At 38.0% G+C, this 72089-nt stretch overlaps 1 protein-coding gene and 1 long non-coding RNA gene across 3 annotated transcripts; both read right to left on the bottom strand.

Annotated features, from left to right (window-relative positions):
* Nucleotides 1–38370: 38370 nt before the first annotated feature.
* On the bottom strand, nt 38371–39201 carry LOC128133105 (uncharacterized). Its single transcript, XR_008231292.1, has 2 exons — nt 38883–39201; nt 38371–38811 (listed from the first exon to the last, which is right to left on the bottom strand). It is a non-coding gene; the product is annotated as an uncharacterized LOC128133105 (long non-coding RNA).
* Nucleotides 39202–40586: 1385 nt separating this feature from the next.
* Nucleotides 40587–46674, bottom strand: LOC111915010 (dnaJ protein homolog 2). 2 transcript variants are annotated; one of them, XM_023910716.3, is made up of 8 exons: nt 46452–46674; nt 45442–45612; nt 45015–45198; nt 44291–44429; nt 42608–42741; nt 42385–42527; nt 41188–41386; nt 40587–41120 (listed from the first exon to the last, which is right to left on the bottom strand). In XM_023910716.3, the coding sequence occupies exons 2-8, from the start codon at nt 45589–45591 to the stop codon at nt 40792–40794; spliced, it is 1278 nt and encodes a 425-aa protein (XP_023766484.1). In that variant the 5' UTR covers nt 45592–45612; nt 46452–46674; the 3' UTR covers nt 40587–40791. The 2 variants fall into 2 exon arrangements, with proteins under 2 accessions (XP_023766484.1, XP_023766483.1); XM_023910715.3 differs by having other exon boundaries at nt 45442–45609; nt 46452–46673.
* Nucleotides 46675–72089: the final 25415 nt, after the last annotated feature.

Genomic DNA, 72089 nt, shown 5'->3' with positions numbered 1-72089 from the left:
CATCTCATGAGGTGTTTTGGTGACCTTCTTAGTAGGGACTCGGTTAAGGATATAGGCGGCAGTCTCTAAGGCATACCCACAAAAAGAGATAGGTAGTGAAGCACGACTCATCATAGAGCGAACCATATCCAATAAGGTTCGATTACGCCTTTCTGCCACACCATTCAATTGTGGTGTCCTAGGTGGGGTCAATTGTGAAAATATTCCACACTCCATGAGATACGTGGAATTCAAGACTTAGGTACTCTCCTCCTCGATTGGATCGAAGCATCTTGATTTTCCTACCCAATTGATTCTCCACTTCATTCTTGAACTCTTTGAACTTTTCAAAAGTTTTTGACTTTTGCTTGATTAAGTAGATATACCCATATCTACTATAGTCATCGGTAAAAGTCACGTAGAAGCGGTTCCCATCCTTCGTGGTTGATCTAAACGGTCCACATACATCGGTATGTATTAGGTCCAATAGACCCTCACCCCTTTCGCAAGAACCAGCAAAGGGTGATTTAGTCATCTTTCCAAGCAAACAAGACTCTCACGTGTCATCTTCCCTAAGGTCGAATGACTCCAACACTCCATCCTTTTGGAGTTGGGCTATGCGTTTCTTGTTGGCATGTCCAAGGCAACAATGCCACAAGGATGCCTTATCCATACTATTGGAAGAATCTATGTTCAAAACATCATTTTCTAAGTTATCAACAATCATAACAATTTCATAAATTCCATTACATAGTATAGCTTCAAAATAAAAGACACCATTTAGATAAGCCAAAATAGAACCATTCTCATTATTAAAAGAAAATCTAAAACCTTGTCTAAACAAACCATGAAATGAAATGATGTTTCTAGCCATTTCTGGCGAATAGCAACAATTTTTCAAATCTAAAGTTAAACCATTCCTAAGCACTAAAGAATACACTCCAATCTTGGTCACAGGCGACGATCTTCTGTTCCCCATGATTAGATTTATTCTTCCAGCCTCCACATCCTTATTTCTTCTTAGTCCCTGCACATTAGAACAAATGTGGTAACCACAACCGGTATCAAGAACCCAAGAAATAGCATGAGATGAATCGTTAGATTTAATTTTGTATATACCTGTGAAAGACGGCTTGATCTTCCCTTCCTTGATGGCTTGCAGGTACTCAGGGCAGCTTCTCTTCCAATGTCTTATCTGGTGGCAGTGGTGGCACTCTGCCTCCTTTGGGTTAGGGCAGGGCTTAGTAGGATCAACTTTGGTCCCACTAGAAGAGGCACCATCTCGGCTTTAACCTTATGATAGTTCTTAGACGAAGCATTCCTCTTCTTTCCCTTTCCTTGTCCAATAGCCAAGACAGGAGCAGCGGGTGGATTGGGAGTTGGTGCAGCAGACTTGTCCTTGAAGTTGCTCTCAGCGACCCTCAAGAGACCTTGGAGTTTGCTAAGGGTGACCTCTTCTTTGTTCATGTGGTAGGTCATCCTAAATTGGTTATAGCTTGGAGGCAAAGATTGAAGCACCATGTCGATCGCCAAGTCTTCCCCAAAGTCAACATTCAACTTGCGAAGACGGTCGACATACCTTTGCATCTTTTGCAGGTGCACGGTAAGAGACTCTCCATGACCCATCTTAGTTGAAATCATGTTAGTGAAAATCTCATAACGCTCTTGTCTCGCGTTTTGGTGGTATCTCTCCAATAAGTCTTGATGCATCTCGTACGGGTACATGTCCTCATAGGACTTTTGGAATTCGGAGTTAATGGTGGCTATCATGATGCAATGTACCTTCGTTGCATCGCACTCATGAGTTTCAAAAGCGGTCATTTCAGCCGGAGTAGCGATTTCAGGGTTAATCTTCTCGAGCTTCTCGTCGAGGACATACTCCTTATCCTCATAGCGAGCAATGGTGCGAATGTATCTTATCCATTCGCTAAAGTTCGTCCCATCGAAAGTGACCTTTTGACAAAGGCTCATCAATGTGAAAGAACTAGCAGCAGCATTGTTTGCGTTTGACATCTACAAATAGAAAGGACAAAGATAGATTAGAATATGAATCCCTAATTATCACCCAATAAGAAAATTAGGGCTAGGATCCAACAACAATATGTACATATTAGAAAAGGGATGCCGTAATCCAACATGCAAATAATATGAAGGTAAGTTAATTACGATTCACTAATTCTCCACCACAAAAACATAACTTTTAAGTCCTAAATGTATTGAGAATTCCTAGGTTTGGATAAGATTCATTGAAACTATTCAATGGCATGTTTAAATCTCGATATGCCCCTCTTGTTTGTGACTGGGATACCGAGGATCACAAAGTGGGTGTGAATTACCATGCAAATTCACATGGTGCCTTCATTGTAACGATCACCTATTCGATGTGCCGGTAAACCACACACGCTCCATCGAACTATGATAAACAATGAATCACCCTTTGCCACCTTTGCTTAGAACCAATTAGTGTGCCGGTAAACCACACACGCTCCACTAACTTCTTAGCAAGGGTGCAAAGTGTAACTTCATGGGATTGCATCAATTCACTTTTCCTAAAGTAACTAAGATTGGAAACATGTAGTTACTTTATATTTCTAATTATACTTTTAATGAGATGATGAGGTTGCCCTATCCTACCCGTTCGGCTAACGACCCTCCACCGATCAAGCAAGTGGTGGGTGTGAGTGTACACCCATTAAGCGCCATTTTATAGGCCGCAACCTTATACCCACCTTATAGATCGGCTTCGTGAATGAGGCCTACTAACGGTAAGACTAGCATTTTAGTTATACATATATATATATATATATATATATATATATATATATATATATATATATATATATATATATATATATATATATATTAATCTTGTAATATTATATTAGTGTAGGGTTGTATTTTATACTTTTAAAATCTAGGGTTTGAAATTTAAATTGTCTAAATTAAAACTTTTAATCACAAAACATAAATTTCAAAACTTAAGGACAAGTTTTAAACATTTAAAACATGGAGGATCAAATAACAAATAATTTTAATTAACAAATAATTCCATAATTATCCATATTTGATTTATTCAAGATTTCTTGCAAGATAATTACCAATTTAATCAAAATAATTAATTAATTATCATATAAGGAAATTATATATTTTATTAGTTGACAAATATCTTTAATTAGATCAAGATTATAGTCATATATATCAAAAAAAATTGGATTAGGGTTGATCTAATATGATTAAGGTAAGTTTCCATAAGATAATCATCAAAAAAATCCCGAATCTGGCCTTTCCTGATGCTTGGACTCGCCGAGTGCACCAAGGGACTCGCCTAGTCAAGCCAACTCGCCGAGTCCATGACTCAGAAACATGAAAATCGAATTTTGCAATTAAGAATCAAATAAGGAAGCAACAATTTAATAGAAACCAAGCTAGGCTCTAATACCACTATTGGGTTTTATCCATCAGAACTTTCCTATGTGCGCATGCAAAACCCTAATGCTTGGATCTAGGCTTTCTAATTAAACGTGCTTTGAATCCAAGACTTCTAATGACTAATTAGGTATAAGAACAATGCAAAATCAGATCTAGAAGTTTACCTTTGAATCTCTTATTTGATCTTGTTGTCTTGGAGCTCTAGAGTCACAATTGTCACTCCTCTAATGGCTTACAAACAGCAACTAGCAAGGAGGATGATTTGACAGAGAGAGGAGAGGGATGAAATTCGGCCAGGGTTTTCTTCCTTTAGAAGAGGTGCCGACCCCCTTAGCTCTAGGGGTCTATTTATACTTGTAGACTCCTTAAGGGTTTCACCTTAAACCCTAGTTGGATAATCTTTCCTTAAAGCAATCCAAATCCTTACCATGGATAAGCCTTGGACGATTTCAGGCTATCCCTAGCCCTAGAATCCGTCCATCCTTTATCCAATAAGGATTTACAGTCTAAAGTGTAACTATCAAACAATTGACAGTTTATACCCTCTTATTTAATTAATCTCTTTAAGTCACCAAATTAATTCTAATTAATTCTATGACTTATATTAATCAAATAACACTATTATTATTCCTTATATTATTCTCATAATATATTAATAATATTTATTCTCTCATAATAAATCATCCTATCAAGTTGCTATGGTGAAGGCAACCCAAAAGGACCATGCATAATCGGGTCAAATACTTGCCAAATATAGTTGCAGCCTTAGACACTATTCCAACAATTAATACCACTCCCTGTCCTTCTGGTACCATCAGTGTTGATTTGGGACATAGCAGCTGCCACTACGGTTGTGACCGTAGCTTGGAACAAGACAGGATCATATTGGGGAGGCGGCGGTGGCAGATTTGTTTGCGTTCCGCCAGTGCGTCTAGCAGACCTACGAGGCGGCATCTGTCTGTCATAAGTTTGTATAGACGAACAAACGGTAAGTTTCTAATTGTAGTGACAAGTCAGGTGTTATCAAGCTAGACTTTTCTGTATTATGTTCCGACTTAAAAGTATCTTGTATGTACTTCATAATGAGGGTTCATTTAAATAACTTTTGAATTTAGTGGTAGTGACTCGAATGTAATCTAGTGTTTTATTTCATGCCTGATCCACTCCTAAGATCACTCGATGTACACCAGTTTTGTATAATTAAGGTCCAATAGGCCGTTGAACTTAATTAGTCTGCCCTAGGCCCACAACCAAACAAGGAACAGGACCCAAGGCGAACTCACCATTTCTAAGTCAATCATCTCTTAATCATACATAACCTTGAGGTATACATTAAGTAATGTTAGAGTTACTATAAGCAAGTTGTCTGTAATGTCGAGTTATGAAATACGTGGAAAATTCCGAATGAATTATAATACATGCCAATTTCTTTAATATAATTTAGTATATGGGGTTCATAAAATTTGACCTTATAATAGGTCTACATCTCATTAATGTAAGGAAAAATTTTGACGGTGCCACGATTCCCTTGAATAGTGTAGTCTCCGGATTTTGAAGGACTCAAATGTCTCTATACATATATAGGGGTAGTTGTTGGACGCATGCTAGTAGTTCAAGTCTATACTGATATATCAGTAGTGTACACCCTCCTTGTGGCGGGTGATGCTCTGTGGGCTATATAATGGAGACATGAAAGTCTACATTGCTCTAACCTCTGCCCTGCTTTATGTCATTCGATGATCTGTCTTTATCACGCGTTTTCTCTAACGCTGCTTGACGTCCCCGATACTCTTTAGTATCGGATCGAGTCGCGCTTACTTCTCTCTGAAGGCTTGATGTGGCTCCTGATTTGTTCATGGCCTCCATCCCGGTGTCGAAGGAAAATTGTGGTGATCCTGGTGGTAGTGCGTACCTTCATGATTCGACTAACCGATGCTCGTATTTATACATTCCGGCTAGCGATGCGGTATACTATGGAAAGAGGGCCCTGTCTGCTGGTCCTTCTCTATTGAGGTTGTAGAAGCCTCTTTTTATACTCTAGAGGGGGTGTTTGATCTTGTTCCAGGTTCTATCTCTTTAAATCTACGGTTCATCGAAGTTTCTGACCATGGAAGTTTCACCGGGGTGGGGGACACTGGAGGGTGTGTTGCAGACTTCAGGCTCTTTGTTAGAGTCTTCTCCTATTTCCTCTTTTTCTTCGTCTTCATTTTGTTTCGCTTTCTCCGGATTCTCTTCTGGATCAACTTCAGGCTCTTCGCCTATTACTTCTTTAGGATCCTCTTCAGGATTTTCTTTGTTCTAGCCACCATCGTCCCAATTAGGAGAATAGAGGTCTCTCAGTAGTTGGGTTCCCTCCACGTTGTTCGTGCAAGAACAAGGGTAGAAGAGATAGTTAATAGACGTCTAATCCTATAATTACTTATAGGGGTGATCCTTATTAGTCACTTCTATAATCACATAGTACATACCAGCTATACATAATCTGAGATAAAATTGACCATCGAATAAATGACTCTACTCTAAATCCACAACCAAACAAGGAACAGGAAGTAGAGCAATAGTCATAGATTCTGAGTCTATAATATCTTTGATTATGTATTACCTTAACGTATGCACTTAGTCATTGTAGACCTACTAATAGGGGTCTTTAGTTTTCACATATGTTAGTTATAGTTCCACAAAATACTTTTATAGTATTTTAAATGGTTGTCTTATGTTCTTGATGTTTCTTTGTAGATAGAGTTGGTAAGTTTTTAGACTTGTTGCAACACCACGACCATTCCTGGGCATATGCTAATCACTTCTGGGTGAGACATAATTGATCAGGCTATGTCATTCCCAGACATGACTATACATCCCCAAGCCTACTCGTACTGTTCAACAATCACCACTTTTGTCCCAACCCACCATGATACTGACCCTAGTGTGTACGCATGTGCTCATATTTTTTAACGAGAAACTATTTGTTTCTAAAAGTATAGTTATTTGGAAAAATGTTAAATCAAAGACTTTCAGTCCCAATGTATTTATAGTTTGTATATCTTATATGGTTCGATCTACTTAGTTCACTATAAACAATGCTCTGATACCAATCTGTCACACCCCCAAACCAGAACGGCGGAAACGTTCGGGGGGTGGATAACTTCATGTACAGTATCATAACAACGAGTATAATAGTCAAGAAAGCAAACACAACCATCATCAATATAATTGAAAGAGTTACATCATAGAGTAAGTTTACATGTTTCAAAATCAATTACATCATGATGACAAAATAAGTTTTGAATTTAACGCCTTAGCGTCCCGTCCTCGAAAGCAGTAGATTACCTGTTTAGTGATTTCCTGAGAATACAAGTTGTTTAAAAAAGTGTCAACACAAATGTTGGTGAGTTCATAAGAGTATTAATCGAGAAATAAATTGTTTTCCTTGTAAAAGCGGTAAAGGGATTCTAGAAAATCCAATATTTTCCTTGAAAAGTGAGTTGCAAGTTTCCGTGTTATGAAATTTTGCATCCTAGAAATTCTAATAATTTCCTTCCATAATCTCCAAGTGTATATAAGTTATATAAAATTAAAGTTAAATAAACCGTCGAATGTAATGGGTCTACCCTAGGCCCACAACCAAACAAGGAACAGGAAATAAAGCAGACCCACCAATTCTAAGTCGACCACGACTAAATTCTATATAACTCTAGTATATACACTTAGAAATTAATAGCTGAAAACTAACAATTCTAGATAGAATGTTGTCTTAAAACCAAAGACCGAAACAAATTCCTAGTGTAGTGTATGAAATAGTAGTAGTGGCTGTGAACATAAACTATACATATTATAGTTCACCGAATAGTGATAGTGGTAGTGCACATGAACTATGCATATTATAGTTTATCAAATGTGATGGTGATGGTGAACATAAACTATACATATCATAGTTCATCAAATAGCGATAGTGGTAGTGAACATGAACTATGCATATTATAGTTTATCAAATGTGATGGTGATGGTGAACATAAACTATACATATTATAGTTCATCAAATAGTGATAGTGGTAGTGAACATGAACTATGCATATTATAGCTTATCAAAAGTGATGGTGATGGTGAACATAAACTATACATATCACAATTCATCAAATAGCGATAGTGGTAGTGAACATGAACTATGCATATTATAGCTTATCAAAAGTGGTGGTGATGGTGAAATCCCTTCTTGTAATAAGTTTGTAGTGTAGATGAAACATAAACTATACCTATTATAGTTTATCCTATTGTTTTTAATGTATATGCAACCTAATTATACCGATTATAATTAGCATACTTACTTGGGGGGGGGGGGGGGGGGGGGGGGGCGGGGGTGTAATAGCCTTATCTATACTTATTATAGTTTATCATAGTTATTCGTAGTGGTAATAACCCCTTTTGTACAAGTAATACCTTTAGTAATGTGTTTATTATGTAAATGCATCATAAACTATACATATTATAGTGTATCAAAATTAGGGTAGTTGTAGTATTCATAAACTATATTTGTCATAGCTTACCAAATGTTTGTATGTAATGGATGTAAATTTGTTTATATCAATTTATCATTTACCATGCTTAATATTGCAAATATCCATTTGTTAACTGATGTATGTCTATATAACAAGAAAAAATGACATATATAGTAATAACATATCTTCACATGAGGGTACACATCTTGCTCAACAAGTTACAAGGCGTAAATGAAATTGAAAACATTTTTCTTGTATTACCATTCTGTTTTTTATAAAATTCATAGAAAAATCATTAAAGGTCCAAATCAAAATCTGTAAATTCTGGGAGTTTGGAATATGAGTCTAGTTTGTTCATAAATTTTATTATGATTTTTAGTGACCTCCAACTTGTGTGAAAAAGTCCATAATCACAGACTGGTCCAGATTCGTTCTTGAAATGATAAGCAGTTTTGTAAAAATCACCATAAATTGTAAAAAAATCATATTGAGATGTGCAAGTAGTCATTTTAAAGCTAAGAACCTGAGCTATTTTCACCTAGTAAAGTTTTGAAAACTAAAATGTTTAAGTTGCCCAAAGCAGTCTGTGAATAGAGTCCAACTTTTCTGATGAAAGTTGTTGAATGAGTTTAGTTGTGTTCTTGTTGTTTTAACTTGTATTCCCCCCCCCCCCCCCCCCTTAAAATTTAAGAAAACGTGAAAAGATAGGGGTATGAACTCACCTTGAGTGATTTCAGGTGAATGAATGTCGAAGAAGAGAAGTATTCCACTCAAGAACACTTAGAAGGTTGCCTTGATGATTTGAGAATCTAACACCAAAATGATGGGATTTGTGTAAGCAACCATGATTGGAGTAGAAGGAAGTGTAATAATCATAAGGATGATAAAGATACTTACTAAAAGTAGAAGGAAAGCCTTGGAAAATTCCTTAGAAAATTCCTTGGAAATCTCAAAATTGAGAGAGAAGAGTTGAGAGAAAAGTGTTTGATCTTTTGGTCGAAATGAGAGAAAATGAGTGAAGTGAGGAGAGAGGGTGAGTTTTCCCAGCTCTTAGAACGTGAGAATGGATGGAGATTGGTGGAAAGGTAAAAGGATGTGACTAGGTATGGTGGGGAGGGGTGTGGGTTGGTCATAGAGTGGGTATGGGTGGTTGCTTGTGTCATAAACTAAAGAAAAATCAACACTCCATCTCTTGTACTTCACCCACTCTTCTTTGATAAGATTTAACCCCAAAAACATGATTAATTAATAAATATGGGTCCTTATATGTTAAAATAAAGTTTTTGGTGAAAATCCTGCGTTAAAATAATTAAAAACAGGCCTGAAATGCAAAACTAGTCGAAAACCGGGTGAAATTTGCCTACCTGCGAGACCTCTCGGTTCTGGGCCGAGGTTCGGTCCTAAGGCTGCTGGACCCGAAGGCGAAATGGAGCGAAAGAGGCAGGAGGCGAAGGAGAAGGTAGGGTTCGGTGTTCAGGCGAGGTTCAGTCTGAAGGTACCTTCAGGTTCAGTTCATGGCAGCTTCGGTCCTTCAGCAGTTCGGTCCCTATAGGGACCTTCGGTTCTAAGAGGGTTCGGCCCTTAATGAGGGGTTTTGGGTCCTTAAGCCCATTTTACCCGTTTTTACCCCGTTTCAAGCGGTTTTTGACCCGGTTAAGGTTCGGGATACCCGAAATGATTATAAAAAGTTAAAGGAACATTTGAGAGATATTTGGGAGAGATTTCACATACTTGGAGAGATTTCTCATACTTAAAGAGATTTGGGAGAGATTTCACATACTTGGAGAGATTCCTCATACTTGGAGAGATTTGGGATAGATTTCACATACTTAGAGAGATTTCTCATACTTGGAGAGATTTGGGAGAGATTTCACATACTTAGGGAGATTTGGGAGAGATTATAAATAGAGAGAGATAGAGTGAAATAGATTGGGAGAGGCTTCTTTTGTGACCTTTTTGAGTGCTTGACTCCGCAACACAAGGTCCGTAAGCCCCGTTAAGCCATGTTTAAGGATCTTACACACTCCCGAGGAGTATGCAACATTGTTTTATCAGTTTGGTTCATTACTTACCACAGTTTTAGGTTAAGGAAATGTAGGTATACGAACTTTCCAATTGTTGATTTATCATTAGAATAGCGAGTTGTATAGTAATTTACCTAACATTAGACCTAGTACACAAGGGTTAATTAAATCGACCGGTTTGACTTGTTGACTTTAGTTGACTTGGACTTGACCAGAAATTGACGGTTGTCACATTAACTCCCTATGTGCATCACTATAACCATACTATGACTAATGAACCTGCCCCGATGTTTCTTAGTCGTAGAAAAAGATAATGACACCTGTCACCCCAGACTTGCCAGTCTAGTTGTTTCATGCAGCTCAGGTGTGGGTTTGTCAGACCCAATATAGATCTATACACAACTATCATGTTCTCCCTACAAGAGACTCTGGTTATAACTACCAGGAATTTTAACCTGCACTCTAGGAGTACTGAGAAGAATGTCTCACAATTTAAGTTAACAAGTTTATGTGTAGTGTGCGTGAGTGTAAAACCTTTTTCCGTGGGAATAAAGCATTCCAAAATGTGTTTGTTGTGTTAATGGAAACATATTTATAATTTGTATGCAACATAAACTGTACCTTCCATAGTTTATCATGAATATTTGTAATGTATACAAAACATAAACTATTCCTATTATAGCTTATCAAAAAACGTGTTGTAATGGTAGAAATCCTTTTTACATATGATGTAAACCTCTGTAATGAGGTAAAAGACATGTAATATAACCAAAATGTATTTATATATGATAAAACACACCTTGCTCAGCAAGCTACAAGGTGTAAATGAGTTAATAACAATTTGCTAGTTTTATCCTTTCTGTTCGTGTTCTTGGAATAATTATAGAAAATTCATACGGAACGGAAAACTAATTCCCTAAATTCTGAGAGTTTAGAAATTGTGTCTAGTTTGTTCATAATTGTTCTCATGATTTTTAGAAGTCTAGAACTGGTGTGAAAACGTTAATATTCAAAGACTGGTCTGAAATCATAGCTACAGTGATAGACAGTTTTGTAAAAATCACCATCAATTTTAAAAAAATCATGTAAATATGTGCAAGTAGTCATTTTAAAGGTATAGATCTGAACTATTTGCACCTAACACAGTTTTGAAAACTAAAAATTGTAAGATGTTGAAAACAGTCCTTGAATGGAGTTAAACTTTTCTGATGAAAGCTGTTGAATGAGTTTAGTTGTGTTCTTGGTATTTTAACTTGTTCCCCCCCCCCCCCCACACACACACTAAAATTTAAGAAAAACGTGAAAAGGTAGGGGTATGAACTCACCTTGTGTGATTTCAGTGGATGGATGGTGAAGAAAGGAATTGTTCAACTCAAGAACACTTAGAAGATTGCCTGAAGACTCGAAGATCTAACATAAATATGATGGTGTTTGTGTAAGAAATCTATGATTGGGGTAGAAAGAATTGAAATAATCATATGGAGGGTAATAATACTTACCAAAAGTAGATGAAGAACTTGAAAATCATCCTTGAGATCTTGAGATTTATAGAGAGAAGTGAGAGAGAATGGAGTTTGTTCTTTGGTGGAAAATAAGAGAAATGTGAGGAGAGATAAGAGTTTTTCCAGCCTTTCGTTCAAGAGTATGGCTGGAAAAATGGTGGGAAAAGGACAATGATTGACTAGGTATGGTGGAATAGTGACTAGCGATGGTCATGGAGTGGGTATGGGAGGTTGCTTGTGTTACACACTAAGGTAAAGTCAACACTCCACCTCAGATATCTCACCCACTAGATTTTATTCCTAGATAAATATTTCCCTAAAAATGTGTTTAAATTATGAGTATTTAGGGTCTTATATGTTAAAATATGATTTTTGGTGAAAATTCCGCGTCAAAAACGGGCTTAGGAGGTGAAAGTAGTCGAAAACCGGACAATATGGGCCAAACCTGCGAGGTTCGATTCTTGAAAGTGCTGAGAACCGAAGGTGAGAAGAGGGAACGAATGGTGATAGAGGGGGAACCGAAAGCGAGGCTTGGTCTCGGCTGCTGTCTGCGAGGTTCGGTCTCGGCTGGCATCTGCGAGGTTCGGTTCTGGCAGGTTAACTTCTGATAGGTTTGGCTCCTAAGAGGGTTCAGCTCTAAGAGGTTGTTTTTCGTGATTTCTTCCCGCTTTGAGTGATTTTTGACCAAGTTAAGGGTCGGGATGACTCGGATGACTATAAAAAGTTGAGAGAGATTTGGGAGAGATTCTTATAGAGTGAGAGAGATTGGGAGAGATTTCACATACTTAGAGAGATTTCCCACACTTAGAGAGATTTGGGAGAGATTTCACATACTTGGAGAGATTTCACATACTTAGAGAGATTCAGGAGAGATTTCACATACTTAGAGAGATTTGGGAGAGATTTCACATACTTGGAGAGATTTGGGAGAGAGAGAGAGAGAGAGCGAGAGAGATTGAGAGGGACTTCGTTTTGACCTTTATTAATGTTTTGCCTTGTAGTGCAAGGTTCGTAAACCCCGTTATGACTTGTTATGAGTGTTATATACCCCCGAAGGGTATATATCAGTGTCTTATCGAGTAGTTCCATCACTTACCCTAATTTGGGTTTAGATTCTGAACACGTGAAACTTCTAAGCGATGTTTTGTATTAATATGGTGCCTTGTACAATAGTAAACATAAGGTAAACCCTAATATACAAGGGTTAATTGAGTTGACCGGTTTGACTTGTTGACTTTATTTGACTTTGACTTCACCAGAAATTGACGGTTGTCATATCATCCCCCCATTAGAAGGAATGTCGTCCCGAAATTAACGTTTCGACCGAGACTTCAAGGGTTGCGGAAAAGATGTGGGTATTTTTGTTTCATCTGATCTTCGTGCTCCCAAGTGAGCTTGGGTCCTCGTTTAGCGTCCCAACGGACCTTCACAATAGGAATGCAACTTTGTTTCGTTCTCCTGATTTTCCGATCCATGATTTCAACCGGTTCTTCTACGAAGTATAGACTCTCGTTGATTTTGATTTTGTCGAGTGGTGAACTCGGGTCCTTGTTTAGCGTCTCCCACTTCAGCTCAGCACAGTGGTGATCTGCCCTTGCGGCTATAGAAAGCTTCGAATGGAGCGACCCTGATGTTAAGGTGATAGATGTTGTTGTGCGAAAATTCAGTGAGTGGTAAGTGGGCATTCCCACGCTTTACCGAAGTCAATCATCCAAGCTATTAGCATGTCTTCCAAGGTTTGAACAGTTCCTTTTGCTCTGCCCGTCGGTTTGCTGGTGGTAGACCGTACTCAAGCCTAGTCTAGTCCCTGTAAGGGTTGCCATAATCGCGAAATGAATCTACTATCTCTGTTAGAGATAATGGATATTGACACATCATGCATTCGTATAATCTCTTTGATGTATATTCTAGTCAATTCCTCCATCTTGTCGGTTTCTTTGATTAGTAGGAAGTGCGCGAATTTGGTCAATCGATGAACAATTAACCAAAGGGTATAGAGACACCCTTTGGCATGGGTGACTTGGTTGTGAAGTTCATGTCTATCCACTTCCACTTCCTTTCGGTTATCATTGGTTGTTGTAGGAAAGTCGAATGCTTCTGTTGTTCTACCTTGACCTTGGCACTAGTACGATACTTGTCCACTTGTGTAGCGATGTCATCTTTCCTATTCGGTCACCAATAATGTTTCTTAAGGTCCAGATACATCTTGTTTGGACCTGGATGAACTGAGTGGCGAGTTTTTGTGTGCTTTGTTCATGACGTCATCTCCGATTCCATCAACTTCGGTGTCCAGATCTGGTTCATGGGATAACATGCCCTATCGCTCTTGCCTTCTTGGTCCCTATGATCGGTGAAGATTGTACACTTTGTGTCGTGGAGATAGTTCCTCTAGATCTCTAGAGCGAATAGTACCGCTCCTTGTTCAAGGTTATGTGTGACCTAGCCGACCTCGTACGTCTTTAGTTGTCTTAAGTCATAAGTAATAATTTACCCTCGAAGCGCTGCATAGGGTCTGCTGTAGTGCTTCTCGATTAATTAGTTTGGTAGGGAGCATATGGGTTTAGTTTACGCGACTAGACTTATTCGGATGGTAGAACGTTCACTCGCACACCTGGGTAGTCTTGTCCTGAGGTTCTTGGTAGGACTCGTACCTGGTCCACCTATCTTTAACTTCCGCATAAAGGTCGTATGTAATTAGGGCTGGTAAGACAGTTGGATGGGTGACTCTGCCCCTAGTCCACCACCAGACGAGGAATAGGAAATAGGGCGGAAGCACACATCCAATGTCTGTAGAATCTTAATTATATATTATCCTCGCATATACACTTAGCAGTGATAGACTAACCGTATTCGTCCCAAGCTTCCATGTTTGATCTTGACCTGTTATACAAGTGATATTCTCGAAGGGTTTACTAGGAATAATTTGAAAAGGTTACAAAAGGTATAACACACCTCCAGAGAGTGCTTTGGGGTTTCGCAATGAAGGATGACCAGAGTGTCGGAGTCAAATTTAGGGTTATGAGAGACGAGGGTTTTGATATCCAGCTGGTTAGGTGGAGGGTCTTCTCGTAACATATGCATTCGATAAGGTGATGGTCCAAACCAATTCATATCAAATGACAACACCGGATTTTTTTCGATGACACATGTATTAATTCGTATTCGTAATAGGTGTTCGTTAGAGTGATAGTGCATCCTGTGTTTCTTTCTAGGGTTTTCCATTTTGATCGATGTTATTGTTGTTGCCAACGATTCGTACCACTGCAGCTAGTACTGGTAGTAAGGGTGTTGTGATAGCTAGCGATGACACTTTATATCATGGTCCCCGACCGATCATTCTTTGATTGATCGGTATATGTAATTCGTATGTCATTTGATATCGATGAAACCAATGAGTGAATGGCTCTATTCTAACCCCACTACAAGTCATGGAATAGGAATTAGGATGGAATTATTCGCTTTAAGTCTGTAGTATTTTGATTATAATTATTCCTGATGTATACATCAATTTATCACAGTTCACCGGTAATGATCCTAAGGTCACATATGAGTGTCTCTGATGTGATTTAACGGAAGGGTATTTTAAATACTTTTTGAAAGACGGTAATTTTTAGCAAGTACACCGAATTCATTACAAGCATATGGTACTTAAACGTTTTCGTTATTGGAAACATTACAAAAGTCCTAATAAGATTCCTTGTTGCCCTTGCTGGTTTGGTTGTCCCACACCTCCTACTCCCCCGTCATTCCTCTCAGTTGGACAGTCTCTTTTGAAGTGTCCCATTTCACCGCATAGGTGGCACACTGGACTTACATTGGTATTGGTGGTTGAAGTGATGTACTGAGTTGGGGTCCTGCAGGAGCGAACGGTATGTCCTTTCCTGTTGTAGTTGATACAGTGTGGAATCCGGCAAGCTCCTGTGTGATGGTAGTTACACTTGTTACATTTTGGAAGTGTTCCCATATATTTCCTATCTAGTTTGAGGGGATGAAAATGCAATTTTCTGTAAAACAGGGAATTTGAAGTGTATTAAAACTATTTCAAAGGTCAAAAACGCTTTTCAAATTCAAAAAGGATCAAAAATGTAAACATTTTCTATTTTGGGCCAAAACTGTAAAAGTTGCGAAAACTGGGGGTCTCAACCGAGAAAACATCATTCTGGAAGGGCTAAAGCCGTTTACAAAATAAATTTGGGTTAAAAATGTCTTTTCAACAAGTTTATGACTCAAAAGTGTCAAAATAATGTTTTAAGGACTAAAAGTGCTATTTTTATAAAAGAAAGGTTGTGTAAAGGTAAAAATCTTACTTTTAAACAAATTAAGTCACTAAGACAAAATACAAGATCCACGACTACCGACGAAACAGAAAAACAAATACACTCTCAACAATAAATATCGTTACAAAACGAATTGATTCGGTCTCGAATCAATAACAAAACAAAAATCAATAAACCAAAGTATTTCAATAAACACGCGATAACTATGATGAGTCAACATTCAAACTTTGGGCTTGAAAGTTTCAAATCATGCTTGTTGGGCCTTGCTAGCCCAATAACCTGATCTTTGGGCCCGAAGGGAACGCGCTTACATATAAATGGGCCTCCTATGACCTAATTCCATGTAAAAGGACTTTCAATAGCTCTATTGTGCTATTGGGCCCTAATGGTCCATTAGTACTGCTAGTGAGGTCGAGAAGTCAAATGCGAGTTGGGCCAAGTGCCTTTCGAATTCCCGATAGCCTTGAATAACTTATGGAAATAAAGGGGGCTTCGTACCCTCCTTTCTCCTCGGTTGACCGGCTTATGAGAATTCGACTAATCAGATTCGTGGCGTTAATCAAGAGAAGTCATGGTGGTTGGACTATGTGAGCAGTACGGACGACGCCTTAAGGATCGTTCATAACCTGTAGTTATAAACTAGTCATTTCATTAATGCGTGATTGTAACCACTCACAAACCCTAGTTAATCCAATATCACCTGGGTAATCAAAAACATTCGACGTATCGGTATAACAATAACAAGTCATGTAATTTGCGTATTGGGAAAACATCGGGTTTTCCCGGAAAGTTCAACATTTTCACCTATGTGATGTATACAAAGTTCAACAATTATACATGTTTTCAAAATCGACAAGCATATTTACAGATCTTCATACTTTTTATAAACAAATACTATTTTTAGAAAATATCGGATTTTCTGGGTTTTACAAACTACACCAAACTATTTTGCTACAACATTACTTATGAACTCACCAACATTTCATATGTTGACGTTTTTCAAAATAACTTGTATTCTCAGGTAATAGGTAAGCCGAAGAATAAGTACCAAGTTATATCATGGTGTTTTGCTTAAATTATCTATTAGACAGTCTATGTTATGGAATTCTAATGTTTAAAACAATGTACTGAATGTAAACAATATCAGTTGTCATATTTCAATGCATGGTGATGATTTGTGTTATGAATCATGTATATTCAATGTGATGGTATTCAATTTGAGTCACAAGAGCCCTCGAACGTTTCCGCCGTTCGGTTCGGGGGTGTGACAGGTTGGTATCAGAGCTCTATTTATAGTGAACTAGCATATCTAACCACACATTGATATGCAACTATAAACCAAAAAGAGGGACTAACACAACTCTGAACAAAACAAGTAAAACATAACAATAAAAACACCCTTGCTTGTATTAGGAAAAAGAACATAATGCCGAACCAAACAAGATAATGCTAGTATCTCGGTTAAGCCAGGACTGTTCTTAGTCGTATCAAGGAGTGGATGTAGCATGATCAACTACATTCCCTCCAAGGTACAACTATCACATGTCCTGAGGAAATCGTGATAGCTAAGGAACCTAAAAACATACCCCTTTACCCCCAAGAAGAGAACCTCAACTCAACCTATGCAATAGTTGTAGAGTCATAGGAGTAATGATAGTTTATTCGTATACCTCCTCCCAGTCTTCATGGAAGGAGAGCAGCAGGGCATTCAGTTTCATCAAGTCTTAGTGGCTCACGGGATGCTTGAAGATGAACCTGAAGGGTATCAAGGGGAAGCACACGATGTCGGGCCTGACGAGTACAAGGACACCGACTACGAGTTCGAAGAGACCGATGATGACATGGAGGAAGAACAAGACTCAAGCAAAGATCGCACTACGTCCTCTGTCAGCGAGGCGCAACAGGACCACCCCGCCCCACTAGTGAATCCCGTAAGGGAGAATCACTCCCCCGAAGTTGAGATTGCCGCCCTGCGGCAATAGCTGTTCGCCATGGAAGCACGTACAGTGCGAGCTGAGCATGAGAGGGATGAGGTCATTGGAGACATGAATGAGATGGCTCAGTTGTTGGCTCAACACTTCGGCATATGATCTCGCCACTATCTTAGGACACTCCATAGAGTGTTAGGAATAGACTTACCTTACTATGTCATTAGGATCAATGCTATGTACCCCGACTCTACGTTTAAGTGACTACACTACTCATAGAGCCATTATGCTGTCAAACTAGTACCGCTTATGTATGCTCTTTCGACCAAAATTTTCATGTATCAAAGTGCGGGTAATAGTAATGAGAGATTTTACATGTTTTATTGTGACGTTATAATCTGCTATGTGTTACGTATCCATGATTGTATACTAAACTGTAGAATTACTTAAGTTTGTGCCACGCACCTAGTCTATAGGATCACAACCTCACAAAAACCACAGGCACTCAGCATCTTTACATTCCATGACAGAAAGATGCCTCAACGACCCACTCACGGAAACCCTGGGCCAACCCCACCCAAAGTCGACTCAGCTGCATTCCAAGCAATCGTATCTGCTTTGGTCACCGCAGCAATGGCACAAATTCACCAAGGGAACAATGGAGGAGTCAACGGACAAGGGGCCGAAGTTCGAACAACGGGATGAATCAAGGACCCACCAAAACATTTTCCTACAAAGACTTCACCAACGCCAAACCACGAACCTTTAATAGCACTGGAGGGATGATCACCCTGAAACAATGGATCGAGAAGGTGGAATCGGTATTCGAGATATGCGATTGTCCTGAGGAGATGAAGGTGAAGTTTGCCGCATGCACTTTCATTGACCAAGCGCTCACTTGGTGGAACGGACACGTGGAAGCCATGACACTCCCCATAGCCAATTCCATGCCATGGACAAAGATGAAAGAAATGTTGATGGTCGAGTATTGCCCTCGTGGTGAAATTCATAAAATGGAACAAGAGCTGTGGAATCTCACTGTCCAGAACACTGATATAGATGCCTACATATCAAGGTTTAGCGAACTGTCTCTATTGTGTCCTAGCATGATTACCTCAGAGAGTAAGAAGATCGAGCGATTCATCTGGGGACTAACCTCCCCGATCCAAGGAAACGTGATAGCTGCAAATCCCGAAACTTTCAATAGTGCCAAGAGATTGGCCAAGAAGCTGTATGACCACAACAACAAGAAGGGTGAGAAGCCAGTGGAGACTGAAGTTAAGAAGGAAAATGATAGCAAGAAGGGGAAGAACAACAAGAGGAAGGGACTTCAAGGCTCCGAGTCGTCCAAGAAGCAGCAAACACTGGCAGTTAATGCTACAACCACTCAAGTTCCATCCACACCACATCCTCCAGCCTCAGCTGCTCCAAGTGCTCCTAGACCTTATTCCGGTAATCTTCCCAAGTGCAACAAGTGCGGTCTCCATCACAATAGAGAATGCAGAGAGATGCAGTGCACCAGTTGCAATCGGAAGGGACACACGGCAAGGTATTGCAGGACTTACCCTCCTCAGAACCAACAATAGGGAAACAACAACTACAATAATCGCAACAACATCAACACCAACACTGGCGGCAACAATGCAGGACCTAGCCACACCTGTTATGGATGTGGAAGGACTGGGCATTTCCGTCGAAATTTCCCCAACAACAACAATCCCGGAAATGGAGGAACAGGAAGGGTGCTGACCATGGGTCAGGGAGAAGCGATTCAGGATCCCGCTGTTGTTACCGGTACGTTCCTCCTAAACCACAATTATACATGCATCCTATTTGATACCGGAGCAGAGCGAAGTTTTGTGAGCAATAAGTTTTAACATTTGTTAAAACAACAACCCCAAAAGCTCAATGAAACCTTTACGTTGGAAATGGCTAATGGGAAAACCGAATCCACAAGGGAAGTCTACATCGGATGCACCCACTCTAAATCAACACGTCTTCCGAATAGACTTAATGCCTATTTCCATTAGGAGTTTTGATGTGATTATTGGCATGGACTGGTTCAGCCCCCACCATGCTGAAATTATGTGTCACGAGAAGGCCGTTCGCCTTCACCTTCCTAATCATGAAACCCTAGTTATTTACAGAGACAAACCTAGCGTGAACCTTCGCCTCATCTCGTACGTCCAGGCACAGAAGCATCTGCGAAAGAGCGATTTGATGTTCCTGGCGCATATAGTGGATAAAACCAAGGAAGAGGTTAACGTTCGAGACGTTCCAGTAGCATGTGAATTCCCAAACGTATTTCCTGAAGATCTTCCTGGAGTACCCCCAGAGAGACAACTTGAATTCCGAATTGATCTTGTTCCAGGAGCAACTCCCATCGCTAAATTGCCTTACCGACTAGCTCCTGCTGAGATGCAAGAATTGTCCAGCCAACTCAGCGAACTCCTGGGCAAAGGATTCATCCGACCCAGCTACTCGCCATGGGGAGCTCCGGTTCTCTTTGTCAAAAAGAAGGACGGATCTTTTAGGATGTGCATCGATTATAGGGAGCTAAACAAGCTCACTGTCAAAAATCGCTATCCACTCCCACGAATCGACGATTTATTTGACCAGCTCCAAGGAGCTAGTTACTTCTCTAAGATAGATCTACGATCTGGGTACCATCAACTCAAGGTCCGGGAAGAGGATATTCCCAAAACCGCTTCCGAACTCGTTACGGACATTATGAATTTGTCGTAATTCCCTTCGGTCTAACGAATGCCCCTGCTGCATTCATGGACCTAATGTATCGAATATGCCGACCATTCCTCGACAACTTTGTTATCGTTTTCATTGACGACTTTCTAGTCTATTCCCGAAGCGAAGAAGAGCATGGCCAACATCTCCGACAAATCCTGGAAACCCTGCGAACTGAGAAGCTATACGCAAAACTCTCCAAGTGTGAGTTCTGGCTCCGTAGCGTGAACTTTTTGGGTCATGTTGTTAGTCAGGAAGGAATACATGTGGATCCTTCTAAGGTCAAAGCCATCGAAGGATGGGCAGTTCCAACAACACCCACATAAATTCGCCAATTCTTAGGCCTAGCAGGATACTACAGGAGGTTCATTCAGAACTTCTCTAAGATCGCCAAGCCACTTACCTCGCTTACACAGAAAGGCGTACGCTTCAAATGGACGGAAAAACAAGAAGCTGCATTCCGAACTCTGAAGCGAGCACTCTGCAATGCCCCGGTACTATCTCTACTAGAGTGTAGTGACAAAGAACATGGTTTGGCATGCGGAATTAAAGTTTGCACAATTGAACATGGTGATTTGGGTGCTAAAAGATATATTCGATCATAGTAAATGAGTACAAAAAGGGATCTAGTCTAGAGCTTCATAAATATCTCACTCACTAATCACTATGAACTACATCTCTCAAGCACACCTCTACAAGTGGACAAACCCACCTTATATAGAGGTGTTTACATGTCTCTCTCTCACTCTCTATCTCTCATGAGTCTAAAGGCTAATGCACCACATGCAACTGGGTTTTACAAAAGTCAAACATTTACAAAGTCATGAATGAAAAACTTTGCACCCCAACATTCTCCCCCTCAAAGTTAGGAATGAATGACCCACTTCAAATCTTCCAAAATCAAGCATTACGCGGTTCGAGCCTCAAAGGTGACACATGTCGAAACGAACTTCAATCTTCAATTCTTCCATGACTCTTCAATTTGGGCTCTAGGATGTGAGACCATACAATCCGAGCAGCAACGAATGATTAAGAGTATTCCAAACTCCAAATAATCACCCAAAAGTTGCGCATAAAAACACACCCCAAAAATCTTCAATAAATCCAAACCCATTTCGAATACATCACTTCCAAACATCCAACTGCATCACTTCGTAAGCTTCAAAAATTCAAGATCACTTTAGTCTTCAAATCCGCGTAATATGAAAAATTCAAGTTCGAATTTCCATATAAAACTTCTCCCCCTTTTTATAATCAAAATTTGATTATAAAACTCCAAAGGAAAAAGAACGCGCCCTATTCGGAATTTTTCATGCCAAAACTCCCCCTTAACATGTGGCATAAACTTTGTGCTTTAATCCGGAAAATCCAAAAAATAATCAATTTTTATCTTCGTTCACGGATTGCCTTTGACAAAATTTCTCAAAAATGGGTAGAAATTGTCAATTTCAAAATTCTGCAGTGACCCGTTGCGCCCAAAACAGCAAAATATGCAAAACTCTCCCCCTTTTCCAAAGCTGGGTAGAAAGCGTCAATTTGCACAAACTGCAGGGGCCTGAAATGGACAATCTTCAATTTTCAGCAAAAAATAATCCTTTTTCGAATTTGGTTGCAAACTGCCAAAAATTCGAAGTCTCAGGGACCATCTTCGTAAATTCTGCCTTTTTTTCTCAAACATGCGAAGAATCACCCCAAACATTCGAAGCGTCAAAAATTTTCAAAATTGGGTGAAAAGTGTCAAACATTCGAAACTTGAGTTAATTTTCGAAGTGTTAGAAATTCTAAGGTTCAGGGGTCAAATTCGAAACTTTTCCATTTCCTTTCAATTCATGCCAAGTGATCAAACATTCAAAGCTTTTAACCAAACATTCAAAGCCTTTTCCAAATTGTCAACCATTCGAAATTTCAGGGACCAAAATTGTAACCATAAGTTTTCTTATCCAATTGAACGCTTCGTACGTTTAGACACAAAACGATCTCAGCATGCTTCGTACGAAATTCTCAGGTACCAAACACACAAATATTTTTCACCCAAACATACGAATGCGAAGCGTACGAAGACTCTGAATGTACAGTAACCTCTTAATCGTCCCTCTGAATCAACTTTATTCGCTTCGTACATTCAACGTTCTTACAGTCCTTACAGTTCTTCCCCAAATCATCAATTCCCAAGCCATAGGAACGCTTCGAATCGATCAACGCAAACTCATCAATCCTTCGTACATGAAACCCATCACACCAATCTTCTTCTTCCCATTTGAAATCGACACAATATATCACCTGTTCGTTCAATTTACAACCTTCGTTCAAACCCAAAACAAACGAAATTTTGATCTCAACCAAAACATTCGAACTCAGAATATCCTAAGTCGATTCCAAATCTTTCATCAACAAATAAATCTTTTCATCTGTTCGTTCTTCAGTTCAACCCAACGACTCCAAACATTCGAACAGTATGCCCCAATTCCAAAATCTTCAAATCACAAAAGAATCTTTCGAAATCTACTCCTAACACACTTCTTCGAACATCAAACCCAAAATCAAAATTTCCAGTTCGTGTTTATCCCCAACCCATCGACTATCAAATCCAATTTCCAGTTATTCTTTCTAATCTATAATCGACATCAAAACATGTTAAATCGAACTTTGATTCCAATTGATTCTTTAACTGTCGATATATATATCGCAACTTCCTTTCAAAATCAGAGATCGAAAAAGAACAAGAACTTGAATCAAAGATTTGATTATTAACTCAAGAACAACTTTGATACAAGAATCAAGAAAGGAATTACTAAACAAAACGATTCATTGAATCATTTTTAATAACGAATCAAACAAACCGAGATGGTGAAATCAAAAATCATGAATCAGCAAATTCAACGAAACTGAATTGGGATACGAGATTAATTTGGGCTTTAACATCGGATATAATATCATACTGAACTTTTGGGCTTGTTTTTGAATTAAAAGAAGTGTAACAAAATCAATAATGTTACAATTGGTCTAAAATCGAATTAAACGAGAACATATGATTTGGGCTCAAAAAATTTGTCCATGAACAGTAACATATTCCGTATGTTTCTTCAAATATGACTAATGATTTAAAAATAATATGAACAGTGAATTTCGATTTTGGTTTTGATTTTTGTAATTTTGATCTAAACAAAAATAATTGGATCAACAATTGGGTAAAAACAGATTAGATCCAATGAAACAAATCGATCAAAAATTCAAGAACGTAACACACGATTTAAACGAGATTAAGAGAGATCATAGAGAGAAACTCACCAAAATTGTTCCAAATTTTGACAAAAGTTGTCAAACCGAGAATCGTTCTTCAAATATCACATTGATCTTGAAGACCCGCTTTGATACCAATTGTAGTGACAAAGAACATGGTTTGGCATGCGGAATTAAAGTTTGCACAATTGAACATGGTGATTTGGGTGCTAAAAGATATATTCAATCATAGTAAATGAGTACAAAAAGGGATCTAGTCTAGAGCTTCATAAATATCTCACTCACTAATCACTATGAACTACATCTCTCAAGCACACCTCTACAAGTGGACAAACCAACCTTATATAGAGGTGTTTACATGTCGCTCTCTCACTCTCTATCTCTCATGAGTCTAAAGGCTAATGCACCACATGCAAGTGGGTTTTACAAAAGTCAAACATTTATAAAGTCATGAATGAAGAACTTTGCACCCCAACATTCGAAGCTTCTCGGGTTTGTCGAATATTCATTTGCGGATTTGAAGACCGGTGTTACTTCGAGGGGGAGTTTGGTCTTGATCGCGCTAGCTCGTTGGAGATTGAAGCCGGACATCCAATCCTAACTTTGAGGGGGAGAATGTTAGGGTGCAAAGTCATGCCTGGATGTAGTGTTTAGGCTTTTCTCTTTGTATGTGTAAATGGGTTGACTCTTTTCCTATAAATAGGAAGTCAGTGACTCCCATTATGTAGAAGTCCATTTTGGAGTGTTAGACTAGAGAGAGAAATTGTATACAAACCCATTTGTATAATCTTTCTAGATCTAATAAGAGCTTACAAAGATTTATTTACTCCTTATGTTCTTGAATTTGTATGATGAATCACTAGATCTTTCTAATTCCGCACATGCCATCATAATCAACACCACTACATTTTGGAGTGTTAGACTAGAAAGGGAACGGAAGATTTCGTGGTCTACTGTGACGCATCAAATCAGGGTTTAGGTTGCGTTCTCATGCAGCGTGGAAAAGTGATAGCTTACGCATCCCGCCAACTAAAGACACACGAAGTGAATTATACAACCCACGATCTGGAATTGGGAGCAGTTGTCATCGCTCTGAAGATTTGGAGGCATTACCTCTATGGTACGAAGTGCACCGTCTTCACGGACCACAAGAGTCTCTAGCACTTCTTGAATCAAAAAAAGCTGAATATGAGGCAACGATGGTGGGTTAAACTATTAAACGATTACGAGTGTGAAATCAAGTACCACCCAGGCAAGGCCAACGTGGTAGCTAATGCCTTGAGCCGGAAAGAGTACTCTAATCGTCGTGTGAAAAATCTCTCAATAACCATCCAATCTCACCTAACCACTCAGATCAGTGCAGCCCAGTCAGAAGCCATGAAGGCGGAAAACAGAACAAAGGAAGCATTACGCGGAATGGAGAAGAATCTCGAGGTGAAAGAGGACGGAGTATACTATTTCATGAACCGTATTTGGGTCCCTAAACTTGGAGGAATTAGGGAGGTATTCATGAATGAAGCTCACAAGATGCGATACTCCATCCATCCAGGTTCGGACAAAATGTACTTGGATATTAAACAACACTATTGGTGGCCTAACATGAAGGCAGAAATTCCCACCTATGTAAGCAAATGTCTTACTTGCGCCAAAGTAAAGGTGGAATACCATAAGCCCTCGGGGTTATTACAGCAACCAGTAATTCCCGAGTGGAAATGGGAAGGGATTTCTATGGACTTTGTGACCAAGCTACCCAAGACGTCAGACGGATTAGACACTATATGGGTAATAGTTGACCGACTGACGAAATCCGCCCATTTCCTGCCAATAAAAGAATCCTACAAGATGGAGAGACTGACAAGAATATACATTCGAGAAATCATGAGGCTTCACGGAGTGCCAGTATCTATCATCTCAGATAGGGATAGTAGATTCATTTCACGTTTTTCGCAATCACTTCAGAAAGCACTAGGAACCCATCTCGACATGAGCACTGCTTATCACCCACAAACGGACGGTCAAAGCGAACGAACCATCCAGACGCTCGAAGACATGCTTCGCGCATGTGTGATAGACTTTGGGAAGTCCTGGGATACCCACTTACCCTTAGTTGAATTCTCGTATAACAACAGTTACCATTCGAGCATCAAAGTCGCTCCTTTCGAAGCGCTATATGGACGTAAGTGTAGATCACCGTTGTGTTGGGCTGAGGTGGGAGACACCCAGCTAGCAAAGGAACTAGCATCAGACAAGACATTAACGGGACCGGAGATCATACGTGAAACCACGGAAAAGATAGTTCAAATCAAAGCTCGACTACAAGGATTGCGCGACTGACAAAAGAGTTATGCTGATAGACGGCGAAAGCCATTGGAGTTTCAGGTCGGGGATCGAGTACTGTTAAAAGTTTCTCCCTGGAAAGGGGTCATTCGTTTTGGAAAACGGGGAAAACTGAACCCATGATACATTAGACCTTTCGAGATTCTTGCCCGAATTGGTCGAGTGGCGTACAGACTGCAGCTACCCACGGAGCTCAATAGTGTACACCCCGTGTTCCATGTTTCCAATCTAAAGAAGTGCCTATCCGATGAAACTCTCGTCATTCCCCTTGATGAAATTGAAATCAGCGAGAATCTCCTATTCATTGAAGAACCAGTCGAAATCATGGACAGGGAAGTGAAGCGTACTAAGCAAAGTCGCATCCCGATCGTGAAAGTACGATGGAACGCGAAGCGTGGGCTAGAATTCACGTGGGAACGCGAAGACCAAATGAAGCAAAAGTACACTCATCTATTCTAGCATTCTCAAATCTAGCTTTCAAAAGAATTTCGGGACGAAATTCCCTCTAACGGGGGGATGATGTCACAACTAGAAATTTTTGGTGCCTTGTAACTACAACACTTATGTCAACTATGAATCAAAAACATGAAAGCATGCATGATGCTTACTCTATGACAACAGAATTTCAATCAAACACATCATACATGCACTACAAATAGTCAACAAATAATTGGAAACCCTAGAAGTCCTTGTTTAAGTCCATTTTGGACTAGGACTTCCTTAATGGACCCAATGGACTAATAAGCTTCTAATTGGAATATCATGGGCTTAGATCTCTTGAATGGGCTCTAATTGGACCCACTTCATTTATTTTAATATTTTGGGCCATATTGAGCCTAGAATGAAATAAAATATTTAAATGAACCATATTGGGCCATAATTAACCTAATTTAGCCCTAATAGGTTATAAAAATCATATTTATATTTACTTGGGCCAAATATCACTTAACATAACCATGAAATGGGCTTAAGCATACAAGGCCCAATCCTTTTCTTTTTCCCTCTCCAAATCTCGGCCCAAGCCCAAATGAAAGGAGGAGTTGACTTTTAAGGTGCCACCTCACAATTGCCTAAAGGATTTCCATGCAAAAATAACTCATACATCCATGCATTTCCCATATTTCCATGCAAGCACACTCTTCCTTTTCCCCTCTCTCTTGCTCTCGGCCGAACCCAAGCACACACACACACACTTCACTCAAAAATATCTCAAGAAAACTCTCACCATTCCTCTCTATATTTTCGAGATTAAGGAAGCTTTCAAGGAGAATAACCCATAAACACATCATCTAAGGTAAGTTCATGTTAGATCCATAAGCTAGCTATTTCCTTTCATTCAAGAATCGTCTCTTAATTCACTCAAACTTATGATCTAGCACCTTAGAAGCATCCAAGTTCGAGATCCTCAAAGAAAGGTTACTAGGATCGAATTCTTCTTCATCTTTTCCTTCCAAAACCGAAACCACACCCAAGGTGAGTTTCATACCCCTTCTTTTCTGTTTTTACGAGTTTTATGGGGGAGAATACAAGTAAATGTGTAGATCTATGTGTAAATGTATGCTATGTGTGATTTAATGCATGTATGTGTGTGATATCATGTGTTTTGTGATGAATATTTTATCCAAAAAGTGTGTAAAAACCGAGATCTAAATCATGAGGAAGGAAATAAACATAACTTAAACTATTTTACACTAATCAAGTCAAGAAAAATAGTTTATATGGTTAGGATGAACATACTTGAACATAAAACCCATTTTTGGGCTTAAATTGTCAAAAATACAAAACTTAGGGTCAAAACCGACAAATTATAATTTATGGAGGGTAAAAAGGGTCCAAACATTTTCTACAATAATTTTTCTGAACAACAACATTTTTGAGGGACATAAAATGTAAATTTTGAACTTAATGGGCTAGATTTGGGCTTTTCGGCCCAATAAGCCTCAAATTGCGAGATTTATAAGTTTGAGGGGCTGAAAATGCAATTTTCTGTAAAACAGGGAATTTGAAGTGTATTAAAACTATTTCAAAGGTCAAAAATGCTTTTTAAATTTAAAAAGGATCAAAAATGTAAAAAATTTCTATTTTGGGCCAAAACTGTAAAAGTTGTGAAAACTTGGGGTTTTAACCGAGAAAATATCATTCTGGAAGGGCTAAAGTTGTTTACAAAATAAATTTGGGTTAAAAATGTCTTTTCAACAAGTTTATGACTCAAAAGTGTCAAAATAATGTTTTAAGGACTAAAATGAAATTCTTTTATATAAAGGACTAAAAGTGCTATTTTTATAAAAGAAAGGTTGTTTAAAGGTAAAAATCTTACTTTTAAACAAATTAATTCACTAAGACAAAATACAAGATCCACGACTACCGACGAAACAGAAAAACAAATACACTCTCAACAATAAATATCGTTACAAAACGAATTGATTCGGTCTCGAATCAATAACAAAACAAAAATCAATAAACCAAAGTATTTCAATAAACACGCGATAACTATGATGAGTCAACATTCAAACTTTGGGCTTGAAAGTTTCAAATCATGCTTGTTGGGCCTTGCTAGCCCAATAACCTGATCTTTGGGCCCAAAGGGAACGCGCTTACATGTAAATGGGCCTCCTATGACCCAATTCCATGTAAAAGGACTTTCAATAGCTCTATTGTGCTATTGGGCCCTAATGGTCCATTAGTACTGTTAGTGAGGTCGAGAAGTCAAATGTGAGTTGGGCCAAGTGCCTTTCGCATTCCCGATAGCCTTGAATAACTTATGGAAATAAAGGGGGCTTCGTACCCTCCTTTCTCCTTTGTTGACCGGATTATGAGAATTCGAGTAATCAGATTCGTGGCGTTAATCAAGAGAAGTCAGGGTGGTTGGATTATGTGAGCAGTACGGACGACGCCTTAAGGATCGTTCGTAACCTGTAGTTATAAACTAGTCATTTCATTAATGCGTGATTGTAACCACTCACAAACCCTAGTTAATCCAATGTCACCTGGGTAATCAAAAACATTCGACGTATCGGTATAACAATAAACAAGTCATGTAATTTGCGTATTGGGAAAACATCGGTTTTTCCCGGAAAGTTCAACATTTTCACCTATGTGATGTATACAAAGTTCAACAATTATACATGTTTTCAAAATCGACAAGCATATTTACAGATCTTCATACTTTTTATAAACAAATACTATTTTTAGAAAATATCGGATTTTCTGGGTTTTACAAACTACACCAAACTATTTTGCTACAACATTACTTATGAACTCACCAACATTTCATATGTTGACGTTTTTCAAAATAACTTGTATTCTCAGGTAATAGGTAAGCCGAAGAATAAGTACCAAGTTATGTCATGGTGTTTTGCTTAAATTATCTATTAGACAGTCTATGTTATGGAATTGTAATGTTTATGTCACAACTAGCATTTTAGCTAGGAAATTCTATCCTCATATAAACATCATCCATTGTAAAAGCATGTACTCTAAGTGAATACAATACTCTATCCTCGTTCAAGATACACCTCATATGTTCAACTAAGGGTTGGAAACCATAGCAATCCCGGTCCAAGTTCCTTATGAACTAAAATTCTCCTATTGGGCCTAGAAGCCCTAAGTGGGCTCTAAATAGACCACATTCATAAAACTTTAGTATTTGGGCCATGTGGACCTAAAATAATTCATCTTATCTCTAATGAGCCTTGTTGGGCCATAAAAGACTTCATTTGCCCCAATGGGCCGAAATTTTTTTGTGCTTTATAATTTCGAGTAAGGACCAAGATAAGGCCCAAACTCCTCCATGATTACTCCATTTCGGCCCAAATGAAGAAAGAAGGGAATTAATGAGCAATGGACACATCACATTTACATGGTGGACTTCAATGCAAATTAACCATTAGGTAATATCCAAATCTCATACATCTAGGTAACCATCACATCCTCTCTCCCCCTCTCTTCTTATTTTCGGCCAACACATCTTCTCACCACCTCATTCTCTCAAAAATCTTTCAAGAAAACCCTCTCAACCATCAAGAACACCCTCCTTTCCTTCCATTCAAAATTTCGAAGATCTAGGGTGTTTTCAAGAGGATTCTTCACCAAAATCATCATTTTTGGTAAGTTTTTCATTAGATCTATGATTTCACTCCTTGATCTACTCAAAAATCTCCTCTTATACCATACTTTCGTGAATCATACTCTTATAGCACCATAGAGCTCGAAAATCATCTCCATAACACATCTAGGGTCGAGATCTCTTCACTTCTTCATCAAAACCGACTTCCAAACCCCAAGGTGAGCTTCATACCCCCTATTTTCTGTTTTTATGAGTTTTGTGGGGGGGAATACAAGTGAAAGTGTAGATCTATATGTGTTTTGTATGCCTTGTATGATTTCCATGCTTATATGTATGCTTTTATGTGTTTTTATGTTGGATCTAGCCTTAAAACTCATCAAAACCGAGATATATCTTGTGTTAAATGATTTTAGCTTCAAATATATTTCTAAAAACAAAGTGCTTCAAGAAAAATGGCTAAGTGGTTTAGTAATAATTTTCTTTGGGTTAAAAACACAAATTTTGGGCCTAAAATGTGAAAAATGCAAAAATAAGGGCCCAAATTGACATTTCACAGATTCTGATGGTTGGAATGTGCCAAAACAGTTTCCATAAAACTATTTCTGGAATTATATTCAATTAGAGGATTAAAAACATAAATTTCAAGCTTATTGGGCTAAAAATGAAAATTTCGGCCCAAGGAGGCCCATTATGCTAATTTTTCTGTTTTGGAGGGCCAAAACTGTAACTCTCTGTAAAACAGTGGACTATAAGTGTTCCAAGTCCTTTTCAAAGGTTTAAAATGCTTTCCAAATTTAAAAAGGACCAAAGTTGCAAAAATTTTCCAATTTGGGCCAAAATTGTCAAAGTTGCGAAAAGAAGGGATTAAAACCGAGAAAATTGCATTTTCAGGGACTTAAACTGTTTTCTATGAAAAATGTGCTGAAAAATATTAATTTCAATAATTTTTGGTGTTAAAATGTCAAGAAAAATAGTTTAAGGACCAAACCGGGAAGTATTTAATAAAAAGGGTTGAAAATGTAAATTTTACAAATAATGAGGGGCTGAAAACAGGAATATTTCAAGGCTAGTTCAATATACACAATTTGATCGAATAATGGCACCGCGACTATCGACGAAATACAATACAATACCAAAAGTCATTGTTAAACGAATTGGCTCGGTCTCGAGCCAATAGAAATCTACAACTACTAACACTACGACACTACGATTCATACAAGTAACGTTTGGTAATACATATACATGCGAGTGTGCACAGACGTCTACGCACCATCTTTGGGCCCCACAAGTGTAAAATCTTGTTCGTTGAGCCTAGCTAGCCCAATGACCTGATCTTAAGGCCCGAAGACATTTTTTTTTACGGAGTGTTGGGTTTTACCGATCCGACACAACGTAAATGGACTTTCAATGGCTTGTATACTACTGGTCCCCAAGGGTCCTTTGGTATTGCTAGTAAAGTCTACATTTCATGCGAGGCGGGTCGGGGACCCCTCGTACATTTTATCCCCAACCGGCTAATGGAGTTACCGGGGTCTTCGTGACCTCTTTCTCTTCGGATGTGGGACTACACCTTGTCCGGGCGATTGGATAACGCGATTAGTACTGACGACGCCTTCGGGAATCGTTGGTATATCTACAAACTGGGCGTTTGCGTAACGCGGGTTTGTAGTAAATAATCCTGCTCGAGAACCTTCCAACGTCGCCTGGGACTGACACTGCTATCTTCGTAATGGTTTCAACGCAACTTAATGGATTCCAAAGGAACTAGGGGAACATCGGGTTTCCCTAGGGTTTTCAATACATACAAATTTGAAATGCATACATCTTCAATGAACATTTTTTTTACAAGTATAGAAACAAACAAGCATACCTATGGATCTTCACAAACGTTTTCAAAAGCTTTTCTTTTCAGAAAATATCGGATTTTCTGGTGGTTTTTCAAACAATACAAACATTCGATTTCAAACACTACTTATGAACTCACCAACATTTCATATGTTGACGTTTTTCAAAATACTTGTATTCTCAGGGAACCAGTGAACCAAAGGAAATCATATCCAGTGACGGCTTGCAGTTTATTTTCGAACCGAACAATTTAATTTTTGTTGGAATGTAATGTTTAACAATGTATGACATGTAAACGCTACTGGTTGTACTATATTAATGAATGGTGACGAATGTTGTTATGTTTCACATATCTTCAATGTTATGGTATTCAATTGAGTCACGACAGCCCCCGGACGTTTCCGCCGTCTGGTTCGGGGGTGTGACAGTTTAAAGCAATGTATTGAATGTAAACAATATCAGTTGTGATATTCCAATGCATGGTGATGATTTGTGTTATGATTCATGTATATTCATTCAATTTGAGTCACAAGAGCCCTCAAACGTTTCCGCCGTTCAGTTCGGGGGTGTGACACTTTAGTATCCGTATGATCAGAAGGAGTTGAACATGAGAGAAAGAAGTTGGCTAGAATTACTCAAGAATTTTGACTGCGAGATACTTTGCCACCTTGATAAAGCGAATTTCATAGCAGATGCTCTTAGTATAAAAATAAACCTGGAGAGGAAAATTCCAAGAGCATTAAGCATTAAGATTGTCTCGACAATTGTATAAAGTATCAAGAAAGCTCAGGAGAAGGCTTTAGAAGGATTTAACCGAAAGGAAGAATGTTTGGGAACAACGTTAGTGTTCGGTACAAATAACAAAGGATTAAAGGTATTCCAAAACAGAATTTGGGTGCCAAAGATAGGAGGTATAAGGGATCTTATAATGGTAGCATCTCACAAAACCATGTACTATATTCATCAATGTAGCACCAAGATGTATATGGATTTGAAACCATAATACTGGTGGCCAAGGATAAAGCTCGACGTTGCTAAGTGTGTGACATGCGTAAGAGTTAAAGCACAACATCAGAAACCATATGGGAATTTGGAACCCTTACTAGTACCCATGGATAAGTATGAAGACATCGTCATGGATTTTGTGACTAAGCTACCCAGGATGAAGGGAGGTCACGACATGAATTAGGTGCTTGTGGATCAATTCATGAAGAGTTCGCATTTCACAGTAGCCAATGAGAAATTGTCTACGAAAAAACTTCCCAAAGTGTACATGAAAGAGTCGTCTTTTCTTGCCACGGGGACCATTTTGTAGCTATTTCCTGCCAAAATGACCATTTACCCGATCACAAGGACCATCTTTGAAATAGTTTCCTGCCATAAGGACCATTGGTATGATAGTTTCCTGTCAAAGGGACTATTTCTGAAACTATCCTTAATGAGTCCATTTTTGTAACGTTCTCTGCCCACACACCATTTTTAATCAAATTAAGATATACAACTAAATATGTTACATGTAAATATAGCTAATTTTCTTTTACATGCATAGTAAAGAAGCAAATGTTAGCATTTTACAAGAAAGTGTTTGTCAAGACTAGGCAGATCCTAAGACAGGCACTTTTTACACAACTTACAATATAACACTAAGGTCTTTTAATTCTCCATGTTTGTTGGGTCTAAAATATTGGTTTATACTTTACTTTTCTAGGAAAATGTATTTTTCTGTAAAGTAATATGTGTTTACGATTGTGTTTACGGCCGTGAACCTATTCACGGCCCATGTTCCATATAAATAGATGTTAGGTGGGTGAGGAGTGCACGGTCAAGAGGAGCTTAAGTGTGTGAAATCCAAGGTGTGATAGAAGAGAGAAGATAGGAGCTTAAGTGTGCATAAGTTGTGTGTGAATCTTGTATTTGGATCTACATTCTAATCAAATCATACAAGATTCATCATCTTCTTCTTCTACTTCTTCTTAATTAGATCTGGCATCATCCGTTTGATTGGGATTTCGCACCATCAAACGGATCTAATTGATACAAAAGCAGATTTGGGAGTTACAATGTTTTTATAATTCTTGTCTTTGAAGATCTGTTTCCCTTTTCCATCTTGCAATGCCCTAAGGTTAAATGACTTGGGTGAGGAAACAACTAAGATTCCTCTCTGGAGGAAGTTAGGTATTGCCTCAAGTTGAAATCCTTTGGTATTCTTATAGTTGAATAAATAGTCCGTCACAATATACAATTAGTTCGTTGTTGAATTATGACATAAACCCTTAAAAAATTGGATGTTTTCAGCTTCGACATGTAATTATATTCTACTTTTACCTCTTATATACAAAATTAAAACACTTGATAAGCACCAAACGGTTGTTCTTGTTGAAGACATGGATAAATGTAGTGCACCTCTGCTTTCTGATTTCATACTCATGTGAATCTCATGCGGAAGTAGGAAAGCAGGACACTAAGATTGGATTGAATGCTAGGGACATTTTTGGTATGAAATGCAATGATTCTATGTTTCCGATGCCATCCACATTCCTATTGATTGGCTGTTGAGATGAACTGATGATTTGGAACAAGAAGAAGCCTCATAAACAACGTGATGCAAATTTATCTGCTTAGTTTTTATTCTATGAAGACTAAACTGTACAAATGGTCCCTGTGGTTTGCTCAAAATTGCCACTTTGGTCTAAAAAAGTTTGGACTAGCACCAAAGGTCCAAAGTTTTCATTATGTTGCTTGTTTGGTCCAATCTGTTCTAAATTTTTTCAAAATAACGGATTTGACCCTGTTAATTTGATTTTCTCTTTTTTCTTAATTGTATTTCTGATTTTCAGATTTAAAAAAAAATAAAAAAAATAAAATTAGTCTCTCTCTCTAATCCATTCCAAATCGAAAAGGTATTTCTCAGATATGAAAGCTGATGTGTATGAGATTTCCACCGACTGTGTATGAGATTTCCACCGAGATCTTCAATTCTTACTCTCTCTGATTGACAATGCGGTTTACCTGTAAAGTCTCCATTATCGCTATCAGCCCATCTCTCTCAATCTTCGTTCTTCTTCCCTCAAATGTAATCGATTTTAGGGTTACATTTGCTTGAATTTGAAGATTCGAAAACGTAGTCAATGGACAGAGCAAGTGTTCGACACTGATCCAGCCAAATCGGTTATCCCTGTCGTATCTCCTTCCGATCTACCATCTGCCCATCGATCGGCTCCGCCCCTTTTCCTCTTACCGGCAGATAAACTTCCACCTCCACCCACAATCCTTGGATTGCAAAGTAGAAAGCTTATTTCTTTGTTCGAAGTGAGTCACGAATATTAGTTTGAAGTTCAAATTGGAGATATCAATACTCAAATCTTCAAGAAGCTTCATCAGGTTACCAATATAATATGTTGAACTATTGTTTGATTTATTTGAACCCTAACTCTACACCATTGTTTGATTTATGAACCATATCTTTGTATGTGTATTTGGATTTTTTGTGTACTATTGTGGCTCGGTGGTAATTTATAGATACCTCCATTTTGAATGAAGATGCTCTAGAAAACCCAAAACCATTACTAACCGTCAACGAATCCAAACACACCACTGTTTTGCAATTAAGAGCTTATTTGGGTGATCTTTACTCTTTATGGAAGCAAAGGATTGAAAAGAGAAAATTGTTTCAGGATGTGACCATCGAAGGATTTGGTTCTAAGTGTCGAAGAAGGTGTTCTGATTCCAAGTCCTGAAACCGAGCTGATAATCGATCTGGTGGAAGATGTGATCAAGCAGAGTCAAGAATTGAACGAAGGTTGGTGGGTGGATTTAGGTACCAGTTCTTGTGCAATAGCTATTGGAATCGGGAGGATTTCATGGATTAGGATTGAGAGAGAAGGTTGGTTTGTGTGTTTAAGAGAGAGAGAGAGAGAGAGAGAGAGAGAGATCTCATTTTTAATTTGTTATAAAAAATTATAAAATAAAATAGAAAATGGCAAAATGCAAATTTTCTTTTTTCTCCCTTTTAATCAAAAAAACATTTAAATAATAAAAAAACTGAAAAAGAAAAAAAATAAGGGTAAAATAGTCATTATGAAAAAGCTAATAGAAAACTAGATCAAATTCGCAACAAAATGAAAAGTTTGGACCTCTGGTGCTAGTCCAAACTTTTTTGGACCAACGTGGCAATTTTGAGCAAACCACAAAGACTATTTGTGCAGTTTTGTCTTCTATAAATTTTCAATTATTGTAAATATTTATAAAAAGAAAAAATTAAAGCGGCTTTCAATCCTTTCGTAATAAATTTTGTCCACACCAATACAAACCAATCTAGTTAAAAATAAATACATATGGGGAATATAAACATTAAATATCATACATGCCTAGAACGATAACAAAACCAAACCATATTAATGCGCTTTGTCCGTGTTATATAAAAATAGACAAAATTACATAAATGGTCCTCATGGTTGATAAAATCGACCAATTATGGTCCTTACGACGAATTCTTTACACAGATGGTCCTTGTGGTTTCAAAATCTTGCAAAGACGGTCCTTTTGACTAACAGCGTTAACTTTTTCAGTTAAGTCTTATGTGAAATGACATATTTGTCATTCATGCATAAGGACGCTTTATGTAATATGTTTCTACCACAGGGACCATTTATGTAATTTTCTCTATTATTTATTACTTTTTTTTATTTATTTTAATTATATATTTAAAGATTTAGATTTGTTTAAATTTATTGTTTAATATATATATATATATATATATATATATATATATATATATATATATATATATATATATATATATATACACGCTAACATTTTTTAACATTTTGCTCAAATTATTTTTTCTAATCTTTTTGACATTTTCTTCAAGTAAATTTATTAATGTTTTTTATTTTGACTTTTTATTCGAATATTATTTATTTATTTATTTATTTATTTGACGTTATGAATACATTTTTCAACTATATAAGGTTGTATAATTATTATATTTGTAAACTAATTTATTAACATTTTTTTATAAAAAAGTGTAAAATGTTTGTTAAACGTGAATATGATTAATATAGATTAGGTAGACATAAGCTAAGCTAAGACCGCCTCACAACGTTGCCGAGAACGACCAGGTCATTTCACATTGAATTTAAATGTAATTATTTCGAGTTTTTTTTTTTTTTTTTTGTTTTTAGCAGTGTTATAAAAAATCACAACGCAAGGGCCTCTAATCGGTCAGGTAGCGCTTAGGGATTAATCTGAGATTAATCGGGACCTAGTTGTGATTTTTTACAACACTGCTAAAAACAAAAAAATAATAACTCGAAATAATTTTTTTAAATCCAATATGAAATGACCCGGTCGTTCTCGGCAACGTTGTGAGGCTGTCTCAGCGTAGCCTATGTCTACCTAATCTATATTAATCATATTCACGTTTAACAAACATTTTACACTTTTTTATAAAAAATGTTAATAAATTAGCTTACAAAAATAATAATTATACAACCTTATATAGTTAAACATTTGAATTAAAAAATAATAATTATATAACCTGATAAAAGAAAAAAAATGAAAACATAGGTGAAAGTGAATTAAGTTACGAATTATAATTACAATAGCCGTGAAATCCTTTAACAAATATAAACATACTATATGTTGAAAAATGTATTCGAACATAATATATATATATATATATATATATATATATATATATATATATATATATATATATATATATATATATATATATATATATATTCGAATAAAACGTCAAAATAAAAAACATTAAAAATTTTACTTGAAGAAAATATCAAAAAGATTAGAAAAAATAATTTGCGCAAAACGTTAAAAAATGTTAGCATGCATGTGTGTGTGTGTGTGTGTGTATATATATATATATATATATATATATATATATATATATATATATATATATATATATATATATTAAAAAATAAATTTAGACAAATCTAAATACTTAAATTTTTAACTAAAATAAATAAATAAAAAATAATTAATAATCGAGAAAATTACATAAATGGTCCATGTGGTATAAACATATTACATAAAGCGTCCTTATGCATGAAGGGTAAATATGTCATTTCACATAGGACTTAACTGAAAAAGTTAACGCCGTTAGTCAAAAGGACCATCTTTGCAAGATTTTGAAACCACAGGGACCATCTGTGTAAAGAATTCGTCATAAGGACCATAATTGGTCGATTTTGTCAACCATGAGGACCATTTATGTAATTTTGTCATAAAAATATAAATGCAAACTTGAAATACACCCAACCCTTAAAAAAGATTTATGTACCATATAATAATTTAATAATAAACTATCTTAAATGAGTTTTATATCCCATTCAGCGGCTGTTTGGTTGCTTATGGATGATTCATATATGGATGGTGTAGATGTCTGGATGATATAGATGTTCTGTATGAATTTGTATGAATTTGTATCTGAATGATAAATTAATATTTGTTAGTCATCTGAATGTGTACCTCTTAATGATGAAAATGACCATTTTAACCCTTTAAAATATTTTTTTGCATACAAATTTTACATCATACAACATCCAAATTTGACATATACGGATCCTTAGATCACAGTATAACAAATTTTATAATAATGTCTCACAATAAATTCGTTCAATTATCAACCGGATCATAAAATGATGATTTTTACAAGAAATTGGGGAGATGATGGGAATGAGAAATGGCGAAAAGAATAGGGATTTGGAAGGTCAAGAAAAAATTGGACCTTGTAACCATTGCTTCCTAATTTTCTGGGTTCATTTTCCTATTCCACGTTGATTTTGCACATTACATGCACCCGTTTTGTTTATGGTTTTGGATCATTAGGTTTCTTGTGATCCTACATCTGAAACATTGTTGGAGATAAATCAAGCTCCAATTTCAAGCAGAAGAACATAAATCAAGCAGAACATGTTTTTAGGGCCTGAAAAAAAAAAACGACCATAAAGATTGGCCTGAAAGAAATTGACCAAAAAGAAAGGAGCATAAACTTACCGGCAAAGGGGAGGAATCGAGAGTGGAGGTGAAGAAGGTGAAGCGGAGCGGCGCGACTGGCAGGGGAGAAGTGGTCGACGCCGAGAAAAAGGGAGAATGATGAAGGAGGGTTCGATGTATAGTTGGGGAGAAAGAAAACACACAGGCGTGTGTTATGTTAGGGCAAGGATATTAGAAGTATTTTTTTTTCGTTCAGATTCATTCTCACCTCTTCACGATCCAGATCATTTTTGTCATATCTGACCTGTTAAGAGGGTAAAAAAACTTCAACCAAACACTAACGATCCAGAGCTAGTCTCTTAATGGGATCATTAAGAGGAGAAACAAACCACCCATCACTTAGGGGTCGTTTGTTTATGCTTCTAATTGGGTCCAAGAGAGGACTCGGTCCAAAAAAAATAGATTGGGATGTTTGATTTCATTTTTGCAATGAAGGACTCGGTCCAATTCTTAGACTCGGTCCAAGAAAATAACATGATTCGGTCCTTCCCTCTCAATCGTTGGACTGGGATATGTCATATAATGCGGATTCATTTTTACCCTACGTACGTTCATAACCTCCACAGAGAAGGCAGTGAAAGTTGAAGCACAAAGAAGGCAGCGATCGTAGCTACAGCAGGACCGATCAACATGTTCATCATTCGTTCCTGTTTATTCTTCATTTTTTTGTTCTCGTTGATAACCTCCACAACAGAAAACGCACATTCTGATTTTTTTTTATTCTTTGTTGATTATTCCCCTACTCGTTCCTTATGTATTTGGCTGTGAAATATATGATTTCTTAATGGGATTTAGTTTTAATTTGTGTATATGTGAATTACGTATCTCTCTCTTTTCATGGCAAAAAAAAGATATTAAATTAACGACTAGTGAATGTACAGTTTTTATTCTTTATTGGTTGTGAAACAGTTGTAGGTTGGCTTGAAATATTGTGTATTGGTGTATATTGCTTCAAATTTTATTGCTTCAAATGATTTTCTCTTTATTGCTTCAAATCGTGTAGCCCTTTGGGAGAAAAACAAATACAAGATAGCAACATCTTGGTGTATATGTGTATATGTGTACATATTTGTGTATATATTTATGTAACATGTTTAACATTTATTTATTTATGTATACATGAACGTTAATTTCATTTATCTAACACAACATAAGGGTAATACAGTCATTTTTCATTATTCACCATAGTTAGTCAGATAAATAATCAAACAACATAAACTCAGTCACATGTGAAAACAATCAGAACTTCTAACCCAGTTAGCTACCAACTCAGTCAGGTCTAACTCAATTAGCAACTATCAAACGACCCCTTAGTTACTATATGACAAATTATTATAAATTCTTTTAAAAACATCTTATCATATCTCTCAAAAACGACCCTAGAATAGAATTGTAGAAACATCCGATCCTAACTTATTTTTTTAACTCGAAAGGTCCCTACTATTTGTTTTTGTTACACACTTGATCCCTACTATTTGCTTTTGTTACGCGCTTGGTCCTTGTCTTACCTAAAAAAACTATTATTTCAATAAGAAAAAATTGTTAGGCAGGTAAAGTAAAGAGGTGAAGTTTGGAGTATGTTTATTTAAATAAATTAAAAAATCAAAAAAAAAAATAATATTTTTAAGTAAGATAAAAAATCAAACACCTAACAAAAACAAACAATAGACAAATTACCCTAAACCATAGGGACCATTCATGTAATTTACTCAATAAATAAATATCATAATCATAAAATATCAAATATAACATAACACCTTAAAACCGATTCAAATCCCTTAACAATTCATAAACCCTAAAAACAAAAAATACAATAATATCAGCCAGTCAAAAAAAAAAAAAAAAGCTTCAAAATATCATATCATATAAATCCTCTCCAAAACCATGAAATTTTATTTTTTATTTTTTTTTACTGTTGGTTACACCCAACACGTTGCATTCCAGGTTCATCGTCATCATCTTCATCATAAGCTTCTTGTTGTCTCTGATGTTCTTTCCTCCTCATTTCTTCTTCCATATTTACATCATGTAAAATGGTCTCTTCACATTCATCCACCGACATTGAAGATGAAGATGAACTCGTGCTCGAGGGTAAAATCGTCTCCAGAATTTTGCATTTTTCGGGTGTTAGTGCCCCCGCTTCAGGGAAGGTTACGTTGAAGTGAATTACTAATTTGCCCTTCATGAATGGCCTTTGGTATTGTGGCATTCCCTCGTCATTGATTCCTTTGTATTGATCTGTTAAAAGTGTCATACTTTTATTAGAAAGAAAAGAAAAGGGTAATTAAGTAATTAAATAAAATACCAGGTTTAATGAGTTGTCCAGGGTTAGTTTTGATGAGAAGTTGTCTTCCATCGAGATGAGTGAGAACAAATTGAAAGCCACAAAGAGCTTCAGTTAAGGTGACATTGTGTTCCACATAAAGATCGTCTTGTTTTCTTTTGAATTTTGGGTGTTCTTTCAGTTGGAGAATGAATACTATGTCTCCTGTAACTGTATCAGGCTGTGCAAAAATAGATTATAGATTTTCATTGGTTAGTTAGATGAAATGACCATTTTGCCCTTGCTTTCCAAATAACCAATTTCAAACTATTAATCAAGTATAATAATAATTATATTCGACAATTTTAATGTGATTAAGGCTGTGTGTCCAGATTAAGTGAAAATTTTTACAAATTTGCCCTTATTGATTTTTCTGTACATACTTGATGCAGAAAAAAACAAGTTAATATAAAAAAAAAATAAAAAATAAAAACCTGAGAAATGACGCTTTCCTCATTACCTTATGTCATAACTTTTTACAAATTTGCCTTTGTTTATTATTTGCTTCAATTTCCACAAATGTGACATCACTTTTTCAATTATTTTTAAAAGGGTTAACTCTTATAAAGGACCTTATATTTCGTGTTTTTTTCCGGATTAAACCTCAAACTTTATTTTTTTTCCTGAAAAAAGATCTTGCAATTTTTTATTTTTTTTATTTGGCCATTTTAGTCTTTTTTTCCAAAATAAACTTGTAAAGTGAGGGTTTTTATCGGAAAAAACTAAAAAAGTTGGGGGTTTTTTGGAAACAGTGAGAAGATTGAGGGGTTTTTTCTGAAAAAAAAAGACACAGATAAGGGCTTTTTAGGAGAAAGTGAGAAAATACAGGGTTTTTTTTCAGGAAAAAAAATAAAACTGAGGTTTAATCCGGAGAAAACATAAAATATAAGGTTTTTTTATGAAACTAACCCTTTTTAAAAACATCATTTATCCAGTCAACAATAATTAAACAAAAAAAAAAAAAAAAAAAAAAAAAGAGAGAGAGAGAAAAGTAAAGGAAATGAGGATTACGAAAATAATCCCTAACTTTTTACCATTTGGCCTTCATTTAGTTTTAATAAGAATTTGAAAAATGTATCCAATTATAGCATTGAAAGTTGCTTTGTATTTAGACCACACTGATAATTATGTATATTTTTGAAAAGTACTAAAAAAAGAGAGAGGTGGAAATTTACTTACAGCTTCATCAGCTTGACCCTCAAAAACAATTTTTTGACCATTTTGCATTCCTTTTTCAACATGAACTTCAAGCACTCTCTTCTCCTGTGTCACCTTCTTTCCTTTACACTGTTGGCATCTATCTCTCTCACTTATCGATTCTCCTATTAAATTTAAATGTATTCAACAAATAAGAAATAATAATTAATAATAAGATATTATTAATATAAATTAATAAAATTACCAGAGCCTCGACATTCAGGACAAACATGTTGCATTTGTTGGATCATTCCTGGGCCAATTTGCCTGGTTGTCACCCGCATTCCAGATCCTTGACATCCAAAGCATCTTGATGAAGCACCACTTTTCGAACCTTTCCTAAAAATATAATATATATTTAATTAAATTAAATTGTTAGTTAATTTAATGTAAGAGTAAATTACATGAATGGTCCCTATGGTTTGGGGTAATTTGCACGTTTGGTCCTTAACTTATTTTTTTAACTCGGAAGGTCACTACAGTTTGTTTTTGTTGCGCGCTTAGTCCCTAAGAAGACTATTTTGCCCTTGATTTTTTAATTTATTTAAATAAACACACCCCCAACCCCACTTCCATCCCACCTTACCTTACCCAAACTGTAGGGACTTTCTGAGTTAGAAAAATAAGTTGGGGATCAAACGTGTAAATTACCCCAAACCATAGGGACCATTCATGTAATTTACTCTTGATGTAATGAATATGATTAATGTCTTAAACTAAAGAATGTTCACAAATTTCAGCAAAATGAGTCAATGGCAAAATCACAGTAACTGACACAAGGCTACAAGAAAGTATTTGTGAAAAGATTTATGATTGCAAAATATATATATATATATATATATATATATATATATATATATATATATATATATATATATATATATTTCTTTTTCTAAATTATTATAGGGCTAATCTCAAAAAAACACCTTATATTTTGTGTTTTTTCCAGATTAAACCTCAAATTTATTTTTTGCCTGAAAAAGGCCTTGTATTTTTTTCATTTTTCCGATTTTGGCCCTTTTAGTCATTTTTTCTATTTTTTTTTAAATGTGAGGTTTTGTTCGAGAAAAACTAAAAATGTTGAGGGTTTATTATGGAAGCATTGTGTTTTTTTCATTTTTTCTGAAAAAATCCTCAACCTTCTAAATGCTTCCATAATAAACCCTTAACTTTTTTACTTGTTCTAAAAAAACCAAACCTCACTTTTAAAAAAAAAATAGAAAAAAAATGACTAAAAGGCCAAGACCGGAAAAAATTAAAAAATACAAGGTCTTTCAGGCAGAAAAAAAAAATTGAGGTTTAATTTGGAAAAAACACAAAATATAAGGTGTTTTTTTGAGATTAACCCATTATTATATTATGTTTTTTGGTGGGGACCATTAATAAAGCAATTTTGCAATTCATAAATAACAGTTGACCCCATTGCAAAATTTATACAAATATGCTGAAAAGTCTCTTTTTTTTGGGAAAATTGTTAATAAAGTCCGGAAAAAAAAATTGCACAGAAATGTCCCGATTATTTAATATTTTGCCCAAATTAACAAAAAAGTAGTTATTTTTATTTTAACAAGAAATGACATTATCATGTAAAATTAAATAATCGGGACTTTTCTGTTCAAAAAAAATTAGGACTTTATCAAAATAATGGGACTTTTCTGCATAAAACCCAAATATAATTTTATATATTTTAAAACAATATATAAAATTTTCGGTGGGGACCATTAAAATTTACTCTTTAGCTAATATTTTTTTTTACTTTACTTGTTCGAATCGTTAAAGATAAAATATATAACCCAAACTGACTTGCTTTTAGGTAGTTTGAATGATGAAACTAAATTTATACAAATATTTTAAAAAATAAAAAGTAGAATAATTGTGACATACATACCCTTTACACTTTTTGCACAAGATATTCCTTGAAAGGGAGAGTTTCTTTGTAATACCATTATACACTTCTTCCAAAGAGACCTTTAGAACTTGTTTCACATCTTCTCCTTGCTTCTTCCTAGTTCTTGAACTACCTCCACCTATAAATAATACATTATTCAGAGTAAAAAAAAATAGTGATGAATTTGGTTTTTATTGAAAAATCTACCCAATTATAGCAATATCATCAAAAAACAAATAAATTTTCACTCATGTAATTGAGTAGACTTTTCAAAGTATAATATCCTTACAAGAAAACAGTTGAAAGTGCTATGCTATAATTGGGTTGATTTTTTAAAGTAAAATAGGACAATTTAACAAAACAAAATGAAATTAGATGCTATATAAAAAACAAATAAATGAAATTTTGTCCCAATTATAGTAATATCATTCCAAAAACAAAGTCTTTTCCACTTCAATAACTGAGAAGATTATTCAAGGTACAATATCCTAATAAGAAATAACTTGTAAATCCAATGCTATAATCGAGTAGATTCTTCAAAATGCAAAGTGTTAAGAATGTAATTAAAAAATTGAAACTGTAATGGTATAATTTGGTAGGTTTTTCAAAGTTAGATATATTAATAGAAAGGGATGAAAGTAAAATGCTATGATTAACAAACAAATTAAAGTAAAAAATATATATAAAGAAGAAGAAGAAGAAGAAGAAAAAAAAGAAAACTGACCACCAAATCCGCCACCAAAACCACCACCACCACCAAAAAACTGCTCAAAGATATCAAAAGGGCTCTCAGATGAGCTGCCACCACCTCCCATACCCTCTTTCAAAGCATCTTCACCATATTCATCATAAATTTCTCTTTTTTCTGGATCACTAAGAACTTCATATGCTTGTGACAATTCCTTGAACTGAAAAATCACCATGTTTTAGAAAAAAGGTTAAGTCACATAAAAAGACATTATGTTTTTTGACATTTTTGAGGTTTAAAAGAAAATGTTGTCAAAATTTTAGTGGATTCAAGAGGGTGTTTGGGATTTCATTTAAAAACAACTTATTGACTTATTGGCTTTTTCAAAACTCAATAAGTTACAAAAAAAAAATGTTTGGCATGAAAACAAAAGAATATAAAATATAATTTATTAAAAACTTACCTTCTCAGGGTCACCACCTTTGTCAGGATGATTCTTTATTGCAGCCTTTCTGTAAGCCTTCTTTAGTTCATCTGGAGTGGCAGTTTGTGGGACCCCAAGAACTTCATAATACTTTGTATTATCACTCTTCTTTGGAACACGCCCAAACATGATGAAAGTGATTCAAAACTGCTGGAAGGAAAGAAATTTAGTAAATATCAAATGGTTTCTATAAAATGTAAAAAAAGAAGGGACAAATTCTAAATAAAAGAAAAACAAGATTAGATTTGTCAAACGATTTTGGATTTTGTTGGACAAATGAAATCACACAACTATGTATGTTACAAAGAATGTAAACAAAAGAAAAACATAACATGTAAATGTTACCAAAGTCTTGAGAAGTGTTCAGATTTTTCTATCAGTGTAGTGTTTGATGTTGCATTGTATTTAAACGTTTAAAAAATGTGTGTCACATACAGGGGTTTTAAATTCTACTCACTCGTTAAAACATAAAGATTAATTCTTTTATTTAAGAGGTTTGGAGGCTTTCATTAACTGGTAACCCTAAATCATCAGACAAGGTTTTAACAGGTTTTTAAAACCAGCGTATTTGGACTTTTTGTCATAGAGAAAAGCATCAAATTTTGTGAAGCTAAACAATGTAGACATGTAGTTTCTAACTAGCGATTGCAACAATTTTATCCATGGCTTCCCTCGTTATATTAAACTGCCATTATATTTTATTTTGCAAAATTATATAAAACAAAAGGATCAAATCAAAACCTAAATCTGGATCTTCACCAGCACAGAAAATATCGACACTTACAATCAACGCAAATCATCAAACAACATGAAACAACGATCTAGGACGAACAATCAACGAAAATGTATTTACAAATCGTCGAAATTCATCAATTGGAAACATAAATTTGAAAAAGACCCAAAACTATCAGTAATCATAGAGAGATCTATAAACAAGTTCAAACGCATCAATCGAAAACCTGATTTCGACGAAGAACAGTCGTACGTACCTAACAGAGAGATCTGATCTGTCGATGAGGAAACAGGAAACAGGGGAAAACTGGATTTGCAAGCAGTGAAATTTAGGGAGAATTAAAGAGAGCGTATAGAGATGAGGTATATAAGCGGCATCAAGAACTAGGGCTTGTGCTGCTGGTGGCTTGTTTGGTCGCTATTGACGGCTTTTAACGTTCGCTACTCAAAACCTAATTTAAAGAGATGTTCCTAAAATCAACAAAACAGAATTGTACTCATACGCAAATACATTTGTAGTGAAGTAGTGTTGAATATTACTAAATCCATCTACACCAAATTAATAATAATAATAATAATAATAAAATTCAAATACTCTTTACTATCTAACCTTACTAAATCTTTTAAACAAAAAAAAAATTATTTTAATGTTTTTTTTACTTAGATTGTTAAAAATATCATTTAATTAGATAGTTGTTAACATACATGTAATATATTTTTTATTACGATAATTATAATTATATTATCGTAAATTGTTACAAAATAATTTATTTGAGAAATGCTTGTAATCGTTTTTAAAATTTTTAAAACATATTTATTTATTTTTTTTTATTTTTTTTTGGATTCAATACAAAGAGAATAAATTTTATACTTCTGATTAATTAAACACGTTTAAAAATAGCATAATGTTGTAAATATTATTATCATATTTAAATTATAAGTAGTAAATTAAAATAACCAATAAATATATAGATGTAAAATGATATAGAATAAAACTGAAAACTAAAAATTTCACATGTAAATGAATATTATTACCCCATATTTAGAATAATATTATCCATTTACATTTATATAAAATAGAATAAAAAATTGATGTTTTAAATGGGTTGGATATGCTCTAATTCTTAACAACTTAACACAAACCAATTTTTATTATATAAATAGGAAATAAGATATTTTTTTAAGTTATTAAAAATGTAAAAAAGAATTATTTTAATTTACAAAATAAAATATTTATTTAAATATATAAATAAATTAAAATAAAAAAACAATAATTTACAATAAGCAATCATACTAATAAAATAGATAAACCATGCCACAATCTTAATATGAAATAAAAAAATCATATATACGTAAGATCCAAACTACATAATTATACATCAATGTTGATTTTTTGTCATGTATGTTCAATCAATTTATTTTTACAGTGTTATGAGCTTCTAGAATATAAAGTTGTGCCCTGATGGTTTTATGATTTTATAACATTCTAAATTTGGGGCTAGAAAATTTTTCTATTTAAATTAATTAAAGAAAATAAATAAATAAACTATAAAAAAGAAAATAAATTAAAATAATATATTTAATTAAAAAGTTCTAGATTTAAAACAGGAATTTAGAAATAGAATTAATTTAGACTTCAAAAGTTAAGGAGAAAATAGATGGAGGACTAGTTTTGCCAAATAGCAAACCTAAAGACTAGTGTTGACTTAGTTAATGACCAATTAGTTAAAAATAAGAAATATTAGGGTCGGAGTGTGAAAGATAGAAGTTCTCTAAGTGACTTAGTTAAATGGTGTCAATTTGAGAAAAATTATAGAGTGGGAAACTATTATGCCAATAATGAAAGATGAGAGCTAGTTAGGTTAATCTCTCCCCCGTCAAAAGACAATGACCTTTTGGAGAAGGGGAAGCACCCACTCACTAAGGTTCATATTTGGAGAAAATTAGTGAATTAAGGTACAAACTTCTCATTTTCTCCCTAGAAATCAAACCTAAGGTTTGACTTTGAACCCTAAATCTGATGATGGTGATTAATTTGATGTTCAATTGATTTATTTAAGTAAAATTTTGATGATAGAACTGTTGGGTTTTAAGTACTATAACATTCCTATGGTGCACATACAACCTTAATGTTTTGGATTTAAGTTTTCTCTAGTTATACATACAACAAAAAAATTATCCAAATCATGAAACCTATCTAGCATACAAATATGGTACATGAAACATAAAACTAGTGAGAAGAATACCTCTTATTTGTAGTTTGTAGTTGTTGGCCTTTCAAGAGCTTAGCACATCAAGTGTGATGCCTCAAACAAGTCATAAACACCATGGACACATGGAGGACTTTCAGAGAGAGGCTAGAACCACCAAAATCGGCAAGAGTTCTCTTAGAACCCTTGGGGTAGTGAATTTGGAGCTAAGGGGTTGCTTTTATAGTGTGGAATTCATAGGGTTTCAACTTGTAAACCGTAATTTATTCCTTGGGCCTTTAATCCAATAATCCATATGATAAGCCTTATGGACTAACACTCCATGGACTCTCACATAAACTTAGTCAATCATTAACCAATCATGGATCATCGGCCCAAACTATATGTATTACTGATTTACTTAATCAGTCCCCTTAATTTAATTAATCTATTTTGATCACTAAATCAATTCCAAATTAATTTTTGACCAATATTAATTAAATAATATGATTTTTCAATTAATATATTATACTTATAATATATTAATAAATCACAAATAACCTCTTTCTCAAATATTCATCCTGTCAAATTGTTCTGGTGAAGGCAACCCGAAATAGACTATGCTACTCTCGGGTCAAGTACATACCAATTATAGTTATGGGCTTAGACACCTAATCCAACAGTCTCCCACTTTGATAAGTCTAATAACTATAATTGCAGGTACAACTTCAAAACCCGACTAGCAATCATAGCTCTCAAAAGTCGTTGTTGAACTCTGATCTTATCAGTAACGCATCCATTAGATAAGGGATCATATATTCCTCCATTCTAGATATTATATGGACATGAGACATGGATTATAATCATTCTCTCTATCCATGTGTTGTTTCCCAATTTCCGATTTATGACGACTGACCAATTGAACAAATCAAATATGTTCAGGCTTGGCCAAGCGCTTAGGGTTTATCATCACTAAATCATCGAGGAGCCCACAAATATCGTTTTTATCCTTCTTAGGGTAAAAGGATCAGATAAACTTCAACTCATATGCTTGCTCTATTTACTCGTCAAATCACACACAACAATACGTTTTATAACACCAAGTTATTGGTGCGTTTTCATATCATCAATGTGCAACCGACTTGTAAACTGCAACTCATATCTCTCTGTTTCAAGAATATAAGTTATTATCATCTTACAATCACTTGTGATAAAATCCATAAAGTGATTCAGAGAGCATGGGTTTAATACAATACTCAAATCTTATTACAGGAGTACTCATGAATTTTGCAGTAAACTTGTGTTATGTCTAACACTTTAGACAATCTACAGACGGATTCATGACAGTCTTACCTCAATACCTACTTCCAAAGTATGATTGATTGTAGATGTTTGAATAACCTAGTTATTTGAGAAGTAAAACATGCGAAGTGAAACACAAGAATAATCGAATCGAATATTGTCTCAAAACTTTGAATATAAATAAAAAACCTTTTATTTAATCACCATATCAATTACACATTATTCATTGTATAATGTTTCAACTGATCAACTTAATATTTGAATTAAATCAATAGTCATCCCATGCTCCAAGCATGCACACTATGTTTATCTATGGTCCTTACTTTGTGAAATAGATCAATTGTAAACATTTCCAATGACACTCATTTGACAATTCCAAATCCTTATCATAAGTGTGAGAATACCAAGTCCTTGCAACTTATTGTAATCTATGAGATTCTAAGCTTATATGTAGTGATCCTCTTGTAATGACTATATACACAAGTCACAGAGACTTTACCAATTACAAAACTTTCCATTGGAAATTGTTACAAGACAATTCCATAGATACGAAGTCTCATATTCAAAGCACATTCCTTTGAACATCCTTCTTGCATAAAAGTTTCTAACTTACTCATAGATTCTTGATATCCAACTCCCATTATGGAAACTTTTCTATAATTTCCATATGACTATCCATTCTTAATAGACTCCTATCTATTCAGAATTATATCAATATGGTCCATTCATTACTATACTTCCAACTGTCCTTAAGCAACCAATCCTTAGCGAACCTCAGATCGTTCTTGATAGTTGTTTAATAACTTTAGTCATATACGGTTCTTGTCTTATTTCCCTCTTATGCCTGGGCATTAGGATAATTAAAACACGTGAATATTATAGCATATGCAATCGATCCTATATCCGAAGCATATGGGACACGATTCATAATGTCTTACATAAAGACATGATATCTGACCAATCTTTTGCTATAATATTTCCATATATAGAATTTCCAATGTTGAAATATTTCAACATGGTATTCATATATCCATGACTAAGTTTGATTAATACTTCAATCTAAACTTTTAGATTCGAAGTAAAGTATAAGTATCCTTTCCCTTATTATAGCAAAACAACTTTTCAAACTTTGCAACCTTGCAATTTTGTAATCTTTGTTTCCTATAGTATTGCTAACTTGAAATACTTCACATAATAATCATGCTCCCACTATCATGATAATTATATTCTTACTAGCATAACACTTATGCTCTCACTAGCTTTGACATGTACGTAGAAATCAGTTGGACTTTTAGAAATCAATACTTATTGACTTTCTTTCTGATATGAGATGCTTCGATAAGCCTTCATATAATCTCATACACCTTTTATTAGAACACTCATATGTGTGTCTAAACTATTCAGAACTTACAACAATAAGTTCCGAATGTTCAAACTATTTGCCATTTCTCACAATTCGAACTATGAAGAGGGATGTCGTAATCATAATATTTATGCATAAATATTTATGCATAAATATCCTATGTGTTATAAGTTTTATAAATATTTTTGCATAAATATATTTAGAGTCGTGTTTTAAGTGTTAATTAGAGATATTTATCCCATGTGTTAGGTGGAGGCTAGTTCGGGATTCATGTACGAGGTTATTTTCTTGCTCGCTTATGAGGTGAGTCTTCTTACTATACTTACCTAGAGTGGTAACATTTGTGTGATGGGGAGGGTCTTATGTGCTTATATTGAGTATTGTGATATCCTATATTATGTCTTTGTGATTTATGTTGTGTATTATCCTGAGCTTACTGAGTTAGGAGAGGGTCTACCCGAGTTGTGGGACTGAAGGGTCCCATCGAGACACATTTGACTGGAGGGTCTTATTTGAGTATACCCATGAGAGGCTAATGAGATATGTGTGGTATTTTGGGCAACTCACTAAGCTTCGTGCTTACCGTGTTATGTGTTAGGTGTTTCAGGTACTTCTCAGGATCACGGGAAGGCACCAGCTTGATTATACACACACACACACACGAGTTGGAGATATGTTTTGGAGGATCCCGGATTATGTTTTAAACAATTTATGAACATGTGTTTTGATAACTTTATATTTGGGGGGTTTTTATGGTTGTGTTAATGAAATTAATGTGATTTTTAAATGAAATTATGTTTGGAAATTTACGGTCTTACAAGTTGCTATCAGAGCCTTGGTTTGAGGGATTCGGATATACCTTCGGGTGTGTCATGACTCAAACTGAGGATTTGAGGAAAATTTTCAACACAAATGATTTTTAGAAAAACAAGTAAGAGTTTTAAGAGAAAAATGAGTTTGAGCAATGTGTACAATCACCTAGAGCCTGAACGGTGATTTCCTAAAATACCCTTACTTATTTGTGTTATGAGATATTTATGAGATGTTAGGGATGCATGCTAGAGGATAGGCTAGGTATTTCATATTTAGAGCTAGAGTTGTCTGATTTGTGATGCCTTAGCCTAGGAATTGCTACTATCTATTGTTGCCTTAAGTATGTGTTGAGTAGGAGTATCTAGCAGGAATCACTTAAAAAGAGTTCTGAATCAAGGGTTAATCTAGGAGAGATATCTAGATGAGTATATGAAAAGTCTACTGAGAGAGTAGCCTAATATCCGTGAGAGATAGAGTACTTGTGAATTGGAATCCTAGGAGGAGGACTTGGGGTGCCTACAGGTCGGTGTGGAAGGTAGTATTGGGCCTATACTACTGAAAGCACCGAATTTGTATGCAGCCCAAGTAAGAATCCTTGGGGTACTAACGAGCATGTAGGGGCGGGAAATCGAGTGTGAGTATGCTCGAGCGAGTCTCTAATGATTTTTGTGTTGTGTTTCAGAGACAGCATGCTGGGTACGCACCATAACCCCGAGGGCGGTAGTGCTAGTGACGACGAGATCCACCGGATCATCCATGAGGAAGTGGTCGCAGCTATTCGAGAGGAGATACCAGAGATATTTGGGTCTATTAAGACCATTCTGATTAAGACATTTGATGAGCGATATGTTGTTGTTACTAAGGTTGTTGTTGCTGCAGTCACCGTAGCCGTAGCTGTTGCTAGGCCACAAGGAGGTGACTCATTGTTGTTCCAAGAGTTCAAAAACACGAAGCCAACAGAGTTTGATGGGACACGAGATCCGATTGTTGCCATTAGATGGATTTCTGATATTTAGGGATACTATTATACATGTCCATGCCCAGAGCACTTGAAAGTTCGGTTTGTGCTGAACCAACTTCACTTGGGAGCGAAGGAGTGGTGGAAGTTTGTGACAACCAGTTTTACTCCTACAGACCATGCTGCAGTGACGTAAGAGAGGTTCACACAGTTGTTCCGAGACGAGTATGTTCCCCAGGTGGAAAGGGAACGGTTGGCCCAGGAGTTTATGTCTCTTAAGTAGAAGACAAAAATTATGACTGAGATTTCGAGGATGTTCCATGAGATGGTGTTGTTTTGCCCTAAGCACGTGTCTACCGAGCAGGCACGTGTAAGTCGTTATCTGAGAATTCTGAGGAGGGATATACGGGAGTTCATGGCGAACTCTTCTTACCAGACATTGACCGAGTTGCAGACCAATGCATGATGGAGGGAGATTGAGCTAGAGTTACAGGCCAGGGAGGAGGGGGTCCCAAAAGACCAGAGACCGGTACAGTCATAGCCAGCAATGAAGCGGGTAAAGTCCGCTGATGCAAGAACTGAAGGCCAAAAGGGCCGCACTTATGGCAAGTGTGGCAAGAGTCACGAGGGATCTTTTTGGGCGGGGATTTTCTACAAATGTGGCAAGGAGGGGAACATGGCAAAGGATTGCCCCAAGGGGTTTGCAGTTTGCTTTCACTACTACCAGGCCGCCTATCAGAAGGTCGAGTGCCCTCATCTTGTTCAGGGATCAGCCAAGGGTTCCACTCCTACTGCTTTCCGTGCTACTGATAGTCGGTTGGTGAAGGCCGAGGCTCCGAGAGCTCGTGGGAGAGCTTTTCAGCTGACAGCGGAAGAGGTCCGCGCAACACCTGATGTCATGGCTGGTACGTATTTCCTTATTTATTTTATTTTGAGATTTGTTGTGCTTATTCTGTGTTGTATTTAGGTACTTTTCTTGTGAGTTCTATACCTGCTTTAGTGTTATTTGACTCAAGTGCGAGTTGATCCTTCTTGTCTTTAGCTTTTAGTCGTCACATCAGTATCCGACGTGAGGCGTTGAGTCGGCCTCTGAGGGTTTCTATAGCCGACGAGCATGTGTTTTTCACTACTGATGTATTCCGAGGATGTGTGCTAGAGATTTTTGGTGTTAAGTTCCCGATAGACCTGGTACCTATCGCGATGGGTGATATATGTGTCATAGTGGGCATGGACTGGTTGAGTCGGTTTGGAGCTATGATCGACTGTGAGCGTCAGATGGTGACCATACGAGACCCTAGTGGGGGAGTGCTTACGGTGTATGGCGAGGGTACCAGATCTGGATCAGCTTTCTTCTCTGCTACTAGAGCGAGACAAAGTCTACGACAAGGATGTATGGGCTTCTTAGCGTTCGTGATGGATATGCGGGTTGCTACAGAGAGGTTGAGTTCTATCTCCGAGGTTCTGATAGTGTGCGAGTTCCTGTATGTTTTTCTTGAGGAGTTTCTAGGTGTGCCTCCCAAGAGGTAGGTGGAGTTCTGGATTGATTTGTTTCCGAGTGCGGCACCTATTGCCAAGGCACCTTATCACCTTGCGCCACCAGAGATGCAGGAGTTATCCTCACAACTCCAGGAGCTACCGGGGAAGGATTTTATCAAACCGAGTAGCTCGTCATGGGAAGCACCTATCCTTTTTGTTAAAAAGAAGTATGGTTCACACCGGATATGCATCGATTACCTGGAGTTGAACAAGCTGACGGTCAAGAACCATTATCCGCTACCAAGGATCGACGATTTATTCGATCATTTGCAGGGAGCATCTTGGTTTTCCAAGATTGATTTGAGATCTAGATATCATCAGATGAGAGTTGGCGAGGAGGATATCCAGAAGACGACCTTCATAATTCGTTATGGGCATTACGAGATTGTGGTGATGCCTTTCGGGCTCACCAACGTACCGGCGACGTTCATGTATCTCATGAATCGGGTGTGCAGGCCCATGTTGGATCGATCGGTGAGCGTGTTCATCGACGATGTCCTGGTGTACTCGAGGTCCAGAGAGCAGCACGAGGAGAATCTGCGAGAGATTCTTGGGGTATTGAGGGCTGGGAGGCTTTATGCCAAATTCTCCAAGTGTGATTTCAGGTTACGAGAGGTCCAGTTCCTGGGGCATCTCGTTAATGCGAATGGGATATTGGTCGACCCGACCAAGATTGAGGCAGTTATGAGATGGGAGGTGATGAGATCCCTGTCCGAGATCAGGAGTTTCTGTGTTTAACCGGCTACTATCGAAGATTTATCAGAGATTTCTCCAAGATCGTTGTTCCTCTCACCAGATTGACCCGAAAGGGTGTTACTTTTGCCTAACAGCCCGAGCAGTAGGCCTCATTTGAGACTCTTTGCCAAAGATTATGCAAAGCTCCAGTGTTAGCCCTTCCCAAGGGAGTGGAGGAATTCGTATTTTAATGTGATGCATCTTTATCAGGATTGGGTGCGGTGTTAATGCAGAGGGGGCATGTGATAGCTTATGCATTGAGGTAGTTGAAGCCTCATAAGACGAGGTATCCCACCCATGATTTGGAGTTGGCGGCGGTGGTGTTCGCCCTCAAGATTTGGTGCCATTACCTGTATCGAGTCCGGTGCACCATATAAATGGACCATAAGAGTCTGAAGTACCTCAAGGATCAGCCCAACCTGAATATGAAACAGAGGAGGTGGTTAGATGTAGTAAAAGACTACGACTGTGAGATCTTATATCACCCTGGCAAGGCTAACGTGGTAGTCGATGCCTTGAGCCGTAGAGCCGAGTGTGCTCTGATTCGAGACGTGTGCATGAGGATGACGATGATGACTCCAGTCCTAGATACCATCCGGGAAGCTCAGGTGGAGGCTGTGAGGCCAGAGAACCTCAAGAGGGAGCGAATGATCGGACAGGTTTCCGAGTTTGGGACGCATTATCGGGGGATTATGACTTTCCGTGGGCGGATTTGGGTGCCCTATACAGGTGGAGCTTGGCGCATACTAATGGAGGAGGCACATAAATCGAGATTCTCGATCCATCTAGGTGCCACTAAGATGTATTTGGATCTGAATAGAGATTACTGGTGGCCCTATATGAAGAGGGATGTGGCATGGGTTTTTGAGAGATGCTTGACCTGTCACCGGGTTAAGGTGGAGCACCAGCGTCCACATGGTCCGTTGTAGCCTCTAGAGATTCCCCAGTGGAAGTGGGAGTTGATTTCCATGGATTTTATCTCCAATTTACCAAGGATCGCATGAGGTGTCGACGTGATCTGGGTGATTATGGACCGGTTGACGAAGAGTGCTCACTTCCTTGCTATCAGTGAGAGCTTTTTTGTAGAGAGATTGGCCGAGATTTATGTGTGAGAGGTGGTGGCACGATATGGGGTGCCAGAATCGATAGTGTTAGATCAGGATGTGCATTTTACTTCCAGATTCTGGAAGAAAGGTTCATGAGGAGTTGGGTACCTGACTACACTTCAGTACTGTGTACCACCCACAAACGAACGGACAGAGTGAGCAAACGATTCAGACACTTGAAGACATGCTGCGAGCATGTGTTATGGACTTCGGAGGAAGTTGGGACACCTATTTGCCTGTGGCTGAGTTTTCTTCTAACAACAACCACCATTCTAGTATTGGTATGCCTCCCTTTGAGATTTTATATGGGAGGAGGTATCAAACTCCCATCTGTTGGGGAGAGGTAGGGTCGAGAGTGATGGGTAGCACTAAGATATTGCTAAAGATGACCGATTAGATTCAGCAGGTCAGACAGGTTACTGACAACCCAGAGTTGCCAGAAGAGTTACTCAGACTGGCGACGATCTGAGCTTGAGTTCCAGGTCGGAGATTTTGTCCTCCTAAAGGTATCCCCATGGAAAAGGGTGATCCGATTTAGGAAGGGGGAAAGTTGAGTCCCATATATATTAGTCCTTTCAGAGTGTCTTCCAAAGTGGGGAAGGTCGCTTACAGGTGGGAGCTACCTGCAGAGTTGAGCCAGATTCATAACACCTTCCACATGTCTTAGTTGAGGAAGTGTGTAGCCGGTGAGACGGTAGTGGTACCCTTAGAGGACATTCAAGTAGATGCTATCCAGAATTACATTGAGAAACCGATAGCAATTTTGGACAGGAAGGTTAAGACCCTGAGAAAAAAAAGAGGTGCGATTGGTTAAGGTGCAGTGGGAGCACCGCAGAGGATCCGAGTCGACTTGGGAGCCAAAGTCCGAGATGTGCGAGCAGTACCCAGAGTTATTTCCGGAGCCTGACTTCGAGGGCGAAGTCTAATTCTTGTAGGGGAGAATTATAACATCCCGACTCTCAGGTATAATATTTTTTCATTTATTTATGAGTTGTCTGGGCTAACTCGACGAGTTGTGTGCCCAACTCATCGAGTAGTCGAATTGGCCATGTGGGTTTAATGACCAACTCGACGAGTCAGAGAGCCGACTCGTCGAGTTGGCGCTGTGTGAGGAAACCCTAAATCTCCGGTGTTAGGCGCTATTTAAAGGACCTTAAGCCTTAATTTCTGCCTCACCAGCCACCCTACTCCCCTGTGTGAAAACCTAATCGATTGTAGTGAGCTAAGAGAGAAAGAGCTAATCCTTGGGCATTTTGGTGCACTTTGTGAAGAAGAAGAGAAGAGTATCACGCAAGGAATGAGAAGAGGTTGTGGGATCTGGTGTGATTTCATACAGAGCTTCTGTTGAAGGTAAAAAGTCTATACCTTGCTCACTAGTTTGATTAGATCTCATTTTATGGAGTTTTGGGGCTTATTCCATCTTCTTGAGGCTTGGAGTGTACTAAGTGATTTAGACTTCAGATCTGGACCTTGTGAGGTCCCTAGGGTTCAAAGGTCCCAACTTTATCCAACTAATAAAAGAGCCTTCATGATTAAGACCCTAAATGAGAGTTGTTTTGGCATTTCAAGCCCTAAGTAGTGTCATGCATGAATGTAAAGCTTGCAGCGTTACATGACATTCAAGACTTGGGAGGCTAGATCTAGAGTTTGGGGTTGTAGATATGACTTAAAACATCTGAATGATGAAGTAGATTGAATGGAATCGCAGAGTCAATGAACTGACTCGATGAGTTGGCTAAGGTTTTCCCCGATGAGTCTTGACATGGGTAACTCGGCATGTTCACTAGACAACTCAAGGAGTAAAGTTGGATTTTCGCGACATCTCAGAGGAAACGAGGGGACTCAGTGAGTTACATAGATGCACTTGGTTAGTCGGGTCAACATGGACTGTTGACTCAAGTGTTGACTTCTGTTGACTTTAGGGTTTTGGTCAAGACGGGGATTATGGGGACCATGGAGGGGTAAAATGGTGTTTTGCCCATTTCAAGAGTTTGAGAGAGGAAATAATTTAGAGACGTGTTTTAAGTGTTAGTTAGAGATAATTATCCTATGTGTTAGGCGGAGGCTAGTTCGGGATTCGTGTACGAGGTTATTTGCTTTCTTACTTACGAGGTGAGTCTTCTCACTATACTTACCTAGAGTGGTAACCTTTGTGTGATCGGAGGGTCTTATGTGCTTATATTGAGTATTGTGATATCCTGCATTATGTCTTTGTGATTTATGTTGTGTATTATCCTGAGCTTACCGAGTTAGGAGAGGGTCTACTCGAGTTATGGGACCGGAGGGTCCCACGGAGACACATTGATCGAAAGGTCTTATTTAAGTATAGCCATGAGAGGCTAATGAGATATGTGTGGTATTTTGGGTAACTCACCAAGCGTCGTGCTTACCGTGTTATGTGTAATGTGTTTTAGGTACTTCTTAGGATCACGGGAAGGCACCGACTTGATTGTACACACACACGAGTTGGAGATATGTTTTGGAGGATCCTGGATTGTGTTTTAAACAATTTATGAACATGTGTTTTGATAACTTGATATTTGGGGGTTTTTATGGTTGTGTTAATGAAATTAATGTGATTTTTAAATGAAAATTTTGTTTGGAAATTTACGGTGTTATAGGTGATCAGCTAGAGTCAACATTGACTATTGACTTTGACCGTTGACCTTGAGGGTTGACTTTTGACTTCTGAATTTTGTTCATCTATTAATGTCCTAATAGGAAGATTAAGGTTTTTCCTTGTGTGATTATCTAGGTGGCGCTTAGCCCTTGTTGTGGGATTTCGAAGGTGTGTGTACTTTTGAGCTGCTTTACGAGGTGAGTTTGCTCATTATATTGTAGGACAGTAGGGATTCTATGTGCTTGTAGTCTTTGTGACTCTTGTTGTATGTGTTGTATGCATGTATGCATGTTTGTTATATAGTGTGACATCCCCAATTTCACGTCCAGAAAAGACCGATTTGTTTATGCTTTGTTTTATAAAATCAGAGTAATCTTTTAAAGAAAACAGTTGCGGAATTTGTTCCCAAAACAAAATGTGATAAGAATTTATCAAAGCATTTCTTTAAAGAAATGTATTTTCATTAAATAACAAAATCTCGGGATGTCATGTTCCGATACAGACCAAAAGCATAAACAGTATTAAATAGACCTCACAACAGCTATTTATAACTACTGATCTATAATCCAAAATCTCTCGTCAAGTCCACCAACTTATACTCTTGTGTCATTACCTGTAATGCAAAGAAAACTGAGTGGGTCAGGCTTGGGAGCCTGGTGAGCATATATGGTTTTCAACCCACAATGTTATATCATATATATATATATATATATATATATATATATATATATATATATATATATATATATATATATATATATATATATATATTAGAGCTCACAAACATATACAATTTCACTATATACAAGCAACTCTTATCCCACCCCATTGATCCTCAAAATGACACGATCTAAGCTCTCATATCTAAAATTTTCCTCTTTACCTGATCCCTACTCACGGATCTAAAACTATCCTCTTTACCCGATCCATACTCACGGATCTAAAACTAACCTTTTCACCTCATCCATACTCATGGATCTAAAACTACCTGATCCAGACTCACGAATCTAAAACTAACCTCCTGATCTGATCCATACTCCCGGATCAATAATTGTACCCAATCCATACTCCCGGAATAAGGACAATTAACTATACCTTAATCCTGATATGATCCATACTCCCGGATCAATAACTGTGCCCAATCCATATTCCCGGACTAGGGACAATTAACTTAGTCTTAATGCATACTCCGGGAATAATAACAAGTTTTATCTCTTTACCTGATCCATACTCCCGAATCTAAAACTAACCTCTTGGTCTAATCCATAATCACGGATCTAAAACTAGCCTCTTGATCTGATCCATACTCACATATCTAAACTAATCTCTTGATATGATCCATACTCATGGATCTCATCTACCCATGTCCTACCCAACATATTTGTAGTTACAAAATATATATAGTTTAACTCATTAAAATCTATATAGTTCATCCATTCCACCAACATCTCAAATAAACCACAATATATAAACACATAGCACGTATTTCATAGCAAATACTTAATACTTATGTGTTAGAAGAAAGTAACTATACACTCACACAAAACATATACTTAATACATTTAAACAATACTTGTATTAAAATCAGGTTTATGAAAGGGACTATACATTCACTTGATCAAAAGATGATCGGATAGCACTACGGATCGTAAAAGTAGTATTCTTCGGTAGATCTGGAAGATCTTCACACACCGGGCTTCTCGTAGGTAGAGCTTCAGCTCGGAAACTCTTTTCTTCTAGGGATCTTCGGGCTTCGAGACTTGCTTCGGGTTTCGGGATGATACCAGGGCTTCAGGGGGTTAAAATACGGCTTAGAGAGGGTATCGGGAGTAGGAGAGAAGAGATTGAGCAACCAAACTCGGCTGCCCCTTGAATTCTATTTATAGGGCCATTTTTCTAAATTCACGTCGTGAATCTCAAATATTCACGTTGTAAGTTCAATATTCATCAGGTGCGTCATCGCAACTTGCGTCTGTCAGGCTCCAGAAGTCATAAATATTGAGTTCACGTCGTGAACTCTAACAGTTTTGGGGTTTCGCACCCCGAACTTCATAAATTCATAACTTTCGCATACGAACTCCATTTTCGACGTTCTTTTTTTCCATGCGTAGGTAAAAACAAGATCTACAACTTTCATTTATACTTCATCGGCTAATTTTGAATTTAACTTTTATTATATTATTTTTAGTAGGCCAGGACAGGAAAACTCCGTTATAAACTCATAACTTCTTCGTCTTACATCCGTTTTCGTCTGTCTTTTTACCGTTGGACTAATATTGATGAGATATTCGATTCTCGTTTAGATCGTTTTGGCTAGAAATCACTCGATCTCATATTCGAACTTCGGGCTGCATACTGCTAATGCTGAAACTTCGAAAAATCATAACTTCCTCATAGGAAGTCAGATTTAGACGTTCTTTTTATGCAAGCTCTCAGTTTAACGTATTATATGACTTTCATTAAGATCGCGAAGGCCAAATATCCCTCTAACGTAAATTCACTATTTACGTTGCGCAGTGTCGTGCCGGTTTTGTCGCAAAACTTCGACATGTCATAAATTCTTCGTTATAACTCGGATTTCGGCGTTATTTATATGTACGGAATCCTTGTAACATGTACTATAACTTAGTTAAGACTAATACTTCTAAATAATCTTCCATCAAAAATTCATTTTTGATGCTTATCGTCTCTAAATTGACTAGCCCTGATCTACGGGAGTTACATATAGGTACGATGAAATATGATGAGTGGATGTGTGCCAGTTCCCGAGCCAGTAGTAACCGGGTTATTGATCTGTGACATGGCAGCTGCTACAGCTACGGTGACTGCTGCTTGGAACATGACAACATCAAATTGAGGAGGTGGAGGTGGTGGTGGTAGAGGTGCTTCCCCACCGTTGTTTCGTCTCGGATTTCTACGTGGAGGCATCCTTCAACTATAGGTTGAAAAGATAAAGATAAGAATTTCATAGCATAGAAAATGAATATGTCTCATGAACTAAATTGCTATAGTTCAACAACAAATGATAGTATGAGTCTCAAAGATAGAAGAATGAAAGTTATTTGTAAGCCTGGAATACGAAACAAGCATATGGTTTGTCATCACATCTTAAGGATCGAACAAAATACTCAACGTAGTAATAATAGTGCCACTTATATTAATATAATAGTTGATACAACGATCACGAAAATCTGACCCCTATAAGGGTCTCCGGTTACAAAGTTTAAGAAAAAATTAAAAACTTTTAGCCGAGGTCCTAAGTTATAACAAAATTTGAAATTTTGGCAAGCACTACTTGCGACGTAGGTTGCGCTTGGAGCTTGACTCAGCATCTGATTGCTTCGATTCCATAAGACGCCTATCGAAGGCGGCTTGTTGTTCCCTCAATTCGGCGAGGGCTGCAATCATTTGCGGTTGGAATGCCTCAGTTTGGAGTTGGGCATTGTCCTGAGCTCTGTCCAGCCTACGGATGTCGGAAGTGTGAACCTGTACTTCCACATAGACTTCCCGAATCCGGCTCGCTTGAACTCCGGATTGGTAGGACTGGTTGGCTAGTTTGCCCACCATGACTGGGAGTGCCCGATCGGCTGAACCTCCGCCGCAGACATCGTAGAAGTCTCGGCACATGCCGTAGGGAGGGCGTAGACTTTGTTGCTGGCTCCAATGGTGGAGGTGACTTCCCCAAACGGAAGTCGGTCCTTGAAAGTTCCTTACGAAGGCGGGAGGTTGTGCGGGTGATGGATTGATCACTTCCGGCTCTGAGTCGGTACCGAAGTCATCCTCTTCGTCCAATTCTATGGGTTCTTCATCCTCCTCGGGATCCTCTTCGATCCATCCCCCGCTGCCTTGGTTGGGATAGTAGGGGTCGCCGGGGTGGTGAAATCCAGCCATTTGATTGTACGAGAATAGGGTTATAAGAATCGAATAATGTTTGGAACATGTAAGACTAAATATGTATGTTAAGCTATTCTAAGTAATAAATACTCCTATAGTATTTGAATTCGTGTGTTTGATTCTCGTGATGTTTTGGTAAGTTTTGACTTGTTGCTCACTACGAGCATTCCTCGATATACATTGGTCCGATCTCGGACAAATATAGTTGATCATGCTATATTTGTCCCAAATCCGATTACATATATCGAGTCTTAATCGTAGTGTCCAACTTGTCTAAATACTTCTTGTATAGTTATAATCATGAAAATAAGTTTGTTGTATGCATGTATTTGTACTTGAATGAACTAACAATTTAAGCTAAACGAAACGCGGCTTAGGCGTAAAACAAAAAAATGTTTTATCAGAGAGTATTAGTCCCTTAAGCATTTATAGTTTGTATATCTTATGTGGTTTGATATACTTAGTTCACTATAAACATTGCTCTGATACCAATCTGTCACACCCCAAACCAGAACGGCGGAAACGTTCGGGGGTGGATGACTTCATGTGGTAGCGTAACAAATGAATACATAGTAAAGAAAGCAATAAAACCATCATATATATAATTGAAAGTTTACATTGTTAAAAGGTACAAGCTGAAAACCAATTACAATATGATGCCAAAATATGAATTTAAATTGGCGCCGCAGCGTCCCTTCTTCAAAAGTTGTTTGTTACCTGTAATTACTGAATCCCTGGGACATACAAGTAGTTTTGAAAGAGTAGATCAACATTTAAGCTGGTGAGTTTCATAAGTATTAAATGACAATGTTTGTATGAAATGAAATGTTTTGTTTTTGTTTGTTTGTTCCTAGGAAATCGCATATTTTCTACTAGCATAAATGCAGCCTTCTATCAAGACCAATGTTTGTTTCTTGAAGATGTATATACATATAAAATTTGCAATACGTTTGAAAAACCTCGTAAATAAATGTATTTTTAATACCCCATGTGAGTTTTATAAGCATGCTATTGACTCGGATTGCCTATACACAACGTTCTTCAGGCGTTGGAATGTTCTGACGTTTGTTACCCCAAATGGTGTACTGTAGCTAACAGTCAGGGCGCGGGGTTGTCAAGCCCGTATAGATCTATACACAAACACCAGGCTCCCCCTCCAAGGGATTTTGGTATATAATATAGGACTTGAAATGTGTACTCGAACGTATGTGAAGTTAATGTCTCACAAAACTTAGTATAAAACAAATTTACGTGTTAAAATGTCCGTTTGTTCTTGTATGTGAAAGTGACTTCTTGAAAATAGTGTTTCTAGTATGTGAAAGTTAGTAATGTTCTCGTAAAACTATACCTATTATAGTTTTCTAAAAGTGTGTCTCGTTTGTTTAGAAATCCCTAGAAAATGAATCACTTGTTATGAAAGTATAAATTTTTATAGTGACTAAGTTGGACACATATACATGCAGTCTAAGCAGAGTGTTGGATTTATACATATATAACAACATTTTTATTTTCAAAAGATATAATGTTATCGTGATATATTTTGCATACGAAAGTTTTCCTATAAAGGTTATAAATCACATATGATTCTATTGATAAATAGTGTGAAGTGAAACTTTATATAACACACGATAATAATCGTGTGTTTTACTTGTATTCCCCCCCTTGAAAGCATATAAAAGCATTTATAGAATATTTAAAAGGTTAATTAAGGGGTATGAACTCACTTGAAAGATCAGAAAAAGGCGAGATGAAAACCGAGTAGAACTTCGACTCGAGAAAGCGGATTTTCTCGAGATTCTCGGGAATCTCGGGAGCACAAACGACCTTCGGGACTTGAGCAAAGTGACCGGGGCTTCGGGTTAGCACGGGCACGGAAAACGAGGCAAGAACGCAAGAAAGTTGGGAGAAATGGAGCTCTTTCTTCGGAACCCTCGCATCCTTTTTATCGGAGATAATGGATATTGGAACACCATGCAGTCGCACTATTTCCCTTATGTAAGTTCTTGTAAGCTTTTCCATCTTGTCAGTCTCCTTGATTGGTAAGAAGTGCGCGGATTTGGTCAATCTGTCAACGATGACCCATATGGTATCGAGTCCACCCGTCGTCTTGGGCAACTTGGTTACGAAGTCCATAGTAATCCGTTCCCATTTCCATTCCGGTATCTCCGGCTGTTGCAGTAATCCTGACGGTTTCTGATACTCGACCTTAACCTTAGCGCAAGTAAGGCATTTACTTATGAAGGTGGCAATTTCTGCTTTCATGTTAGGCCACCAGTATAGTTTCTTAAGATCCAGAAACATTTTATCTGAACCTGGGTGGACGGAATATCTCATGTTGTGTGCTTTGGCCATGACCACATCTCTGAAACCACCATGTTTCGGTGTCCAGATACGGTCCATGAGATAGTATGCTCCACCACCCTTGATTTCTAGATTCTTCTCCATTCCTCTCAGGGATTCACCTGCCACATGTTCAGGTTGCAAAGCTTCCAGTTGAGCCTCCTTAATTTGGGTGGATAAGTGGGAATGGATAGTCATAGTAAGAGATTTGACTCTCCGACCAGTGTACTCTTTTTGACTGAGGGCGTCAGCTACCACATTGGCCTTGCCAGGATGATAACGAATTTCACATTCGTAGTCATTGAGTAACTCGACCCATCGTTGTTGTCGCATGTTGAGCTCCTTCTGATTGAAAATGTGTTGAAGGCTCTTGTGATCGGTGAAAATAGTACTCTTTGTTCCATACAAGTAGTGTCTCCAGATCTTTAGAGCAAATACTACTGCTCCTAACTCAAGATCGTGTGTTGTATAGTTTACTTCATGTGTCTTAAGCTGACGGGAGGCATAAGCAATAACCTTCCCTCTTTGCATAAGAGCACAACCAAGTCCTTGGTTTCATGCATCGCAATACACTACGAAATCTTCTATTCCTTCGGGGAGGGATAGTATTGGCGTGGTGCACAAAGCCTGTTTCAAAGTTTGGAATGCCTTCTCTTGTTTTGCTTCCTAGTCAAAGGCCACGCCTTCTGGGTTAATGTAGTGAGAGGTTTCGCAATGCTAGAGAAGTTCTTTATGAATATGCGATAATAGCCAACGAGACCTAGAAATTGATGAATCTCTGTAGGTGTCTTTGGTGCCGACCAGTTCTCAATGGCCTTAATTTTGGAGGGGTCCACATGTATTCCCTTCTCGCTAACTATGTGGCCCAAAAATTCGACTCTTCGAATCCAAAATTCACATTTAGAGAACTTCGCATAGAGCTTCTCTGATCGTAATGTTTCTAAGACTTTTCGTAGGTGCTGACTATCCTCTTCCTTACTTCGGGAGTAGATAATTATATCATCAATGAAGACGATGACGAACTGATCCAAGTAAGGACGTCACACCCTATTCATTAAGTCCACGAATACTGCTGGTGTGTTGGTTAATCCGAACGGCATCACTACAAATTCGTAGTGTCCATAACGGGTTCAGAAGGCTGTCTTGGGAATATCCCCTTCTAGTACTCGTAATTGGTGATATCCAGATCATAGATCTATCTTCGAGAAGTAGTTTTCTCCCTGAAGTTGATTAAAAAGGTCGTCAATGCGGGGCAGAGGATAACGATTTTTGACTGTAAGTTTGTTCAGTTCTCTGTAGTCGATGCACATGCGAAACGATCCGTCTTTCTTCTTTACAAACAAGACCGGTGCTCCCCAAGGTGAGAAACTTGGTCTAATAAATCCCTTTTGGTGGAGTTCGTTAAGCTGACTGGAAAGTTCTTGCATCTCAGCTGGTGCCAGACGATAAGGCGATTGGAATTAAGTCGATTCTAAACTTGACTTGGCGTTGTGGTGGTAATCCCGGTAGTTCTTCTGGGAAGATATCGGGAAAGTCGCGTACTACTGGAATGCTCTTAATATCCTTTACTTCCTGACTCGTATCGACGATGTGTGCAAGAAATGCATGATAATCCTTTCGCAAACACTTTCGAGCTTGGATGCACGAAATGATGTGAAGGTTTGTACTTGATTTGTCGCCGTAAATCACTAATGTTTCGTCGTTAGGAAGACTAAGACGAACTGCTTTCTCAAAGCACATGATGTTGGTGCGAAGAAGACTTAACCAACCAATGCCGACTATGACGTCGAAACTTTTAATTTGGACCGGCATGAGGTTGATTGGGAAAGAATGACCGTCTAAAGTTAATGTACAGTCCATGTATATGCAGTTAGTGTTTTCCGTTTTTCCATTTGCCATCTCTATAGTGAATGATTTTTCTAACTTGCTAGGTTTATGTTTAAGTAAGTGAATAAATTTTTGAGTCACGAAGCTTCTCTCCACTCCACTATCGAACAGTATGCATGCATATGAATTATCGAGAAGGAACGTACCGACAACTACTGTAGGATCAGCTACAACTTCTTCGTGGCCTATAGTCAACACTCGTCCCATCCCGCCGGTATTTGCTGCCTTTGGGCAGTTTCTCTTGTAATGGACCACCTCGCCACAATAGTAGCAAGCTCGGCCTACACCAACATTGGAAACTTGAGTGATTGGCTTTACGGGGTCATTGCAGAAACGGACAATGTGCCCCTTTCTGTTGCAGTTGGAGCACTGCATCTCCCGACAAGGTCCATGGTGGTGGTAAGTGCATTTGGCACACTTAGGAAAGTTACCTGCATATGGCTTTGTCGGGTAGGGATTTTTAGGAACGGTAGTAGGTACAGTAGCAACATTCACTGTAACTAGTTGTTGTTTCTTCGAGGATTCTTGGGAAGACCCACCCTTCCCTTTACTCCATCCTCTCTTCCTGTTATTGTTGTTGTTGTTGTTTCCCTTTTTGTGGTTCTGGTGTAGCAATTGCCGAGTTCTGATGACTTCCATGATCAATGAGAGATTGTGCCAGCTCTTTGGCACTTTCAAAAGTGTCAGGCTTTGAAGCTAACACGCTCGACTGAATTTGGGGCGACAGTCCCCAAATGTATCTCTCTATTTTCTTGCTCTCAGGAGCAATCATATCCGGGCAAAGGATTGCCAGATCACAGAATCTGTTGGTATATGTTGCTATGTCGGTACCAATCATTCCGAGTGTCCAGAGTTCGAGCTCGAATTTTTGAATTTCTCCTCGTGGGCAGTACTCTCTCATCAGCATGGTTTTTAAGCTCTCCCAGCTTATTGAATTTGCCACTATCATAGTAAGTACCTTAACGTGGTGTAACAGCGTAAATTTCAAAACAATTTTTTGCATTTTATAAAAACACAAATCATTTAACATTCATAAAATCATTAATATTTGAAACTCAATCCATGCTACATAAAAATCCCATGATCTGATAATATAAAAATCTCGTGTGTGTGTACTGATCAAGCCTGCGCCTTCCCACGGTCATCACTAGTACCTGAAACAAATAACACCAACACTGTAAGCACAAAGCTTAGTGAGTTCCCCAAAATACCACACATAACACATATTAGCCACTCGAGGGTATAACTCTGTGGGTCCGTAGACCCTACTCTGTGAACCCTCTGGTTCTAATCTCTGTGAACTTTCCGGTTCCAACTTTATAAACATGCACAACATAAATCAGATAGAAATAATGCAGTACAACACATAACATACATATAGCATACAAATACTCTGTCACATAACTCTGATTACCTTCTCAAGGTAAAGTATAGTGAGAAGACTCACCTCGCGTATCTCGATAACTCGCAAATCCCAGAAATCACTCGCGCTCGATCCCCCGAGCTATAATCCTCCTATAACACAATACATCTCTAATTAACACATTCACAACTAAGGTTGACTACCCCTATCAAGTCAACACTGGTCAATGGTCAACGGTCAACTTTGACCGGACTCGACGAGTGCACTATAGCGACTCGACGAGTCTATATGCATCCACTGATTCCCGGGGATCCTCTCTCGACACGTCGAGTATTTTCCTAACTCGAAGAGTTCCACCTGGCCTGAGTTGCGGGGCCACCACGACTCAACTCGCCGAGTCTCAAGAACAACTCGGCGAGTTCCAGCTTGACTCAGTCCACCTATCAACCCTCTCTGAATCTCCCTGACTCACTGAGTCAACCCCTTAACTCGGCAAGACCACTCGCTGAGTGGTCATGGACAATCTTCATGCTACTCGCCGAGTCTGTTCTTCAGACTCGGCGAGTCTATGCCATGCATAAACTCAAACTCACTCCTAAGGTCAGATCCGTTCCACTAACTCATAGATCTAGTCCTTCCAAGCACATACATCATGTAAAGTTACTATCTTGGTGCTCATGCAAAGGTTCAAAGGCCTTATTTGATGATATGGTCTCTAGAATGCTATTCTAAGCTCATGTCCTCCATTAACACTCATAAAGCTTGAGGGAAAAGGGTCTCTGGACCTCTTTGGGCCCAGATCTAAAGCACCAACACGTGAGGAGGCCAATTACTCCATGGATCATTCCACAAAGAAACCCTAACTCTAAGATTTACACCAAGGATTGAGAAAGGAACGAATGGTTACCTCAAATGAAGTCTCTGAGCTCAAGAATCACTGGATTAGCACCTTCTTTGGTCTCCTTTTGCCTTGATCGTCTTCTATATGCAAAAACACCCACAAATAGTCAAGGATCTTCCTCTTCTCTCCCACAACACGCTCAAAGACTCTTTAGGGTTCTCTCTGGGGTTGGTGGCCGCAAATGACGGCCATAAGCCCCTTTAAATAGGTCTCATACCCTGGAAATTAGGGTTTCATTAAACAACGTGGACTCGCCGAGTCCAGACGCGAACCCGTGCCCAAGCTGCGATCATACTCGGCGAGTTTGAGCTCCAACTCGCCGAGTCTCCTCACAAATCACCAAAAATATAAGAATAATTAATACCTGGGAATCCGGGCTGTTACAATTCTCCCCCACTAGAACTAGACTTCGCCCTCGAAGTCTCGCTCTACAAATAACTTCGGACGCTGCTCACGCATCTCACGCTCCAGCTCCCAAGTCATCTCGGACCCCTTCCGATGCTGCCATGCGGTCTCTGGTGCTTGGCCTTAACCCTACGGCATGTCAAGCATCTCTCAAAAAACCACGCAACATCCCTCTTCATACATGGCTACCAATACTCTCTCCTCAGGTCCAAATACATCTTAGTGGCCCCTGGATGGATCAAAAATTTCGACCGATGAGCCTCTTCCATGAAAATGGTATGTGCCCCTCCCACATACGGTACCCATATACGCCCCTGAAAGGTCATAAGCCCCCGACTATCGGTAACGAACTCCGATACCAACCCAACAACTCGATCTCTCTTCTGGTTCTCCGATTTCACGGCCTCAGCCTGTGCTCCACGAATGGTGTCCAACACTGGAGCCATCACGGTCAATCGCAAACATACACCTCACAATGGGGCGCTCTCCGCCCTGCGACTCACGGCGTCGGCTACCACATTAGCCTTGCCTGGATGGTACAGAATCTCACAATCATAATCCTTGACCACATCCAACCACCTCCTCTGCCGCATGTTTAGGTTGGGCTGATCCATCAAATACTTTAGGCTCTTATGGTCCGTGTATATCGTACACCAAACTCCATACAGGTAGTGACGCCAAATCTTGAGGGCAAACACCACTGCCCCCAACTCTAGGTCATGGGTGGGATACCTCGTCTCATGAGGTTTCAGTTGCCTCGATTCGTATGCTATCACATGCCCCCTCTGCATCTGCACCGATCCCAACCCCAAGATCGATGCATCACAGTATACCACAAAGTTCTCCATCCCCTCCGGGAGGGCTAACACCGGGGCTTCGCATAACCTTTGGCGAAGCGTCTCAAAGGAGGCCTGCTGCTCGGGGCCCCATGAAAAAGCGACACCCTTCCGGGTCAACCTGGTGAGTGGCACTGGGATTTTAGAGAAATCCTTGATAAATCTCCGACAATAACCTGCCAACCCTAGGAAACTCCTGATCTCGGAGGGTGACCTCGACACCACCCAACTCATCACCGCCTCAACTTTGGCCGGGTCGACCAATATCCCTTTCTGGTTAACGAGATGACCCAGGAACTGGACCTCTCGCAACCAGAAATCACACTTGGAGAATTTGGCATAAAGCCTTTCCGCTCTCAGAACTCCGAGGATCTCCCTCAAATGCTCCTCATGCTGCTCTCTAGATCTCGAATATACCAAAATGTCGTTGATAAATACAATCACTGACCGATCCAGCATCGGCCTGCACACTCGGTTCATGAGATCCATGAACACTGTCGGGGCATTGGTGAGCCCGAAAGGCATCAACACAAAATCGTAATGCCCATAACGCGTCCTGAACGCTATCTTCTGGACGTCCTCATCTCGCACCCTCACCTGATGATATCCAGACCTCAAATCGATCTTGGAGAACCAAGATGCTCCCTGTAACTGATCGAACAAATCGTCGATCCTCGACAACGGGTAACGGTTCTTGACCGTCAGCTTGTTCAACTCCCGGTAATCAATGCACATCCGGTATGAACCATCCTTCTTCTTGACAAACAGGATAGGCGCACCCCACGACGAGCTACTCGGCCGAATAAACCCCTTCCCCAGCAGCTCCTGAAGCTACGAGGATAACTCTTGCATCTCTGGAGGTGGAAGGCGATAAGGCACCTTAGCGATAGGCGCAGCCCCCGAAACCAAATTGATATTGAACTCCACTTGCCTCACGGGAGGCACACCCGACAACTCCTCTGGAAATACATCCGGGAACTCACGCACTATCGGAACCTTCTCAACTAACCTCGGTCTCTCAAAATCCACCCGCGTATCCATCACATACGCCACAAAACCCTTACAGCCCTGCTGCAGACACTGTTTCACCCTAGCGGCCGAACAAAATGCTGATCCAGAACGTGTACCCTCGCCGTACACCATAAGAACTCCCCCACTAGGGTCTCGTATGGTCACCAGCTGTCGCTCGCAGTCGATAACCGCGCCTAATCTGCTCAACCAGTCCATGCTCACAATGACACATACATCACCCATCGGAATAGGAACCAAATCAATCGGGAACTCAACACCGAAAATCTCGAACACGCACCCCTGGAGAACCTCCGTGGCATATATCACCCTTTCGTCAGCTATGGAAACTCTCAGAGGCCGACTCAATGCCTCACGACTAACACTGATATGCTAACTAAAAGCCAAAGATACAAAAGACCGACTCGCACCCGAGTCAAATAACACCAAGGCAGGTACAGAATTCACAAGGAAAGTACATATGCATAACATAATATAAGCATAATATCTCAACATCAAAATAAATACACGAAAGAATACATACCAGCCACGACATCGGGCGCTGCGCGGACCTCCTCCGCGGTCAACTGAAAGGCTCTCCCTCGTGCCCTTGGCGCCTCGGCCTTCACTGGCCGACTC

Source organism: Lactuca sativa, chromosome 3 (genome assembly GCF_002870075.4).
Source record: "Lactuca sativa cultivar Salinas chromosome 3, Lsat_Salinas_v11, whole genome shotgun sequence".
Classification (NCBI taxonomy): domain Eukaryota; kingdom Viridiplantae; phylum Streptophyta; class Magnoliopsida; order Asterales; family Asteraceae; genus Lactuca; species Lactuca sativa.
The sequence above is the reverse complement of the archived record's forward strand: the minus strand, read 5'-3'. Positions and strand labels throughout refer to the sequence as shown.

Bases quoted from the DNA above. Each gene is read 5' to 3' on its own strand.
- LOC111915010 (XM_023910716.3), bottom strand. From the start codon at position 45,591: ATGTTTGGGCGTGTTCCAAAGAAGAGTGATAATACAAAGTATTATGAA. The intron at 44,430-45,014 runs GTCAGTTTTCTT...TATTATTTATAG, and splicing joins TTTTGGTGGCGGATTTGGTG to GTGGAGGTAGTTCAAGAACT. The intron at 42,528-42,607 runs GTAATTTTATTA...TAAATTTAATAG, and splicing joins TCCTGAATGTCGAGGCTCTG to GAGAATCGATAAGTGAGAGA.